This window comes from Juglans microcarpa x Juglans regia, chromosome 2S (assembly GCF_004785595.1).
Source record: "Juglans microcarpa x Juglans regia isolate MS1-56 chromosome 2S, Jm3101_v1.0, whole genome shotgun sequence".
NCBI lineage: Eukaryota > Viridiplantae > Streptophyta > Magnoliopsida > Fagales > Juglandaceae > Juglans > Juglans microcarpa x Juglans regia.
In genome coordinates, this window is record NC_054597.1 from 2,095,241 (window position 1) to 2,164,913 (window position 69,673).

A 69,673-nucleotide genomic window follows, 5' to 3' on the forward strand; every position below is an offset into this window, starting at 1 on the left:
GTCCAAATATTTGACTAATTTAAGAAATAAAATGTAGATTAAAGCATAAAGCAATATTTTAATTTGTGTGTATAATTATTATATATAGGCTTGGGAATGACAGGTTTTGGACTTACATTTCTTTGATTGGAATCTAATTAATTTGCACGCATGGTTTCCCTTTTCACAGTGAAATGGGATATAGTTAGATATTTAATTTGTGAGGCCCCCCGGCCAAAAAGTCTGGCGCAGTGCTCGCGCGCAGTCAGAATCATTCGAATTATATATTAACACCACCCTCAAGCTTTATTACATTTACAATTTTGCATGACTGTGTACGTGGTACTAGAAATATTGTTCCTCTCCACAATAATGGCTTTCCTATTATTAACACAATGCACCCTCGAGCTTAATTAATTAGAGAGAGAGAGAGAGAGAGATGTCAAGGCCTTCCTTCTTCACGGTCTTTAATTTCCAGACTTCATTCAGTGGATGATCTTGGCGATCTGTTTTCTTTTAAGGAAGACAAATGATGGAGACTGTACATATATGTAAGACAAGCATGAGCAGACTATATATGCACAAGAAAAGGGAAAGAAAATCTTCATACTTGATATGAGATCAGAATTTTCTTTTTTAAATGGTTAAAAGTGTAAGAGTTTTATTAAAACTCCATGTTCCACACACTCATATCCTAATAGGTTTAGACTGACTTGCTCAAATATTATCACTTAATTAATGAGTCACAGTGGGACACAAATGTCTCTAGATTTCATTATGACCAGAAGTTTATAAATAGCACTAAAGGGTTAAATGTTCCCACCTACAACATTATTGTGCCTCTAGCCATCGGGAGACACTCGAAGGTAAAATTGTTAGGGTGATCATTCTCTCTCATAGTCAGGTCAAATTCTTTATTAAACTGAGATGGAGGGGGGTACGTTTTCTAACTATTATTATTTATTATCGTGGATCATAGAAAATCGAAGATCCTTATATTTAGGCCCCCCTTTGGAGCTTGGACTGAACTATTTAATTTTAAGGCGAGTCTAACATTTAAATACCTAATTTTCATATCACTAAATTCATATCTATTCAAAACCTTTTTACACGTGAGACTCACAACATTTATCAATCCAACTCCTCTTTACACACAGGACTCACAACATTTCTTAACTTTTCATAAATACATATAAACTCATCTTAACATCCAAACATATCTAAATTCATCTTAGGTGGGCTCTACAAAACTCACTCTACTATCTCAATTCACTACTATTGATAAAGAACTCAATTCATCTCGACTCAGCTCAACATCCAAACGGAGCCTTAATGTTTCGTGTTAAAATATTTAACATGTGGTATTAGAGTTACGTTACAGATATTTTATGATTTTATACATGCTTGCCATATGTTTCTCTCAATTTTTATTTTATTGTGGTTTGACTAAAAAGTTGAAAATCAGTATCTTTCTTTTGATCTAAAACAAAAACTCACTATTAGGAAATTTTATTCTCATTGAAGATAAGTTACTACTTCGATTCTTGATATGAAAAATTATGATCTTGATGTTCATGCATATACGTGGAAATACTTTTGTCTATGCTTGGGTTTTATTTTCCCTGGTTTGTTTATACTATGTTTGTGCTGGAAAAATAGTGAAATTAGGGGAAAGTTTTACCCTTTTTCCGTATGGTCTTCATAGAGAGTAATGAGAAAATGACAGTAAATGGGGTCTAGAAGGAGCGGTGCAAGGTGGTCGGAGTACCATCGCTGGTAACCCAGGATGGAAAGCCGCAATTGACGCCATGTAGAACGCCTTTTGGGTGGTGGCCTGATTTGTGAGATGGGTTTCAAAAAAAAAAAAAAAGTAAGAAAGAAGGTGGACGTCGGTGGTGGGAGGAGGCTAGGAAGGCATGTTGACTTCACCTCGCAGGAGACGCTCACAGCTGCGCCAGACAGAAGGAAGATTAAAAATAAAACATGGGGTAGCGCTGCTTAGGGATGAAGAAGAAAGAAGAAGTTGGGTAAGGTTTCTTAAAACCCGTTTGGACCTTAGGCCTGTACTGGGCCGTGGGCTTTGGCCCAGTCTAAGGAAATTAAAACAAAGGGACAACAGGCCAGCACAATGGGACACTCTTGTGGCCCAGCCAAGAACAACAAAAAATAAAAAGGAAGGAAAGGGCTATGTAGTCGAGCTTGTATAGTGGGCCCAACCCGCGTCTATCCATTACACAAAATCGAGTTTTAGCCCAGGTTCCTAGACCGGTCCAGTCTAGACTCGGACCAATCAGATTATAATATAATATAATATTATTATTTTAATATTATTGATTAAAATTAAAAAAATCTGAAATTTTATTTTATCTTATCTGCATGTTTTTTCTGTTAAATACAAGTAAGAGTTATTTCATTTTTTATTTTGGCTATTTGTTAAATTATTGTTATTGTGCAATATATAATTTTTTTTTATCTCATATGGGGCAAATGGTTTGCACTAAAATTAAGAAAAATATTGGTTGCCCAAAGGTACAAGATTTTTCTTAATTTTGATGGAAATACCATTAAACTCCATAGTAAAGATGGGTGTGATGGAGTGGACAATTTGTGTTAAGGTCTACTCCCAAATGAGGATTTTGATGACACTACTAGTTCCTCCATTAAAGTAAAGTTAGAGTGAACAATTTGTATATCAAGATCTAATCCTAAAGGAGGATATTAATGACACTACTAGTTCATTCATTAAAGTAAAGTTGGAGTGAATAATTTGTTTGTCAAAATCTACTCCCAAAGAAGAATTTTGATGACATTACTAGTTCATCCATCAAAGTAAAGTTGGCGTGAACAATTTGTGTGTCAAGATCTACTCCCCAGATGAGGATTTTGTTGACATTACTAGTTCATTCATTAAAGTAAAGTTGGAGTGAACAATTTGTATGCCAGAGTTTACTCCTAAAAGAGAATTTTGGTGATACAACTAGTTCATCCACATAATTTAAGGTTGGAGTGAATACTTTGTATGTCAAAGTTTACTCACAAAAGAGAATTCTGATTTTACAGCTAGTTCATCCACAGAATTTAAAATTGGAGGGAACATTTTGTGTATTGGGATTCACTTCCAAAAGAAGGATTTCGATAACACTATTAGTTCATCCATAATGGTTTAAATTCTATTATTGTTTATGAGTATCAAACTCAAAATATTAATGTGATTAAAATGCTTTTCTTACAATAAGTATACGAATATTTTTACAAGGTTTCTTGTGCAGAATGGACACTAGTTTAGGAAAATATGAGTATGCCAAATTTACACTAAGAGTTTTAGACCCTGATTTATCCATTTTAAATCTAACATCAATTATTATTGAGAACAGTAATAGGGGTTAGAAAAGTACAATGTTTAAGAAGATTGAATTAATGACTACATATCAAACTATAAGAATTTCTCAGTTTTGTATAGAATTGTTTATTCTTGATGCATTATTATTTTATTAAAGTAATGAGATATGAACAAGTTGATAGCATGGCTGCTAGCTAGATACAAATTTAGTTTGCTAATTTATATGAAAAATCAACTGTATCTTTTGGGAAATGAAGGAAATGATGGTCACGAAAGTGTAAAAGCTATGCCAATTGAATTTTGAAATAAACAATGACACATGAAGGTTTAGGTGTCCTAAACATAAGACTTGATTCAAAGGGAAGGGTAAAATTTTCTTTCAGTATAAGTTTTGAATTAGATCTTATACATGTTTATACATTTTTTTTAGATTAAACTCGAGTGCAAATGTTCATATATATTTATTTTGTCTGTATAAGTCTCAAATCAAACTCTATAAATGTTGATACTTATTTTGGTGGTTGAACTCAAGCACAAATATTCAAATTTCAATTTGTTTCAAAATGCCATTTATGTTGGTTCCATTTTTTCTTTCCAATAAAATCTTTACTTGTCATGCCTTCATAATAGTACTTTTGTTAATAGTTTTTCCTTTTCACTCATGAGGCTTGTACTAGAACGAAATGAAAAATAATTTATGAAAAATCTTTACAATTTGTGGCATAAAAATTTTGGAGAATATCACCAAAGAAAAGTTGTAAAGATTAATAAATAAAATATTTTCCGCATTTAGATTTTCTAATCTCTAAATGCATGTTGGTTTGATTTGTATAAAATCAAACATATAAAAAAAATATGCCACAAAGAATAGGGAGGTTCTTGAGATAATGCATATAGACACACACACACATACATTTTTCTCTATAATGTTTGGTAAATAGAAGTATTTCATTACTTTCATAGATGATTTTTACGATATGGATGTATCTATATACTATATGAGAAATCTCAAGTCATTGGTAATTCTTGAAGTACTTCTCATAGGGAGGAAATGCAGTAAGGTAGAAAGGTGAAAATCATTGACATGGATTGAAGTAGTGTCATGAAAAATATTAAAAGTTGGGTCATAACCTTGATGTATTTTGTTAACTTTTTGAAAAAATGCGTGGTAAAAATTTTAAAAACAATGGTGTATATCTTATATTGTGATCTCAGTAAGTAGTCTCAAAGACTCGTTTTGAGTGATATGATACCCGATTTAAGACATATACATGTATGAATAGTCAATCTAAAGTAAAATTTTATAATCCAAATAAAAGGAAGGTAGATAGTATAACAGTTAATGGGTACATTATTAATTACTCAAAGAGATTCAAATGATTTATGTCGTATTGTTTCTATTTATAGTTTGAATTTTAAGGAAATTGAAATGTCAAATTCTTTAAAATTGGTAAAATCAGTTGGAGCATAGAAACTAGAGATGTGATTGTCGTGAAGTGCATTATTGTACTTCAAAAATTATTGTAGTTTCTTTTTAGGATTATCTCAATGATAATATGGAACTATAAGCAAATGATCATTCACCTCATCAGAGAAACATCACTGAAGAATTTGCCATAGAGACAACAGAATAGGTAACCACATGTAATTTTCTTGATTTTCTATTTGGTTAAGCTACGTGGTGTATCTTCAAAATTTGCATTTGACATATAAAGAAATAAAAGTTCACATATGTTTCACAAGTTATAGAAATAAGTGATTCTATAAAAGACCAATGCATAATTAAGTGATTGAAATCCATGAATCAATGTAAAGTTTATAATTTCATCTAATTGTCTAAAAAAATATAAAAAAAATAGAATATAAATGGTTCTTAGAGACAAAACCCTGACTTTAAAGACAATGTTGAATGATATAAAGTCTGACTTATAATCAAGGATTTTACTCAGAAATGAGCATTGATTAGAGATAGATTTTCTATTAAACCTGAAAGAACTCCTTAAGGATCACTATGACATTAATAGCTCATTATGGTCTACAATTACATCAAATGAATATGAAAACAATTCTAGAGTGAAAGTCTAAGTTTACAAGAAATGAATAACAGAATTACTTAGAAAAGGCCATAACAGATTTTTTTGAAATTTGATAATACCAATACTGTTTTTTAATTTAAGAAAAATATTTATTATTAATGTATATACCTGTAGGTTAATGAGAGTATATTTGTATTTATGGTCAAGCATGTATATGACTTTTTGACAAGTATGAATCATGGTTTGTAGTATGACATTAAAGTTATGTCTCTAAAGAACTTTAAAAATAAAATTTATGAATGAAACATCATTCGTAATTAGGATTGAATTTTAATACTAAGACAACGACTGTTAGGATTGTCTCAGTATAATTGCATACAGCTTTGAAAGATTTTTCATGAAGAATTGTTTGTCAATAGATGCTTTAAAAACAAAATGTGACATACTCAGTATTTTACAGTGTCCTCGAATTGATTAGATTGTTAAATAAATTTTGTATATGATCGTTATAAGAAATTGATGATTGCACAAACTTGTATAAGGTTGAATATCAGTTTTTCAGTTGGCATTTTTGGTTATTGCCAAAGTAACACAATGATATTTGATCCAAAAGTTGTGAAAAAAGTACAATATTATTTGCAAGAAATTAAAGACTATATTGTTGCCTTAAGAAGAATTGATACTCTTAAGATAACCGAGTCTTTGCAATAGAGACTGAGTTTGTGGCATAGCACAAGCAGTATTTGCAAGAATTGATATTGTTTCATGTGTAATAGAGATTGGGTTTATGGTATGCTTTGAGATTACAGTGTATGGTATCTGACTAAGGAAATTTATCTAAAGACTTTGAATTGTCAACTTATAGCCAAGCCGCTGGGAATGTATGACAATAATTTCTCAGAGTATTTTTCTCTGAATGATGAGTATTTAATAAAAACACCTAAGTGTTAAGGAGAAAGTACAAAAACAAACATGTCCATATCAATAGTGTGTTAATGATTATACTTTAAAGAACATGTTGAAAAGATGGGTTATATGCATATACCCATAATGTGAACATGTTAAAGAGATCATTGATATACTGGGTATTTTGTTACTGGACATTAAAAGATATCTATTATAGTTATTTTTGTTTTTTTGTCTTTCCACTTTATATGTACATTAAATGATGTAGATGAATAATGATAAAATAATGTCTACAATAAACATGAATTGGAACCCAAGACAGCACAATATTAGCCTTAATTGTCCCGATTAAATATCATGTTAACTTAAGTTATTGGTGTTATGGTACATGGAAGGAAATTTGTTGGTTATATAACATAAGCTAGACCACCATTACTCGCATTGGTAGCTGATTTTACATTGATATTACGGAACTCATGTAATGTATTCTGAGCTATGAAAATTTTCTGAAAATGAATGTGCACAGTATGGTTAATTTCTTGTAATAAATCCATGAATGAAAAATGTTATTTTATGGGCATATGGGTCAAGTGGGAGAATGTAAGAATTTTATTAAAACTCTATGTTTCACACACCCATATCCTAATGGGTTTAGACTAGTTTAAATATTATCACTTAATTAATGAGTCATAGTGGGACAAGAATACCTCTAGATTTAGTCATAGTGGGTCACGAATGTCTCTAGATTTCATGATGGCCATATGTCTATAAATAGCACTGAGAAGTTAAGGCCCAAGAGTTCTCATCTACAACATTATTATGCCTCTAGCTATCGGGAGACACTCAGAGGTAAAGTTGTTAGGGTGATCCTTCTCTCAAAGTCAAGTCAGATTATTTATCAAACTGAGATGGAGGAATGTACGTTCTCTAACTATTATTATTTATTATCGTGGATCATAGGAAATCGAAAATCTCTATATTTAATGTTTCATGTTAAAATATGTAACATCAAGTTGCTATCATTTTCCGTCTCTTTGCAGAATAAATCAAGCAGTCCTCGGCTTTGGCTTTATCCGCTTTGCTCTAGAATACAAGAAGACTCCAGCAAGAGCCACGGCTGTTCCTGCAGTTAAAGCAACTCAGCAAGCATGTAGAAAGTGGGGAAAAAAAAAAAAAGGTAGATAAAAATTCACATATATGTATAATTAAGCATAATAACAAGCTATTGATAAACCAACAATTTGCAATCTATCATCAATAGATTACTTCAAAAAATTTACCAAGGGAGTTAATGGGTGACACACGGGTTTGGAAGAAGAAAACTGAGGAGACTATGACCACCACCCGCTTCACGCAGTTTCCAACTGCGTGGGTAACAGGCGATACCATCTGTAATATCATATAGGAGACCTGCCAGACAAAAATTAGTAGTATCAGCATGGCATGGTGTGGGATACTCCAATAAAACAGCATGCTCCAATTATATATAAAAATAGATAAGAAAAAAGAGTTCTGGGAAATTTAAAAAAAAAAAAAAAAATGCTTACAGAGAAAATTCACCAATGACCAACATGATTTAAACGGGAAAGGAGTGTTAGTTCAATAATTACTGACCTGCCACAGCAAGGATGACACAAATTGGTTCCCTCAAGAAGCAGAATGATCGTTTGGATTCAGAACGTTATTCTTCATTGTTTCATGTTGTACTAAATTATTTTATCTTAATTACTTCCAGAAATACATTTCACAAACGAATGACTTTTTCCTAACAGTCTACCATCGGTGTCAGAGTAAAATTTGCTACTTCACAAAGGAATTGAGGGACTGTATCTGCAAATCCCATTGAAAGCATAACTTTGCAGAGAGAAAGATAAACAGTAGTCAGAAGGAGCTTATAGTGATTGCCCCCAATAAACTACAAATGAAAGAGGAAAAAACATTCAGAAGTAAAGACAAGAACCAGTTGATAATTTATATTTGCCAAAATGCCACAAATGATGCAGATTTGGGACAATAAACAATTTCATACTGGCTGATGAGGTGTATTTAGCAATAATTTTCCAACCCAATACTTTACTTTTACTGTTGCATTCTCAAATTACTAGAATAGAGAGGTCTAAAATGCTCAAGCAGTTCACAGCTTTTTGAGAAATTGATAACATGCGAAATCTCTAGAATGATAAGTGAATGGTTTTGTAGGATCTGTGCTCATTAGGTATTTAGCTTTAGAATGTGAACCTGTTATCACACTAACAGAACTAGATATGAATTCCATCTCCAGACTGTGATTGACATAACAGAAAATCAACAATCAAGCATAACACAATGCTAAAATAGAACATTATGCATATTTATTGTTTGCAGTACACGCAATAGACAGAAACGGGGCACAAAAAATCAAGGAACTCACCTGCTGGTAACCATGGAAGCAGAACCCAGCCAGAACTGTTCTCACACATAGTTCTTTAACATTTAAACCTTGATTTGCCTAGGAGAAAGAAAATAAACAGCTTAATGCCTAATTTTCTTCAAAAAATTTCTTGATTAACAATAGTGATATTAGTGGTAGAAATCTCTCATGATCTGAATTTACTACTTACAGCGGATTGCAGGTATGAAGGAGTAAACTTGATGCCTTCCAAGAAAATAGCCACAGGAACCAACAGGATAAAAGAAATAATGGTTATTACTGATAAAAGATTGATATTGTCCAAAGTTTCCTGCAATGATTAAATGCTGGTTATGTCCAAAGTTTCCTGCAATGAACTTATCGTGCTTCTCTTTAATACTTTAAAATGAGACTTGCATCTGAGTTATGTACCTCTTCCTTAACCATAAACTTTTTGCTGAATACATTACGGGATTGGTTTGTAAGATTGGAGGCCATTGCACTATAAAAACCAGTCCTGTTTCAACGTGAACGGATGAATCACATCTCAGTACCTGGCCTAATTGTTTGGACAAATGTTGTTGCTTTATATATTAACAGTATCTAATCTATCCAGGGTTCTGTCTGAAGAAACCTCCACGTACAAGAGAAAACTCCTTAATGAAACGAGTGTAATTTGCTCTCTTACCAATTGAAAGAGGCCTCAGTGAAAGATGACAGAGCCACTCCACCTACAATTGGCATGAGGGAAGAAACTACCCAGATAGTGGGCCTCTGTGTGCACAGGATGGTCAAAAATCAAAATTACAAATGAATGTGTAAGTCAAATACCATCAAAGACTACCGGTAGTACATGTATCACAAGAACAAGGACTTTAAGAAGTTACGTATCACAGAAGCAGAGGAAAACAAGTGGCTTTGCAATCACTCATAATCAAATGCTCAAAAATCTATATTTGGATGTAAGATATCAATCATTTTGAGGAAACTTTAATCATTTTGTTTTGCTATTCGAGGACCCTAAAGGGCCAGATTATGCTTCACAGTTTTTTTATCAGAATATCGCATGTATTCATTATTTTAATTGGGTTACAACTGAGAGGAATCCATAAATATAACACCCGAGTAGTGACTTTTTTTAATTACAATGATCTAACATCGTAAATCATGTTAGGGCTCGCTTCAAAGCAATGTTTCCCAAAGGGATTATGCAGCCAGCCTGGGAATGCAGTAACAGAGCTAGGTCCTAATTCTTTCTTTCTTTATGTTAATATATACATATATATATATTGCTAGAGAGAAGAAAACCAAAGTACATAGATCCCAACTCTTCCTTAAATTTTCCAGGGTTCTAAATCGTGTAATAACCTTGAGGTGCTTGCTAAGTACTTTCTTTTAAATTGTTCTTGAGAGTAAACCAAATGGTCCTCTATTGGCACTTAGCAAGCACCTCGAGGTTAGGCATAGAAGGGGAACGTGCATGAAACATTTTCCAATATTATGGCACGCAACCAAATTTATGTTTCTCAAGGTTACATCATATATCACAATAAGAGAATACTATATGCAAAAGAAAACACTGGGAAAATAGGGCAGAATCCCTTACCTCTCCAAGAAACAGGGCTGAGAGTAAAACCGTGAAAAAGGGCTCCATAGCTTTGATTGTGTGGGTGAATGAAACAGCAACTTTCCCAAGACTAATGTTGGTCAAGAGGTTCCCCATCGTGTGCACCACAGCCAGTGGAAAAATCACTGCAAACTGAAAAAGTGAATATTCATAAAACGCACAATCAAACAGAACAAAGTACGCAACTCTACCAACTTCATCAAAAGGTACCTGGGAAGGCGTGATCTTTGGCCTGGTAACAATATTGGATGCCCACATCAAAGCAATCAACAAAGTCCCAAACCCAAATTGAAATGCGGTAACCGTCGCAGGAAATGGGTAGACTTTTAGAACCTGTATGTAAAACCAGAAGTAGCATTGAAACTCTTGCAGCTCTGAGATTAACTGAATATCAGAGATGAAATTATTATAGCAAAGGGCAGAATTATATCTCCATAAGATATTGTAATAGTAAATTTTAGGTACCTCAACTTGGAACCCTTTCACTTTAAGGGAGGGACAGGGAGAAGAACATGAAATTCTAAATAATTATAATCTCATTTATTTCTTGCTCAAAATTTTAATCTCTCTTATTTTCCCACCATTTTAGGCGCCCAGAAATTCATCAAGTATTCCAATTTCTAGGTACTACGCATCCATGGAAAGCAAGCACGTCTTTGTAAGAAAACATAAAAAAGTCCTGGCTGACGCAGGGAGATAAAAGATAGAGACGATGAACCTGTTTGTTGTAGATGTTGAAGTAGATATTCAAAATGTACCAAGCCCCAAACATAGTGCCGAGCTGCAAAGTGTTAATCACACCGCTCGGTTTCACGGTATCTTCCGCATTCTCGGGCACCGAAGCAGCCCTGACCTTAAGGCTATTGCCTCTTCGGTTCGAAAGGAAAAAGGAGCCACATAATCGCGCGCTAAAGCGTGACGAAGAAAGTGCAAGCAGAGGACTTTGCCTTGGGAGTCCAAGGACGAAGTTGAAGCCGGGTAGTTTCGGAGACTTTGAGTGTGAAATCTGTGTGAGTTTGAGAAATGGGGTCGAGAGAGACAGAGCTAAGACAGTGCTCTGCATTCTGTGGAATTGAAGAAGCCAGAGTAGGAGGGAGAGAGAGAGAGACGTTAACGTTGCATGGAAGAAAGTTATAAACTGCTATGTTTTGTTGATACTATTTCAGATATTATGTTTTGTTGAATTATTAATAAATATATATATTAACTGCTACGATTAAATATGATAAAGTTTAAACTGAAGAACAACCTTTTTTTTGTCTTTATAGAATTATCACTTTTAATTTAAAAAATTCAAAACATTTTAATCAAAACAACCTTTTTGATGGGCAAGTTCAGAGGGTAGAGGTGAAGATATTTTTTCTGTGGCAAAGTACGACCGGTTCTCCGATATCTGCGACCGTGAAATAGCGTTGCTTTTCAGTGTTTATCAGCCCTGTCACGCGGGGAGGCACGTGGGGTCATTGAATTTGGAGTTAGAAGCCAAGTGTCAAAAGTGACAGCAATTGACTGGCCAAGGAAATTTGGATTGAAGGATCGAAGAAATAATATTATTGGTTATGGTTCGAACGACGATCAATGCGATGGTCCATTTGCTTATAGTTGTACAATAATGAAAACAATATAATAATGGTATTAATTGCTTTGGTAAATCGCGTGAGTGATAGTGTTGGGTGGTGGTGAGCTAGTTTGGGAATGAGTGGAGGGCATGGAGTTTGGGAATCTCATGTGTACTGTATTTGCTGAGACAAAGATGTGGCAGCCGCTGCTTCAAATTTCAATTTGGGACCAGATGTCACAGAGTCATGCATCAAGCAAAATTTCCAATTTCTGCTCTTCCTCGTTTCTAGCGTGTTTAATGGCCCAGATTGGCTAGACAGCTGCTCTTATAAAACTCCCTCATGTGCTGCTATGAGCACTTCATAGTGGCAACCAGATGTCATTCTTTAATCCCATTTGTTTTCCGGACACCAGATAAAATTGCAACAATCCAAGAATCACCATTGAAAATATTCAGTCTAAGATTTTCAGAAAACCCAAGTCCTAGCAGCCCTGCTAAATGGTGATTCAACATAGACTTGACATCTTCTTGGAAATAGGCCAATTTTGGAGTAACGAAAAGAATTCCATGCATGAGATCTGGACTGAACTCGCTAGCCTAGGTAGAGGAATAAGAACTCTTACTGTCCTACAAAATGGAAGGGTGGCAGAATTATGAGAGGCATTTGAGTCTTGCAAATGTCAGGTAACCAGTGTGGCCTTTTGCCTCGCTGCATGGCCTAGCCATGACTGTTGGTGAACTCAAATTGTCCTGCACATTGTTTCCTTCGCCTGAATGCCGCCGCCTCTTCCGTATAAGAGACCCCGGGTTGCCTCCATCACTCTGGCTGCAATCCATTCTCACTTCTTGAACTTCGTAAGTGCGAAGAAGTACCTCAAATGTTCTTATATCTAACACAGAAGCAGAAGATACAATGTACAAGCACCCATCAGTGACCTAATCAACTATTAGAAACCCAACTAGAATATTTAAGCTAGAGTGAAAAGATAAAGCTATCTAAATTTAGCAAAATATGGGTAAACAAAAAACATTCTTGCCTCTGAAATCGTAGTGGAAATCATTGCTTAAAAACATACCCGTGAATTTTGATATAAGAGTATCACAGGCTCGTTGTACTTGCTCAATACATGGGGAGAAGGAGCATAAAGCCCCATCTGGTTTTAGCATTTTTGCTGCTGAAGGAATGGCCAGCCAAGGTTGGGGTAGGTCCAGGAAGACAGAATCTGCTAACCCAGAAAATTCCTCTGGAAATCCTTCTCCTTGAATGTCTCTAACTCCCACAGTGACTAAATTGCTCACTTCTGTCTTCTCAAAATCCTCCCTATAAAAGTAAAATGTCAAATCAATATTTCTGTTATATCTTCTCAACTTAGTAGCAAAATGGAACTTGGGTTCAATTAGAAATTACATCTCCAAGTTACTAGCTACTAGCTCACCAAAATAATGTTCCCTAGCACTACTACTACTACTGTGATTTTCAGATCTCTTCACAAAAATGCTTTTTGGATATCATTTGAAATTTGTCAAGCTAGTTTCTTGAGACCCTAAGAAATTCAGATTCCCTCTAACACGAAAGTCACCCAAATTTTAAATTATGTTGAATAGGCTAAGTAAGTTCTTCAGTTTTTTTTTTTTTTGGAATGTCAGGGAACCTCTCCAAGGCAGGGCCCTTCGGACCCACCCCTCCAGAGTAAACCCCGGTCACGTGCACCGCATCCTCAGAAGTTCTTCAAATATTCAACTACCTATGAGTTCTAACAAAGGGAAGTTTGTAATTAAAGTTTACGACTCTATTTTAAACTAACTTCTACATTCATGAAAACAAAGATAAATATGAAATTATAATAATTAGATAACAATATAAATGGATGATATGATCATCAATATCAATCACGAGTAACAAGTGGAAATAACCCATTTTTTACCTGGCTGAGGAAGCCCTTTGTTCATGAAAATCAAATGTGTAGACATGTCCTGTAGGAGCAACAGCCCTTGCAAGTGACGTAGTTAAAGATCCACTTCCAGTCCCAGATTCTAGAACCAAACAACCGGGAACTATTTCCAAGTACATGACCACAAAGCTTATATCAGCAATATAGAGAATCTGGGTCCTATGACTTAGAACCAGAGTCCATAATTCAGGAGTCAGAGCTAACAAGTAAATAAAACCACCCTTGTTGCTAAAAACCTTGGATCCAAAAGGCTTTCCAATCCAGTCTGAATGTTTGAATACACCAAATCGGTTCTGAAGTACAGAATCCTGACATACTTTAACAGCCTTCATGTTGTCATGTCTCTCATAGGCGATAACCAAATCTCCATCACAGACTATACGAGAAAATGATATCTTTTTTGTTGAATCAATAGGCAACATCCTCAAACTCCTGAACTTGTAAAATAAAATACAATAGCAACTACCTGTGAGAAAATAAAAATCCCATATATAGTAAGCAAAACAGATAGTAATATATAAGAGACTAAAGAAGTTAAATTTTATGGACCGGAAAAGGTCCTGAATGATATTTTCTAAGTTGCTCATCAATGTTTTGCGGGAGACTGGTCCATATAAAAGCACAAAACGCCTCATATTTCACAAGGCCATGGTCAGTTTTGTTCTACAGCATACAATTTTCAATAACACAAAGGTAATAAAACCAAGAAACTTGTATCCCAAACTAGAGCAGAAAAGAAAAAAAATTCTCGCAACTAGGTTTGGTAAACATGAAAAAGAAATCCCATTGGCAATTGGCCAATGAACTTCAGTAAACCAAAAGCTCCCAACGAATAGTTAAATCTCTAGTCTAATCAATATGGAGCCAATAAGTGTAGCACAATTAACTATGTACTCACTAAAGCAACAGATACTTAGTCATACAAAGAACCGATCTTTAGCCAAAACAATCCACACTTTTCTGGCGAAAAAACAGAACAAATGAAAAAAAAAAAAAAATAAGCGTGCTGCGTAATCCCTTTCTTTAGCCCCCAAAGAGAAAAACTGCAATTCCCTTCCTCCCAAAGTGCAATGCTTCTCTATCCAAAATTATATCTTTTCTACCCCTGTCAAAAAAAGCATCGTAGTTCCCCACTACCCCAATCAAATATCAAAATTCAAAATTAAAGCCATTCATCGCCAAAATATTAACCAAAGCCAAACCCAGTAGGGAACCATAAAATGGATCAAAGAGGCGTAACGGAATCTCTCACCAGCCCAATAGACTACACTCGTGCAGAGCTTGTGATGCACCGAGCACGCATTGCCATAGGTGAGCTCAGACTCGGTGGGTTCTCAAAGCACTGAGAGGGTGTGGCCGTGTGAGGAAAAAAAGTATGGAAAAAAAGCGGAAATCATATAAAAAGATTCACGAACGCATTAACGAAGTCACAGAGAGAGAGACGAAGAGACGGGGAATTACATGACAAAGCTCCCCAACCGGCAGAAACTCCATGGGAGTAAAGGCTGTAAAGCTCGTACTTTGGGCGGATTGAGATCGACAATTTTGGGCTTGTTGGGTTTAGGTTGGTTAGCAGCGGTCCATATCCATTAATTATCCATTTACTTTTACAGATAATGACTAAATAGATCGTCATCAATTAACTAAAAAGAATTACAGTATTTGTTTTAAGAGAATCGTTTCTAAGCAGTCGGTCCGATAACTCTTGTATAATAGCCCTCCACTTAGCTCTTGACACCTTAACAAATGCAGTAATCTCACGGTAGACTCGTGCGCATGGAATAGAAAGGGACAAAAGCTTCAACTCAGCGTACGCGTTTGTGCTTCCTTCAGAATTCACGACCGTGTGCTTCCACGCCGAGGAGACCTCCACCGCCAGCATCCACCGCCACCAGTCCACCACCACTTCCAGAGGCAACCGCCTCCAGTGTCCTCTTTGGCCGATTTCGCCCAGCTCGGTTTCTCCCTATTTCGGCCCATGAGTTCGTTGCGCACTACACAAGCGCAGTTCCACTACCCCACTCCACCACAACTGGTCCGTCGCCCACCATAGCAGAGTCAGCAACTAACGGTTGTTCATGGCTGAGTCCCATCCATTATTCCCACTGCAACTGCAGAAAGAGCGAGAAAGAGAGGTTGTGGACATCACACCACCCTGCCAAAGTTTCAGTAATTTTCCTACCCTTCTTTTCGGTTTTGCTTTCTCAGAATCCAAACGCTACGCCTATTATTTACTGGAAGAAAACAGAGCAGCTTGGTGGGTTTTGTTAGAGAGAGAGAGTTTGGACGTTGTTTTGATGGGAGAAATTAGAGATAAAATGGGTGAGAAAGACGATGGGTTAGGGTTGGGGTTGGGATTGGGTTTCGGTTTCGGTTTAGGCTTAGGGTATGATGGGAGTCGGAGTTCTGTGGAAGTGAGTCCCATGCACAACTCTTCACAGTTGGTGCAGAAACACCAGGGTTCTTGGAATGAGATGTTTCAATTACCTGGTAAGCTATGGAATTTCATTTTATTTTTCTCTCTTTTAGTTTATATGATCTTTTTTTTCCCTCATCTTTAAACTTAAGAATCTGATAGATTTCAAGACTCATGTTACTCTTATGGGCTTTTGGTCGTTTTTATTTAGCAAACCAGAGAGGAACGTGCGAAGTTGCCCACTGGGGGAGGAAAACCAGAGGGAGGAGGTAGCGAAATGTCTAGGGATTTCGGGAGGAAAATTGGGATGCAAACCAGAGAGGAACCTCTTCAAATCTAATACTATTCAGCTCAACAATTCATCCATATAACCACCTACGTGTCACCACCTGATTGAGGGGCTGTTATCTTATTATTAACAGCTCGACCGGTCGGTAGGTTTTCTCTTTCTATAATTTAAAAGAGAGTTTTTCTCTAAATAGAGTACGGGCAAATTTGGATCTCAAATTCATCTTATCTAATTATTATAATTTTTTTAAATTAGCATAAAATATAATAAATAATTTAATTTTTTCAAATCTCAAAATAATAATAATATTAAATAATAATATTTTATTTAATTTTTAAATTTCATCTCAACTAAACTCAATTCAATATCTAAACGCAGCTTAAGTTTCATCTATTCATTTTAGAAAATTGATGCTTGTCTCTTGAATATGTGATAAGTATATACTTTTTAAAAAAGAGATGAATCAATTTTTTAACTTACATTTTTTAAGAACAAGTGTTTGTCACATGTTAATGAACACTTTATATATTTATAGATTAGTTGGAGGAAGTTTACTACAACTCAATTTACTATCCATTTTAAAAAATACAATATTTAATTTAAAAAAATCTAATTGCAAATATGGCTTTTTTATACCAACTTGCCAATAGAAAAACATCTATAATTTATGAGTTAGTCTACATATAGTCTCTAAATAAAGACTGTTCATGTAAGTTCATAAAATTATGTTTAAAAAATTTTAAAATTACAATAATATTCTTTTTAAAATAATTTTTTTTTTCTTTTATTCACATTCATTAATAGAAGTACACACGCAGTCTCCCACTTAGAACTGCAAATAAAAATTTTCATAATTTATACTTCCCAATTAAGTAGGTATCCTGTTGGAGTGGTATGCCCTGACATGGGGGGCGGGGGCAAAATCAATTTTTATCATTTTTTTTTTTTTTATGTAGAAACTATATCATAAAAAGAGACTTTTTGCATGTTTTGAAAATGCCTGCATGGTGAGTGACTTGTGAATGGTAATGGGTATGCAAACAATGCACGTAACAGAGAGAGAGAGAGAGTTGTAAAGACATCAAAGAATGCAAAAAGCACTTGACAAAAAGCGAAATGGCCTAATGTACAAACATACTAGCTCGTCTTCTTCTTCTTCTAAACTAGATTTAAATATTGCTTGGCCAAAAGGTCCCTCCCAACAGCCTTGAAATCCACACTACATGCATGCTCTTCTGGGTGCCTATGCATTCCACAAAACACGTCCCCACACCGGCACACGAATCCTGTCAAACCCACTTTCTTGTTGCATCTCTTGCACCTCTTCTTCGCGCCCCTCGAAGTCGAACCCTCAATTGTAGCAGCTAAATCGGAGTTCATGGGATCCTCCAAGACCAGTGCTTGGACTGCTTCTACAAGCACTTCCTCCTCTGCTTTAGCAAGTTCTTGTTTTTGAAAATCTTTGTAGCACTTAGAGCACAGGTTTTGTTTCTCTTCAGATCCATAAAAGCCACAACCATTAGCGCAGAGAAGCGGATCCATGTTGATGTTCTTGAGATCCTCCTGCAAATCAATGATATTTCTGGCTTGTTCTTCTCTCTTGCTTGTCTTGTCCCTGTTTCTACGCAGTTTTCTTGTTCCTCCTCTTCTTCGTTGCTCAAATTCTTCAGGCTATAATTGAAGGCCAATTGAAGGGATTATTTTATATATATAATGAGGGAAGGACTGGACTCGGGGTCCGGGGAAGCAGAGTCCGCTTTGGTCTTGGAGTCAACCCACAGGGAGAGATGTTTCTGATTACGTGGCTGAGGTTTCCTTCTCCCTCTAAGTTTAGCATTCAAAATGAGAAACTCTCTTAGATTTAAATACTTTCACTTCAACTTAAAAAAAAAAAAAAAAAAACCACGAGAAAGAGTCCGTAGTTTTCTTTGTTTATAGGCCAGCCTGTCAGGTCTATTACAGGTTCAAAACCCATTGTTCTTGGCCCTGTTGGGAAAAAGGAGAACAAAGATGGAGGAATTGCTGCCATTTTGTCTCGAAGATACGAACGAAATGTTGAGATTCGAAAATTTATTGGGCTATAAAATGTTATTAATGTATATATTTTATATTTAAAGTATATGATTAAATAAATTTTAATGTTTAAAATTAAAATTTTATATTATAAATTATAATAATATTATCTTATATATAACTATAATTTATATTATTATATATATAAATTTTATATAATATAAAAAATATTATATATAGTATTAAGAAAATAATTTAAAATATATAATATAGTGAACCGGTCCAGTTCAATCCAGTCTAGTTTTAAAAACATAGAACTGGAACCGAACCTGTACAAGCCGGTTTTGGAACTAAGCAAACCGGTCCCGAACCAGACCCGTTCGGGCTAGTTCTGTCCCATTTTTCGATTAATTTTTACACTCCTGAATATATGAACAGTGCATGCGCGCAACCAATACCAGTTTCAGGAAACAAAGAACTCGAAAGAGCGATGTTATCAAAGAATAGAAACCGGTGGAAATCGAAACAGCGAATACGTAGATGATGAGGTGGATTAAAAATAATAGCTCCAAGAAAACTGGCCACCAATTCATTTTTCTTCTCCGAGACTCGTATCGGACATCATGCACGAGGGCATAATGGTAACAGAAATGCTAAATGTCCTGAAAGTGTATTCCGAATTTTTTTTTTTTTTTTTTTTACTTAGTGATTAAAAATGTATTTTTTAACGATATTGTAAATTTTTATTTTTTTAAAAAATATTTATGATGATTAAAAAAATACATGAAAACAAAGAAAAGAAAAATAAAAAGATGAAATGTACTTTTCTGAACAGGGACAAATTTTCGATAAATGTAGTGTTGCTCTAATGGTAACGCGCTCGTGAATACCAGAACAGCTGCCTGCAAGCTACAAGTACATTTTGGCTAGCATTGTTGGGATACAACTCCATAAAAATGTTTACTTTTTAACGTAAGAATAATGCTAGAGCAGGAGCTACCAGCGGTGGCTCTAGCATACTCTTTAACGTAAACATCAAAAACGTCGACAGCAACCAGAGAAATGGCGGTAGAAATCGATGACAACGACTAAACCATCACCACTGAACAGAAAACAGAAATTCAATGCCGCATCTCTTGCGCATAAAGCAACCACAGCTCATGTCAGTATCTGAAGGAAAAAAAGATGGCTAACTCAACCCAGGGTTCACGCGAGATGCAAGTAGTGATAATGCTCTCAACAGCTCACTCCACGCACTTATCCTCACATATACTTGGGGAATGAGGCGGGCATTAAAGAAACCAAAAACTGTCTACTACTCATGTCAGATAGAGGAGAAATAAATGGCTTCACAGACAACTCAACCCAAAGTTCCCACAAGATGTAAATAATAATGCTCTCAGCAATATCTTAATTTTATATAGGTAAAATAAGATCTTATTTGATCAAGTGAATAGATAAAGCCCAAATACAAATGGAGAACACCTAGTTACAAGTTTGGAAATGGATATAAGAAAATCATGGGAACTAGTCCGATTGATGACAATTACAGAAGACCATAAGAATAGAGCATGGAGGAAGAGACGTCTAGAATCATCCAGCATCCAGCGACCGTCTTGATCTTCAATACTCCAACCATTCCTTTCTAGCCAAATACACAACATGAGACATGTCATAATCCTAATCCGCACTCTACTAATTTCATGATGAAAAATACTATAGACACAAAGGGATCCCATAAACTGACGTGGCATGTTTGTTTTCTCTTCCCCGTACCCATCCCTTTCTCCCTCCCCTTCCCAGAGCCCCCACAAGATGTAAATAATTAAATAATTATGGTGGAAAGCGACGAAGTTTAGGATGACGCCGACAATGACTACAGATAGCAAAAATAACAAAGACAACAAATGCCAAGTGGAAATGAACGGGAAAAGCACCTGATGAAGGGGAAAAACAGAAAGGCAAAAAAAGGAACTGGGAAAATACTAAGAAAAGAACGGGTCAATGATGCTCAGAGGCTGGACTAGGGAGGACTGGAGCAGGAGGGAAAGGGAAAGGAACTCGACAAATTTCGTCCAAACGGGAAAAAAAATCTCACATGGCAGTATGCCACATTAGTATGTAGGATCCCTTTGTGTCGGTAGCGGGACTCTTTGGTGATTACCATGAAGACCTCTCCAACAAGTAAGAAGATCCACCACCCTCTTAGACATTGTCCACTCAAGTCCCGTCCTACTCAAAATCTCATCCCATAAGAACCTCGCCAGCTCCCAATCAAGTAATAAATGATCCTCATCCACTGTTTCACTACTTTTTTGTATATAACACCAATCCATAACAAGCCCTCACCTCCTCATATTATCCGTGGTCACAATCCATAACAAGCCCTCACTTCCTCATATTATCTGTGGTCAGGTTTTTCCAAGAGAAGCAGAGTCCAAACAAAAAAGGCAGCCTTGGAGGCACCTTACTCCTCCATATGTGCTTCCAAGGAAAAGATTATCCAAACATATATTTCTCTAACGTAACTTTTCTCACAAATCTATATGAACAACAAGCTACCTACCGGAGGGGAGAGAGTCCTCCCTCATCCTCCACCTCCCCCCTCCGTCTCCCCTTCCCCTCCCTTCCACAGAAATCCTCTATTTCAATTTTTTCTTTTTCCAAATTTTTTCATGGTTTGTTTGTGAACGACGAAGGCCAATTCACCTCATTGGTACATCTCGGGCCTGCACGCATGCAACACCCAAAATTACAGGCCACCAATCTACAAGACTCAGCAAGCATCCACACATGCTCCACACACTCTCCCAACCTCATATCCAGGATGTAATGATAAAGACACTCGCACAACCAAAAGTTGCTAACTGTTGGATCTACATGATCTTCCCTACCTACATTACTGTTTTCCTACAAAACTACAACCAAAGAAAGTGGAGAGAGCCTACGAACTCCCTAGAATAATAACCTACACACCTTTCTGATCTGCCAAATCAACCGTTTTCATGGGAACCCTTTCTGTGGCACTTGATCAAGAAGACCCGCAACCGTAGAACTATGATGCCAAAACTAACAAGAAACTTCAACTCCGATCACATAAAATTTTGCACAAAACCAAAATCCGCAACTCATAGAGTAAACCCAAACAAATCATGCAAAAGGACAGACAAAAAATCCAGCTGTGATCGCCTCAACGTTGCATATTCAACGAATCGAATTAACCATCTAATGGTGTCAAATATTAATAGACATTAACTATCCATTAACTATAACAAACAATGTAATCTTCTAAATATCAATCATTTAAGCAATTTCAGTCAAACACAGAACTTAAACCTAGAAAAAGTAAGAAAAAATCTCAGATTCATCAAGTCAGGATCCCCATAAATCCAACATTAATATAAACTATCACATCCAGTAGTCAAGATTTTGAAAAAACCCATATTCAATTCCTTCTAAAGGACCATTTTTTTATCGGCCCTTCTAAAGGACCAAAATTACCAGCACAAAAACATTGAAACAGAAACAAAGCGACCAAAAGTGTACCAAAAAGACTCCAAATTTATTTATTCTAATCGCCACCGGCCTTCTGGTAAACATAGGTCAACCCACACTTCCCACAGTAGTGCCGGTCAAAATGGTTGGCCATGAAGGTCCCAGCCCCACACTCCGCATTGGGGCATTCCTTTCTCAACCTCTGGACCTTCCCAGAGTCATCCACCTTGTAAAACTGGAGAACAGCGAGCTTGACCTTCTTCTTCTTGTGCTTGATCTTCTTGGGCTTGGTGTAGGTCTTCTTCTTGCGCTTCTTGGCCCCTCCCCTGAGACGAAGCACGAGGTGGAGAGTGGACTCTTTCTGGATATTGTAATCAGCTAGGGTTCGGCCATCCTCAAGCTGTTTCCCAGCGAAGATGAGCCGCTGCTGGTCCGGCGGGATACCCTCCTTGTCTTGGATCTTGGCCTTAACATTGTCGATGGTGTCCGAGGACTCAACCTCTAGGGTTATGGTCTTCCCCGTTAGGGTTTTCACGAAGATCTGCATGGTTGCCGTTTGTTGGAAATGTCTAGAGATCGATCGAGAAAATTAGGCTTTTATAGAAGCGGGTGAATGTGAATTAGGGTTTTTGAGGTTGAGGAGGGGCTGCGTGGGTCCTTTTCTGCAGGGCTTAAGAGGATTGCCATTTTAAAAGCCCATTTTCCAATGGCTCTTGGATTAAATGCCACCAGCCTTGATCTTTAGAGCAGAGGTCCCTAAAAAATTACTTACTTGAGACCATTTAAAAGTTCTTTGGGCTTTTGGTCAACAATCCCGATGCTGTATAAAATATACAGCAAAATGTGGTTTTTAATTATAGAGTTTTTTTTTTTTTTAAATAATTAATTAATTATTGAGAAATTGTTTATTATTTAGTAAGTAAAAGCTTAAACCGTTTTTTAAAAATATTTATTTTATAAATTTATCGAACATTTTTTTTTTTAACGGCCAAAAGTATATTTCAAGCTTCAAACTCAAAACCAAACAGCTTTCCATTATTTTATTACGAAAAAAGAGGTTTACTCAATTGTTTCTGATATATCTTAAAGCCAACTTCTCTCTGAGAGTCATCTTTCTGTGTGAGTTCTTTACTTCTAACGTTTTCTTCCATTTGGTTTACGAGTCTATTTGGTTGCTGAGGACTTTTGGTAAAATTTGCTATCTGGGGAACTTCCATGATTGGGTTGAGGTTTAAGTTGTCAGGATCTTTGTTTCAGTTGGCGTTCTATACTTAACCAAACGGGGCAAGAAGGAAAATAGAATTCATTTTAGGAATTTGGTTTCGGCTTTTGCACTTCAATATTTGACAGGCCCATTTTCTGTGTCTCTGATCATCTAGTTGCTGCTCATGACAGTCTGATTATTGCTTGTGCATTGTAGTCATGTATCAGTATATAAACTTATCTCGCACAAAATGGATAAATTTCCCAAAGCAGCAGTACTTCACATGGGAATGCAATTCATTTCACTTTCTTGGATAGCAATGCAATTCAATTACATGACTCGAGCTAAAGCTCGCAGCTTGATCTTGCATGATCTTGCATTACAAAAACGCAACAACATCAAATACGCAAGAACAATACAATGCAAAAGGTTATAAAGGAGAAATCTTCCACTGAAGTAGCCAAGGTTTTTTGGTTTTGTTTGCTTTTGCGTATCATGATTCCACTTAGAAGCCTAACTATGGAAAACTTAAACATTTTTTCCTTAAATTACGAGTAAAGAGTACCCTTATTGATGGCCTGGGGTTCTTTTTGCTCCTCAAATAAAAGTATAACTTCAGACCAGGCTAAGCACTACAAGAATCAATTGAGTATATCATGATTTCTTTAGCAGGATGCGGCTAGAGGTTTCTTCTGATACTACCACCCTAAGTTATTGGCTGAACTGGAGGGTCGTACTCTGTGCAGCTTGGGTACTAATGCCCATTGTTATAGCATCATTGACTATACGGAAATATGAATGTTTGGACCAATTGAAACTGGCGTAGGAGAATCTCAGCAAGATATAGCCCGGATTTCACGTGAAGATAAAGCATGGAGAACATGTCTCAAAGCAATTCACCCCATTTGGACGGGTGCTTTGGTCCTTTTCCAGTGGATCTTTCACATCTTTGTCTAAATTAGGTAATGCTTATGTTCTGTATATTCTCATACGAAGACTTAACTGGTTTTACTGAAAAGAACTGATAATTCACTTTTGTGCAGGTGGCCATACCCCCTTTCTTGACCTTTCGTCACCATATGCTCTACTATGGTATGCTATCTCAAATTTATATCACAATCCCATCACAATCAAGCCCCATGAGATATCTCATCAACCTTAGATATACCAGATTAGGATTGTTTATAAATGTTTATACTTGCAGTTTATGCTAATTGTTTAAGCAAGTGAACCTTGTTTCATGCAGGTATGTTATTTGGTTTGCCACTAGTCAGCCAAGTTCAAGAACTTTTATATTCTTCTTCTTCTTCTTCTTCTTCTTCTTCTTCTTCTTTTTTTTTAAAGACAGCCACAAATTTTATTAGAAACCATGAGAACTATTACAGACACAAAAAGATTATACAAAATAAACCCACAAACTGATGTAACTTCAAGGAATCCGTTAAATCTATTTCATGATGAAAATAACTTTACAATCTGACGTACTATATCAAGCAACATCAGTTTGTGAGTTTACTTTTGTGTAATCCTGACTAAAATATTTTCCTTAAACATGGAGTTTAGATGAAACTGATCGATCCATTGTCGAAGCACTATACTCGGTACATTCTTGTGGTTAAAGTGGGTGTGCTCAAAAGCAACTTCAAGATGTGAGCATTTTTTACACATAAATCATTACTCCAACTTAAACCAAATAGATTAAGCCATGACTTAATCATAATTACACAATATACCATTGGTATTTGTAATTTTGTATTCTTACCTTAACTTTCTTTGCTTGTAGCAAACACATACACACAACCGGATGGATTAAATGTTATCTAATCTATTTCTGTTTGTCACCAAATTACAGGTACTTGTTGATGGCACCGATGCATGTTCCCTGCTACGTCATCTTTGCATTAATTGTGCATATTAAGCTTTATTTGTTGTCAAAATGGTTTCCTTTGTCATATCAGTTTTAAATAAGGGAAAGTATATCAGCTTGACTCGGGAATTATTCTTTCCTTAAAGAATGATAAGGGAACGAAAAATGTCAAGGTATAATAGTAAGTACATTTTAAGTCCCATATATAAAAGGTGATTTACAACAGAGTAAAATTTCTGGACTTGTGACTACAGATGGGAAAGGAATATAGTGAGAAGAAAAGATATTTAAAACAGATAGCAAAATTTCCTAGCTTAGAAAATATATTAAGGAGGCTAATGACAGACTCCATACACCCCCACAATGAACTAGAGGCAAAAACAAAACAGACAACCAGACAACTTTCAAAGCCATTAAAGAAAATGAAAAATTCTATTTGGACCTAGTAAAGTGCTTGTATAACATAATTTAATTTGCAAGAAAAATTTTAAAATTTGAGTTTTACAATCAAATCTTACCATTTAAGTGATGTGGATCATATGCTCTACACACCAACTTAAGAAAATATCAAAGAACAATAAAATATCTACAACTCTTTCATTTACAATTCAAAGATAATTATGTAAACTTCAAATATTCAGACCAAGATAACTCATATTTTTTATGGAATGGCTGCATCAGATTGGTTGGTTATAAAAGAGTCGTAAAAAAGTCGTAAGTACATGGGCACTTATTAAACTTTTATTCATGGCCCACATAACTAAATTTCTTTAAGTAGAAGTATTAGCAACAGCTCCAGCTTCTGTCAGCAGAGGAACCAGCTTTCCCTCCTTGTGCATGGCTGAAGTTGCTGCAAAAGATCGAATAGAAGAGAATCTTTAAGCATGGAGACTCAAAAGAAACATCATATGAATGTGATATGAGCAAGCCTATAGTCTATTTTTAAGAGATCAAGATCATACTGTCACATCCACCAATGTGGTTCCCGCCTATGAACACATTGGGCACAGTCGTCTGTCCAGTCCACTCACCCAGAGCTGACTGTATCTCGCCTCCATCAACTTCAAGACATCATATATAACATTGACAAGAAGTTATTCATCCATTTGCACAATTTTTAAATTTTATCATATTTTTACAGAGGTGCTGTTTGTAATTAATGAGCTAAGTGGATCATAGATTCGTAATCATCTAATTACCAATCCAAGATATCTACAAAGTAGAATTCTGAATATCCTAACCACAATTTTTAATCAAATGGCTCGGATTTTTTTAGTCTCAACAAACAATTATGAGACAATCAACTAAGACAAAAAATTGGGAACCCTATTTGTAATCAAATACTAGTTTGGATTTTTGGAACCCCAATGTGGCATTTCTGCAGAAAATCTAGATGATATGTTTCAAATGAATACAAAAGGCGATCAAGAGCTTTGATGTTCGGTTATAAGAATAAAGAGTAATGCTAGGAACAAATTCTAAATGTACAAACATTGTGCAAATCTTTTATAAAAAAGTGGAACCATCAAGAAAAAACGAATTTTTCACACTTTTTCATGGGATCCAAAAAGCATGAGCGAGATTTATATATTTGGACTTGTATATATCATTATTCAAGAATAAAAAGTATAGCTTACGCTAACACTCAATCCTCACTGCTGGAGTTTGACAAAACCATGAGAATCAAATAAGATCATTACTTTTCATGTGCATACACGCATTCAAAAGCTTTTAAAGCAAGATGAATCCACTAGGCTAAAAGTACGGTAATATCGCATTGATCATATGTAGCTAGGAGAATTGCGTCTAGAGAATTATTGTCTACAAAGAATTGGATTTAATTCCAAATTCGACTGCAGTTAGAATTTAAGATTATCGCAGCTGCTACAATGGCGAATATAATCCCACGCATATACAAAATAACCAAACCAATTCCAGTTCCGACGCCTTTTTCAGAAACAGTTATGCTTTCTCCAACAAATAAAACGACATAAAACCATTAGATTCAATCATTCAAGAACAAAAATAAACAAAACAAACAAATAAATAAATAAATAAGCGCATCAGATCTCACTTTCAGAGTCCAACTCAACAGCCTTGAAAGTGGCCCCTACTTGAGTCAACAGCTGCTTCACTTTCACACAGTACGGACAGTAAGTCTTGCTGTAATCACAAACCCCGATATCAATATCCATCTTCTACACAATATATATAGCCATAAAATCAAAAGGAAAAGATTTCGTCGAAGAAGAGACAGGGAGATAGGGACCTGAAAACGACAACGGGATTGGCCGTAACGATCTCCTTGGCTTTCGGCAACGCCATTGCTCAAAAACAACAGCTCTTCGTAAAATCACTCGCACGGTATCTGAGATTCTGAGGGAACGAGCACTGGTATTTCCAATTTTTGGGGCCTTCCGCGTGTAGTATAGAATAGAAGATACGGAATGATAAATCATCTCGGACCGTAGCGGGCCTCGACGATCCGTGACACAGGCGTTTGTTTCCGAATTCTGGATATTGGTGGGCCCATCCAAGGCTAATTTTAGCAACGCGGTCAAAGGCTTCATAAAAATTTATTTGTAAATCAGACATTGTTTTTAAATCCATTCTGAAAGAAAACCTACGGAACAAGGCCCAGCCCATTTAGTTCCTGCCTCGACCACCTGCGAATAAGGTACTACTAGTGTAGCTACATTTACTGCCTGTTTGGGAAAACGATTTTTTTATGTCTTGTTCACTCTTTGTTATGGCATCGCATCAATTTCATAATCCTTCAATTAAAACCTCAAAAATCAATTTTTTTTAACTGATATATATATATATATATATATAATATATATCATAAGAAGCATCAGATTCAATAGAGGGTATAATTTACATGGAAAATGATAGATATGTAATACTTTTTACAAGCTTTTGTGTAACTATATTTTAAATGAAAGGCATTTTTGAATAACATCACTTTACATAAATATCTTCATTCTAAAACATGGTCATATAAAAAGTTGTAAAAATAATTGTACATGTATCATTACTCTAATTACATACTTTGTTGTGCGATGTGATAGGATACAATTGAACGATGTTTAAATAGAATTGTAGTCTTGTAGATTAAATAATCTCATATTTATTTAACTATCCTCTTTCTAAATAGAGTTGTAAAATAGTTACAGAATAATTATAGATTTATGATTTTGTTAAAGGGGATCAATGATTATCAAAAAAGTGAAAAGGGGAAAAGCAAAAAGATTATATCCAAAATAAAAATTTTATGTGCAGTCACGTTTACGTATTCTTTACTCACTTCACTAATGTAATTGATTATATCACTTTTTTTTAATATAAAATAACTATTTTAGTCAATCATATTAGTAAAGTATGTAAAAAATACACAGTAAAAATGATTATATATAACAGAACTCTATCCAAAATACTCCATAGTTTATTGGTACAAGTTTGACATGGCACGCATAGCTCTCAGTTGCATTGATGAATCCTTGCAACCAGCCTAGAGGACATCATTTTAAGTTTGAGCAGTAATATATGTAAAAGCACTTCCAATGGATGTTGTAAAATACAGTTACCTTTAAAATATAAAGAAATTTGTACAAAAGTGAGGTTCAATGGATCTTTTACATCATCTTTATTTTAAATTTTACTACAACAATTTTGTTACATGTAGAGGACACTTTTCATGATTGTAAATATTTTAAATTAATTTTTCTCTCTTCAGTGGCTGATTTTTCTCATTTCTTCTAAATTTCCTATTTTCATTTCAGCCTCTCTCTCTCTCTCTCTCTCTCTCTCTCCCATGCTTTCCTCTGTGTTGGCTGGGTGACTCCAATATTCGGTCTATATATATATATATATAAAAGCAAGCTGCATATGAATAATAATAAAAAAAAAAAGCTGCATATGACTCAGATAAAAAAAAAAAAAAAAAAAAAAAACACTGCATATGACTCCAATCGGTTTGTATATCCTTGTAGACGTGCAACAAACCCATTGTATATACTTTGAGAATATTTTGATTATATAATATTTTTTTAATTAATTTATATTTTGGTTTAGTTTATAAATTTGGATTAATTTAAAATAAGACATAATTATATGACATTGTATATAGGGATGTATTGCAAATATCAAAAAATATGAAAATATTATTGGTACTTAGAGAACATATTTCAAATGAATAAAAAAATATTAAAAAGTATAATATGTAAATAATATAAAGAAAAAATAAATAAGATGATGAATGACATATTATAAAACTCAATATGTAAAATAGAAAAAGTGAGTTTTAGTGATGTATTTTAAAGGTTATGATGAATAATCTATTGAGAGTGCTCTAATTAAATTTTTACTTACAATATTCATTTTATTATTTTTTTTTAATTTAAATTTCGTGATTTTTCAACTTATTAAGAATTGAAATGCAGAGAAGTAAGTTTTTTTAAGTATATTTATTATTTTCCTTTTTTAAGTTTTTAATAGGTTCCAAGGGAAGTGATGGAGAAAACACACAGAATGCCTCTTTCATAAAGGCCTTTTATCTGAACTCAATCTTATCACTCTCTCAAAGCAAAACCTTTCATGAAAGGAGAAAAAAAAATGAGACGCCGTATTACAACACTTGTCTATATCTTCATGCTTCTGGGAGTGAGTTCGCTATGCGTTATTGCCAATTTGCAGGGTTTTCCACGTTCAGAAAACATGTCTTTTAAGATATGGAAGAGGAGCAGCAGCAGCAGCATTAATGGCGGCATCAACAACAATAATTTCAACAACAGAAGGGTTTCCAGCCATGGCTTCAGATTACACGGCGGCCATGTCGCCGAAGATCAGAAAAGAGTGACACCAAATGGCGCAAATCCACTACACAACTTATGAGCCGGGGTGAGGTAATTCGCAGCATTTGACCAAAATATTCATGTTCAAAATGTAGTTGGCAAGCCTTACTGAGTGTTGAGGCTCTGAGGTTGGAGAAATGTGACGAGAAGTACTATATATGGTTAAAATTAAACTACTCCTATTCCAGCAAACGATTCCGATGGCCAACTTTTGAGCTCACTCTTCGTTGTAATCATCATGTATGGTGTAAAATGCCTGCACATTAATTCTCTGGAATTGTACTCGATCTTTCTTTCTCACTAAGTTTTGTATTTGTTTTGGATGAATTCCATACAGCTTCCAGTCAATGCAAAGTGCAAGAAATAAAGTAGTCAAATACACGCCAAATTAACAAGAACGTCACTGGAAAAGGAATAGAGTTCTTTAATTTATTCTGTCTTGCATTAATTTGTATGTCTAAATAGAATGTAGTAATGAACAGGCGAGCTCCCCAAGCAAGTTCTCAACCAAGGGATGAACTTCGACCTCTCTTGGAAGACCAACCCGAATGATCCTCGTCCCAAGAAACTTCTTTAGATTTTCCGCTTCACATTTTTCAAAAATATGATCTGAAGTACTGGAGACTTAGATGTGAAATATGTATATTCAAAGACCCATAATTTGATCCTTGTCATTTCTCATCATCATCAGCCGCTAAAATTAAGATATTATTATGTGATCCATCTCATGATATCCTCGAAGTTTCAAAACTCAAAAGCAAGACGCATCTTCCAACCGATCAAATGAGTTCGAATTTTCATGTTCGATTGATGATGACTAGGCATATGAAGGCAACCAATATTCGCATAAACCCAAGCAGTTGTCTTCAATGTTGATGGCGCCGGTGCTGATTTGGCACTACTAAGAACGGGTTGATGCATGGTTCAATTCTTCACTGCAGGCACCCAAGATAAAGACAAAGGATAAGAGAATGACAAAAAATAAAGATCATCAGATTTAAATTAATGAGAGTAAAAGAGGAGAGAATAACCACGTACACCATAAAGAGCCCTCGAGTGAGACGATTTTTGTTTCTGATCATAAAGAGTCAGGCCAGCTAGCTGGTAAACTAAATAGTTGGAAAATACTATGCTTCACAAAAGCAGCTTGCTCTCTGGTGATCTCTGAACTGATTGAGAGGGCAATTTGATTGGAAAATACGGAAGAAAAGGACGTTAAGCAACACAGACAAAAGAAAGAGCCAGCTTCTCTTTCAGTCTGTTGAAAACACAAGAGAACAAAAGCAAAATCTCTTTTGCTCCGTGTTATAAAAATCGTAACAAGGGAGGATTTCTTATGTTATCTTTCCACTGCATGCTGAAATAGATTATGATCCGTAGTCGCCAGCAGAAAGGACAGTGACCACTCTCATAATAAAGCCATTAGAGAGACAGAACTTTCCCCTTATATAAACAATATGTTTTTGTTCTGCAATATATAATAGCAACTCCTCATTTAGCACCTCCTCGGTTTGTGCAACACTTGCAGCATGTGAATGCCAATTTTGCTTTTCAATTAGGTCATGCATGCACGTAAAACATGGAAGCTGCATGTGTATGGAACAAGCAATCACTACAAAAAAAGGGCCATTTGCCGGTAATAGGGCCATTTGCCGGTAATAGGGCCATTTATATTACTGCCGTTTATGTCATTACCGGCATTTATTGTCAAATTGCTGGCGTTCATGGGACGCCGGCAAACTACTTTTTTTTTTTTTTTTTTTGTAGTGAATGTATTTCCATTCCAGTTTAGTGCTAAGCGGGCAAAGATTTAATTTGCAAACCCATCATTTAATTCTGTTCTTTGCATTGTACAAACCCCAATAAGATTAGAAAGTAGTAGTACGTACACGTAACACGATGATCAAACAGTAAATAGAATGGGGAATGTGAAGAGTCGGTGCACGGAGTGGGGACAAGAAGTATCAGCTACAAAATGGGCTTTAAGCTTTGTTTGGACTCTCGAGTACTTGCAAACACTGATCATCACTGCCCTGTTTTGTTACTGTCAGTCTAATAGAGAATCTTTTGTATGAGCGAACTCGAAAATATTCTGAGCAACCAATGTACTGTTATCACATTTGTACGTAAGACATCTGTGCCTATATATATATATATATATATATATGTCCCTGTATCACTAATTTGAAGTATATATATTATGTGCCAGATTTAGGATGATCAGCTCCATCTGTTAGCTTGCAGATATGCACGTGGGATCATGTGTAATAGCTGGTCCTTGGGATTACTGCTGGCTGCCCACTCTGGTGAAAAGCAGATTAAAAGAGGACATGCATCAGAACCACCAAATATTAATTAACCTATTTCCTGCTTCATGGCATTTAATTCCTAATACTTCACCTCATAAGGATGTTATTGGGTTAAGATCTGGAAGTTATAGAGCTTATCATTTCTTTTATCATTTATGTATATGTTTGTACATTACGAAATGGTAAGGAATATTTATATTTAAACAATGATGCACAACCTTCTCAATCTCTACAAATTATATTTTTTAAAATTTTTAAATTTTATAATATTTTTTGTGAGTTTATACCTTTTAAACTAATTCAATTCTTCTATTCATTATTCATATATTAAATATTTGATAAAAATAATAATAAAAATTATAAAAAGTGTGGTGCGTGGAAGTTGTGTAAATAGTAAGAGATTGTATAAATTTTTTCTTTATATTTTACACGCTCGATAATTAATAATATAATCATGCATTAAGTTAAGGTTATCAGTTGTTGATTATAGAGTGTAAACTATCCAAAAAAACAAACAAACAAACAAACAATGATGATTAAAGTATGCCGATATGTAGAAATTTTTTATTTATGGTCTGGATCATACACGTAGTAAAAGACTTATTGATTTGAAAAAAAAAATTTAAAATTAGAGTCTTACAAATCAAATATTACAATTGAAATGATGACTAATGTTAGATACAAATCTTATTAAAAAAGAATAGGTTTTTATATACTTTTTAAGGCGATATCCACTTTTTTACAAAAAAAAATTGCATGAAATCTATGTAGGATTTTAAATAGATAGTTACATACATTCACCTTTTAAAAAAGTGGATTCTACTAAAAAGTAATGTTTTTTTATACTTTTTCAAATTGTGGAGCGGGACTTATCTATTTTAAAGTTTATACAAATCATTTCTCTTAAACAAAGAGAAATTATGATAGGTAGATTGTACTGCATGTGTATAAAATATTTCAAATAAAGTTATTCAATTCAAAATATAATAACTCCAAAATCTACTTTATTGGAATTCGTTGATGGGCACTTGAGTTGAAGACTATATGGTAGGTACCTTGCCCCAAGTTGAATTGAATTTGAATGTTTAATTGAGTTGAGTTGAAATGATAAAATATTATTTTTTAATATTATTATTATTTTAAAATTTAAAAAAGTTAAATTATTTATTATATTTTGTTTTAAAATTTAAAAAAATTATAATAATAAATTGAGATAAGTTGAATTTAATTTAATTTCCAAACATACGCTGTGGTTTTAAAGAATGTTTTTGTGGTTTTAAACAGTTATTAACTTAATTGACTATTTTTAGTTTTGAAGAAAAAAGCACTCTACCCAATGTTACAAAGGCTCGGCCCAACGCTATAAGTGTCACCAATTGCAGTGACAGTGTAGCCCAAAATCTTTTTCCATATTTTTGGTTCTCCGGTACGTGCTGGATTTTTATTGGGTAAAATTAAAACGTTAAACCCTCTCTCTCTTCTCTCCATCTCTCTTTATAATGGGCAGATCCTAATTAAACTATGACAAAAAGAAAATGTAAGTTTGGAGCAAAGGATAAGCAAAAGAAAACTCACTACTCCAATACTTACAACATGAGAAAAGGCCCTTTGTGAAAGGATTGCCGCTCGTGTCTCTCTATTTCCTACCCAGTCGTGCTTGGAAATTAGAGCAATCCAAGGCCCTTTGCTAACTCATTTTTCTTTCTGATCATCATGATATATGCTTGTAAGATCAAAACTCTTGACTTAGCTTCTGATCATATACCATCCCCCAATCCACGTCAATATTTTAGATTCAGGTTCTAAGATGCGCTCCCGTTATACATCTTTGTGATTGTACACGACATGCATGCACCTTTCACAATCAAATTGTGCAGCATAGTACGTACATTTATGGTTTCTGCAGCAATATTTGTCTTTGCCGTTCAGGTAGTCGGGACCATTTAAAACTCGTTCATGGCCTACCTTAGAAATTGAACAGCACTGAAAAGACATAGACATCCAAAGAACTGAGAAGATCACATCGATGAGATGAGATAATTACATCTGGTGCATGTACATCTCATTATAATACAGAAATGCATGTCCTAGCTCTTGAGAGAGTCTTGCGAGAGAGAGAGAGAGATGAAAAAGAAAAAAAGAAAGGAATATGAAACCAGAAGATATACAGCAACAAAACATGATATAAGAGACGTACTACTCATCTTCCACCACAACGCTGATTTCACCCCTCTCAAGTAGATCGTAGAATTCCTTGTACTTCCTCCGGCTAGTCCAATGGTGCAATTTCCAAAGGTATCCAGCCATGAGGCTAAGGCTTATCCCATAGACGATCTCTTTAATTAGACTCAGATCATGATTTGCACCACGAGCTACGTTATGAGCAGCCATTTGTATTTTGTACCCTGCTAAAAAAAGAATATGGTGAAATTCCAAACAAAAATACGAGTACTTCAAATAAAGTTTCCTCTTTTAATTTCAACTTTTTTTTGGGTGTAATCTTAAATTTAAAGTTGTCTAGAAGCATTTTATGCACTCGAAACCAAGCCTCATACCAACAATTTAGCTTAATTGCCTAAATATTTGAGTCTTCGTTTCTCAGAAAAACAGAATTGTTTTATTATATTCTCAGTTTCACCGTTTAAAACAAAGGAAGAATCACAATTTCATTTCCAAACTGAATTACAGATGAATTTGAGGGATTACATACCTCCGATTGTCACCTTGGGAGAGAGAGAGAGAGCATACCACGAACAAAGTTAAGGAAAATGAAGGAGAACAGGTTTAAAAATTCCCAAGTGATGAATCTGGACAGTCAAATTCCACCGAGTTAAATAGATCGGCGGTGTTATCTGATGTCGAGCAGAATACGTAGCGTAGCAAAAAGGCCGGAAACAGGATCTTTGGCTTAATTGCGTACATGTCATGCGTGAGGTTCTGCATGAAAATTATAGAGAAGTCATTGAGCACCGAGGACGCGTGTAGCCAAAGGGTCAAGATTCCAGCCCAAAATGTCTCGAGCCGAAGTAGCGAACGTGGCGTGAGAACTTTGGACAAAATTTCCACACCACGAAACGCATGTACCTGCCTCTAGTCACCATGGCGACATCTCACGTAGCCTTGGAATTCAGTCCTTTGCATATTTGCTAAAAGGATTCGACTTGAGAATAAACCTTATTACGGGCGGGCATTTCCGATCTCAGCAGTTCTAAAATTTCATAAATTTCTTCCGACTGAGAGTGAGTTCCATCTTCCGAGTAAAAAGAATGGACATGATTTTTCAGCTCTACCCAACTACAGCCACGACTCTTTTTCGACTCTTTTTCCCTCATCAACTTCCTAATATTCCTAACATCTGTCCATCTACCAGCTGCAGCATAAACACTTGACAATAATACATAACCTGCAGAGTTCTTCTGCGCTAATTCCCAGAGCTTCCTAGCTGTCCTTTCTGCCATCTCCTCGTTTTTATATACAGTGCAGCCACTCAATAGAGCTTTCCATGCATTAATTTCGGGCTGAAATGGCATGGATTTGATAAATTCTTCAGCTTCAGACAGACGTCCTGCTCGAGACAGCATATCCACCATGCAGGTGTAGTGTCTTCCCTTAGGCTTTATACCATAAACCATCTCCATTGAATCGAAGTACCCAAGTCCTTTATCAATCAAACCGGAGTGTGAACAAGCAAAAAGAATCGAAGAAAGCATGAGCTCGTTGGGAGCAACAGGTGAAGTTCTTTCCATTTCTTCAAACAAAGTAAGAGATTCCTCGGCAAAACCATTTTCTGCAAGCCCTTGAATCATCACAGTCCAAGAAATTTCGTTCTTCTTTGGCATTCTGTAAAAGACCTGCTTGGAGCTTTCAACATCACCAGATTTTGCATACATATCAATCAGGGCAGTACCCACAAAAATATCAAATTGAAATCCAAGTTTCATGCATTTCCCATGGAGGTTCTTGCCTCTATCTAATGAGGCTATGCTTGCACAAGCGCAAAGTACACTTGAGAAGGTGGACTCGTTAGGGACTTCCCCCGACAAAAGCATCTCATGGAGTACTTCAAACGCTTTATCAAATTGTTTGTTTTCTGTGTAACCAACAATCATAGTGTTCCACGAGATAATATTTCGCACGGGCATGTCATCAAACCACGCCTTCGCTTCTTCCATCTGTCCATTCAGAGTATACCCACCAATCATAGAGTTCCATGAAACCACGTTCTTCTCCAAATTTGAATCAAACACCAAACGACCATATTCAAGTTTTCCACATTTACAGTAGAAGTCAAGTAGAGAACCACCGATGAAGACATCTTCAACAATCCCAATCTTGATAACATGAGCATGAACATTCATCCCCGCTCGAAAAGCATTGAGACTGGCCAATGCACTAATAACGCTAGACAAACAAGAGGTATTAGCGTTAAACCCATGTTGAACCATCTGACAGAAGAGCTTCAACGCTTCTTCAGGATAACCGCTCTGCGTGTACCTAGCGATCATTGCACTCCAGGATATCTCATTTCTCTCAGGCATCTCGTCAAAGACTCGACGTGCTTCCCCCAAGTCCCCCATCTCAAAGTACATATCTATGATTGCAGTCCAAGAAACAACGTCTCGTTTTTCCATTTGATCAAATACTCTCCTAGCCAAATTGATTTCACCCATCCTCAAGGTCAATGTGATTATCGAATTGCACACCGATAAATGGTGTTCAAAGCCATCTTTAATGATCAACCCCAAAACACTCATTCCCAATCTAAATTCACCAGAGCCTGTACAAGCTCTAATAACAGTAGTAAAAGTAACGTCATTTGGCTGGACCCCAGATTCAAGCTGCTTCACGAAAAACTTCCAAGCTTCAATGTTAAAACCATTTTGCACAAGCCCGCTAATTACTGCAGTCCAAGAAACCACATTCTGAAATGGGTTCCTCTCAAAGTACCACATTGATTCTTCGACTCTTCCATATTTCATGAAACCCGATATCAGTGCAGTCCACGAGATTTCGTTTCTTACGGGCATTTGTTCAAACAGGCAGCGAGCACCGTCAAGATTTCCCCACTTAAAGTAGGCACCGATCAAGCAATTATGCACGACAAGATCAAACCCGTGAAACTCCTTAACAATTTCATCAGCTGCATGAGATTTTCTGCCGTTGAGGTACATCGTTAGAAGTCTTATGGCTACATATCTGTCTGAAGAAACACCCATCTTGATCAAATGCCCATGAATGACACTTCCGTCAGTGAACAAGCTTTTGCTGGTGAGGTTTTTCAATAGAGAGACACATGATTCTACATAGGCGTGGAAACTTTTTCTTGGGCTAAAGGCATATAGCCATGCAGGTTTCATAGCTTGAGACATTTTAACGATAAAATCGGAGAGCTGTGTGAGGTTTGGACTCCAATAATATCACACGAACCATTAATTTTTAAAAGCAAATTTAACCATTACATGCTCACAGTTATTTATTTCAATTTTCAACAGACCCATCGTTAAGGAAAGAAAATCCAAATCTTGCTATTTGTTATTTGGGAAAAAAGAAATAGTTAAAAGGCCTGTTAGTGCTAAAGTTGACTCAAGCTTAGTTTGTTTTCACAACAAATCTCTCATCTAATCATTACAATTTTCTCAAATTCCTACACAAAATAAAATAAATAATTTAAATTTTTTAAATTCTAAAACAATAATAATATTAAAAAAATATATTCTAATAATATTTTTTTTAATTTTCAATTTTAATCTCAACTCATCTCATCTCATATTATATTATCTCATATGTAAAAACAAACAAGACTAGATCTAACCCTTGAAGACCTATCTCTACTAGCAAGAGAATAGATAAAGTCGATAATTTAACCTAGTGATAAGGTCAAGAAGCGATAAGACAAGTTGACTTAGATTTTTAAAGGAAAAAGACTTCATAAGCCAAGTAAAACTCAATCACTCAAATGAATGAAATGTTAGCTCTTTGGTTGTGAACAGGCCACGATCATTTCTCACGGAGGCCAGTTCGTGGGAACGGGTCTCAAGCTCCCTTTTTCTTGAAAGCTCTTGAAGTGGTCCACAACTTCCCTCCGAATCTCCACCACGTTCATAAAGCAGTTGGAACGTTTCCCATGACCAACTGAAGCTGTGGAACACTTGACACGTAGCCATCTAAAGCTTGATGGAAGCTTGGTTATAAATACTCCAGTCTGGTCCCCAAACTCAATCACTCAATCTCCTTCAGTCTTACACCATCTAAATAGAGTGAATATAGTTGTGAAAGTGCCAAAATGAGAGAGAAACGGTGAGAGAGTGTGAGTAAACATCAATGACCGAAAGTACGTTTTCTTAGGCATTTCAGTTTTTTATTCTTATTAAGAATTTAATTCCGCACTTTAGAATCGTTATTAAGCTATCATTTAATATCAGAGCCTGTTTTATTTTTGTCTTGGTGTTTATACAAATGCTCTGTTTGTCTCTGATTTAGCCGTAAATTTTTGGAAAATAAAGTTTTGGTTTTTGGTCGATTTGGATTCGAAACAAGATTAGAAATCATGTGGAAACTGTTTTTCTAAACTTTCTGTGATTAAAAACATAGTTTTTGACGTCAAAAACTTCATTTTTGAGTCGGGTCTTCAACCGAGTCTAAAACAGGTCGAACCGATCCGACTGGAGATTAAAGACGAGCAAAAGTTACAAAATATCACTTTTCTATAGTTTTTTGAAAAATGCCATTTCTCAAATTTAGGCATTTATTTGGAAATATATCTAATTTTTGCTCAATCTTTTATGCTTATAATATTTATTTGGTTTAATTATATGCAATTTAGATAATTAAATTATGCAAATTTGTTAACTATGCTCATGATTAGTTTGCACGAATTGATTATTTCTGCTCTAAATCAATACATGAATTTTTGGATGAGTATATATAGTTAAAAGCATGAAATCAAATGTTATGCATAATATTATAGTTTTAATTATGCAATATTTAAGCTTAAATTATGAGAATATTTTGTGCATAATAATAATATGTAAGTTTTAGTTAAAATTATGCAATTTATAATTATTCTCATATTAAGTTAATTTTTATGCATAAAGGAATAATGTATAGTGGTCCATATAATTTTTAATTAATTAAAGAATATCTACTCTAGATTTTATTGATTTTGAGACTTGTGTAGACTGCATAAAGGGAAAGTACACCAACAAATTAAATAAATATGTCAATAGGAGTTCGAACATATCATAGATGATATATACTAATATATGTAGTCTAGACATGGACTCACATGCTCAGAGATACTTCTTCTCTTTTATAGGTGATTACTCAAGATATATGTATCTCTACATACTTCATAACAAGAACGAAACATTATATGCCTTTAAGATCTTTAAGGCTGAAGTAAAGAAACAATGCGGCAAACAAATTAAGATCGTGAGATCATATAGAGGTGAAGAATACTATGGTAGATACACAGATGATGGACAAGAACCTGAGCCATTTGCAATGTTTTCTCAAGAGCATGAGATTGTTGCCTAATACACTACACTTGGTTCATCGGACCAGAATGATGTAGCAGAAAGAAGAAACCGAACATTATTGGACTTGGTGCGGAGTATGCTTAGCAACTCCAATCTTCCTAAATTCTTGTGGGCTGAAGCACTTAAAACGGCAATATATATATTAAACCAAGTTTCAACCAAGGCTATTCCTAAAACGCCATTTGAATTATGGAAAAGTTGGAAACCGAGTTTGCGACACATGCGCGTTTGGGGATGTCTGTTTGGAGTGAGAATTTATAATCCACAAGAAAAGAAGTTGAACCCAAGGACCATTAGTGAGTATTTCATTAGATATGCTGAAAGGTATAAATGTTATAGATTTTATTGTCCATCTCACAGCACTAGGATTGTGGAATCAAGAAATGTAAAATTTCTTGAAAATGACTTGATCAGTGAGAGCGACCAAACTAGGAACATAATTTTTAAGAATGATCATTCAGAATCTCAACCTTCCACCTCAAGTGATAGATTAGTTATTGTTCACAGCACCTCTCAAGTACAAACTGATGTTGAACAACCAATCATTGAAGTTCCACAAGCTGCTTACGACATTCCAGTAGATCAGGTAATTCAAGAGTTGCCAATAACTTTTAAACAATAAGTTGAACCACAAACTTCTCAGGAAGATAATGGTATAACAGTAAGAAAATCTATTAGACCAAAGAAATCAGCAATTCCTGATGATTATATTATGTATCTGGAAGAATCTGACTATAACATTGGAGCCAAATATAATCCCGAGTCCTTTTCACAAGCCGTGAGTTGCAAAATATAAGAATTATGGTACAATGTCATAAATGAAGAGATGAATTCTATGAAGAGTAATGGAGTCTGGGATCCTGTTGAGTTGTCTAATGGTGCAAAAGCTATTGGATGTAAATGGATCTTTAAGACAAATAAAGACTTTTTGGGCAACATTGAGAGATAAAGGCAAAATTCGTTGCTAAGAGATTCACTCAAAAAGAAAGAATCGATTACACAGAGACTTCCTCTCATATATCTAAGAAAGATTCATTATGCGTTATTTTGGCATTCGTAGCCCATTTTGACTTGGAGTTGCAACAAATGGATACGAAAACGGCATTTTTCAATGGAGATCTAGAATATGAGGTTTACATGAAACAACATGAAGGATTACCCTCTAATGATGGTGAGCAATTGGTTTGCAAGCTCAATAAATCCATATATGGTTTAAAACAAGCATCCCACCAATAGTATTTGAAATTCCATAATATAATTTATTTATTCGATTTTGTAGAAAACATTATAGATCAATATATATACCAAAATGTTAGTGAGAGTAAAATCTGTTTTCTTGTTTTATATGTGGATAACATTTTGCTAGCAACCAATGATAAGAGTTTGCTGCATGAGGTAAAACAACTCATCTCTAAAAATTTCGATAAGAATGATATAGGTGAGACATCTTATGTCATTGGCATTAAGATCCATAGAGATAGATTTCGAGGTATCTTGGGTCTGTCTCAAGAAACCTATATTAATAAAGTTTTAGAGAAATTTCGAATGAATGATTGTTCACCAAGTGTAGCTCTCATTGTGAAGGGTGATAAGTTCAATTTGAACCAATGCCCGAAGAATGACTTTGAAAGTGAACAAATGAAGAACATTCCATATGCTTCTGCTATCGGAAGCCTAATGTATGCTCAGGTCTACACAGGACCTGACATTGCATTTGTTGTTGGAATGCTAAGATGATATCAGAGTGATCCAGGTGTAGATCACTGGAGAGCTGCAAAGAAAGTAATGAAGTACCTTCAAAGAACCAAAGACTACATGTTTATGTATAGACGGACGAACAATCTAGAAGTAATTAACTACTCAGATTCTAACTTTGCTGGCTGTGTTGATTCACGCAAATCAACATCAAGATACATTTTTATTATGACCAGTGAAACTGTATCATGGACGAGTGTCAAGTAGACCTTGACTGCTACTTCCACTATGGAAGCCGAGTTCCTCTCATGTTTTGAGGCTACTTCACATAGTATATGGCTTAAAAGTTTCATTTATGAGTTTAGAATTATGGATTCTATCTCTAGGCCATTAAGAATGTATTGCGACAATTCAGCTGTTATTTTTATGGTTAAGAACAACAAAAATGGAAGTCGAAGTAAACACATCGACATTAAGTATTTAGTCATAAGGGAACGTGTTAAAGAAAAGAAAATGGTCATTGAGCATGTTAGCACTAAGTTGATGATCGTTGATACTTCGAATAAGGGCATGCCACCGTTGAAATTCAAGGATCATGTAGTGAATATGAGACTTGGTTCTATTATGCAGTTTTTAATTATATGGACAATGTTATTTTAATGAAATTCTTAATTATTGTGATGTTTTTCTCATATTTATGTGCACCTTAATTTAATTTTGAGAAAAATCATCTATGTTGAACCAAGAATAAACATAAGGCTTATTCATTAAGAAATTATTGCCACATAAATTATAATATTTAAGAAATAAATACATAGTAATACATGGAAGATAATACTCGTCATTAAAGGACTTATCGCCATGATTCATGTATTTATTACTTAATACAAATTATCGATGGGTTTAAGATGAGACATTAGTTTAGAAATGTGAACCAAGTGGGAGAATGTTAGCTATCTGAACAGGCCACGATCATTTCTCACGGAAATCCGTTTGTGGGAACGGGTCTCAAGCTTCCCTTTTTCTTGTGAGCTCTTGAAGTGATTCACAACTTTCTTCCGAGTCTCCACCATGTTCATAGAGCAGCTGGAATGTTTTCCATGATCAACTGAAGCTGTGGAACACTTGACATGTAGCCACCGAAAGCTTGATGGAAGCTTAGCTATAAATACTCCGGTTTGGTCTCTAAATTTAATCACTCGATCTCCTTCAATCTTATATCATCTAAATAGAGTGAGTAGAGTTTTGAAAGTGTGAAAACGAGAGAGAAATAGTGTGAGATTGTGAGTAAGTATCAATGGTCGGAAGTACGGTTTTTTGGGCATTTCAATTTTCGATTCTTATTAAAAGTTTAATTTCGAACTTTAGAATCGTTATTAAGCTATCATAAAATAGGTCTCTATAAATGATGAAATTTCTACAAATCTACACTGGCTTTCTACGACTTTTTTACACAAATTTCACCACGCACGGTGGCTCCAAAAACTCTTCTCTCAAAGGAGGCATCATTTTCAACCTCCCAAAACTCGAAAATCCCTCTATTATACTGAGAGAAATGTGAGGCCATGAGATATATGTAAACCCGTAAACGTATCGACTTGTCATTGATCAACATGAAGAACATTGTATCGACGTTCGAATCGTCATCATGGATAGAAATAACTATTTCTTCCATTCTAGCCTATTGTGCGAATTTATATGTTAACAAGACCCTTTCTCAATAAATATATATATATATATATATGTATATATTTCAAGATTTAGACGAGAAGATAACTAGTTATTATTCTCGGTTTAAAGAAGAAAGTTTTTGTGAAATACATAGTTTTTAATAGGATTGACCTTATTAATTTATAAAAAGATTAAAAAAATAGATTTTAAATAACCATGAATTAATGCAGAACTAACAACATTAAGTAATTAAAAATTAGATTTGTCACGTAATTAACGATATACGTTTGAATACTTTCTTTTTTGGTCTGATTAGTTACAGAATAATTATCTCGTCAAAGTTAAAAATATAGATCGAAGAAGAGAAAGTTATTGTAAATGAAATTGTCCATATCTTAGTACGCACGTGAGGAAAAAGAAAAGAGTAATTAGAATTATTACTTAATTCCATGAACATATTCCACAAGCTGTATTGCCACAGCTCAAAGCCGCCACGTCAGTGACTATCGAGCGCATGCCGTGTGTGGATAATAAGAAAAGTCTTCTCTCTTCAGTGCCATACATTTATATATATACACACACGGGAACGGTCCATTAGTTTTGGAAAAAATCTTCGCAACTTCTTAACATTTTATATTTTATATTTTTTTTTAATTATTATTATTATTTTTTATCAAATATTTATTATATGAATAATGAATAGAAAATTTGAAATAATTTAAAAAGAATAAACTCAAAAAAAAAATTAAAAAATATATTAAAAAATTTAAAAATTTAAAAAAATGTGAAGTGTGGTAGAGGTTGTATAGCAAAACACATTTTCTCTCTTGTGAACAATCAACCCACTTCGAAATTTTCGCCCCACACCCTATGACTTCTGGTCCTAGTGGAGGAGCTCCAAACCAGATAGGCGCACTCCACCGTAGTTGCACGAACCATCGCACTGCTGCCCTCCAGACCATGCCAACCATCGCACTGCCCTATTCCTCCTTGTTCATCGACCTCTTTCTTCAGTTATGCAAATCAGAAGACATGCCAATAAAATATGTGCGGATTTGCTATATGCAAATAATATTAGGTTTTTAAAATTCTTATCCCATTTCTCAGCCTCTAAAAAAAAGAAAAAAAAAAATGTCGAATGTATCATTCTAAATCATGATGCACCGATATTATTGTGATTGTTTTATGGAAAACTCTTGTTGCAGGCATTTTCGCACACCGAAGTGCACCGATCAGCTGACATGTAATTTTCCTTTAATGAAACGGTTCCTTTTCATTTCACTTTTACTAAGTTTTGAACGGGAGTTTTTTAATTTTGTTAATGATGCGAATCATTTTCGTTTCACTTTCAGTAAATGAAAGTCCTTGGACCACCTCCAGTGGCATATATTTTTCTTGAAACGACGGCCATAGCGAACTTCTTTGAAAAATTAGAGTTTTTTCAGAAAATGAAATGGTGGCCTAATTTGCCCCGATTGTTATATTCAATTTCTCAGTTCTCAAACAACGAAATATCTATAAATAAAGAATAATAATTTATTTTCTTTTTCTACAAATTCTCAGCAGACCAAACAAGAAATTTATCTTCTCAAAACGCTGAAATTTTAGATAATACATATATCATTGGCTAGAATATATATATATATATATATAGAGAGAGAGAGAGAGAGAGAGAGAGAGAAGCAACAAAAATGAAGCTACCCTCGTAAACACACATCGATGTTACGCATGTAAAAGGAAAAACCCATTTCTTAGAATCTAATTATGGTAATCAGGAAGCCATTAAAATCGCAAGAAACAATCGGGTTTGTTCCTATGAACGGTTTCAAAGTGAAGTAACTGAGGCTAAAAAGCAGTGGAAGCTATTGTCTGCACCAAAACTGTCGACGACCCAGATCAGCAAAAGATGTGATTTTGAAAAAATGTTCGCGTAGAAGATTGAGGCTTGAAGAGGATGCTCATATCCATACAAGGTTTGAGAGCAGTAAGGAGAAAAGGTAGGAAAATGGTCGACAAGTTAAAAACTAAAAAGATTATTATTTATATTTTTCTCGTTTCAAGGGTCGGGGTGTTTGGGAAATTGGTAAAGAGTTTTGCTAGGTACAAGCGAGTTCGTGCACCATATCGCGTACCGATGATTTTTTTAATTTAAAAAAAAATCTCAAAAAATTTTTTGAGAGAAGAAGAAAATCTCTTATATAATAAAAATTATTTTTGTCTTTAATTCATATCATTTTATTAAACATATATATTATATATCAATATTGATGCATGAATTGGTATACCAACTTGCTTGCAATAAGATTTTTTCATTAGTAAAAGAAAAACTCTACTACTCTCTAGCTGGACAATTGGTGCCCGGTCGGTGCGCGAAACTGCCTGCACCTAAAAGAACTGTTGTTTTATATATGTTTGTTTCAAAATAATTAAGTGCGTTACTGCGTATGTGACTCTAATAGAAACTTCTAAACATAAATTATGGCACTTGATTTCGAAGAAAAGTGCAATTATATAATGTCTGAAAGTTTAATAAATTCAGGAGTAATTTTATCTTTTTAATAACAAAGAGAGGAGATCTAAAAGCTGGTTGAGAGAGAGAGAGTTTGTGAGGGTGACTTACGGGAGTCGTATGGAAGAGGGAGAAAAGGACAGGAATCTGAGTCGGTCCATGGTGTCCCTTGCAAGGGGGGAAGAGGACAGGGTGAATCACCAAAATTTTTTTTTTCTTTCCTCTGCAGAGCGGTCCACCATTGGATTCATGTGGGGTCTACGTGGTATGCTATCATTCTAATTCTTTTCGAATCATTTGCCCAACTACCTAGGAAAGTTGTCCGGCCATGATCAGCCACTATTAGAACATCTACTTATAAACAGTCCCACAAAAGTATCCAGTTCCTGAACTTTAATTCTTCCATGGAAGCTGATCATGAATCCGAAAAAGCACCGACCTTCTCCTTACCTGTCGATGCTGATTCAAAAGCCACCGTAATCCGACCTCTCTCGATAGCGCCACCCCACATGCGAGCCTTCCACCTTGCATGGCTCTCTCTCTTCTCCTGCTTCTTCTCCACCTTCTCTATCCCTCCTCTCCTCGCCATCATCCGTGAAGACCTCAACCTCACCGACACTGATATCGGCAACGCCGGCATAGCTTCCTTTGTGGGCTCCATCTTCTCCCGCTTCGCCATGGGGCCTACATGCGACCTCGTTGGCCCTCGCGTCGCCTCCGCCACGCTGTCTCTCCTCACAGCGCCTGTCATCCTTTCCATGTCTCTCGTATCATCGCCGAAATCGTTCGTTCTTATTCGCTTCCTAGTAGGCTTTTCGCTTGCTAACTTCGTCGCCAACCAGTTCTGGATGAGCTCTATGTTCTCCGGCCCCGTCGTCGGGCTTGCCAACGGAGTCGCCGCCGGCTGGGCTAACATGGGCTCGGGCGTCACCCAGTTGGTCATGCCGCTCATATACTCTCTCTTCATATCCCTCCACATACCTTCTTCCACCGCTTGGCGTGCTGCTTTTATCGTCCCTGCAATATTCCAAGTAGTGACAGCAATATTGGTCTTGGTTTATGGCCAAGACCTTCCGTCCGGGAAATACAAACGCTCCAATATTAAGACCCCAAAAGAGAACTTACTGAAAATTCTATGCAATGGGATTAAGAATTACAGAGGGTGGATACTGGCTTTAACATACGGATACTGTTTTGGAGTGGAGCTGACAACAAATAATATCATAGCGCAGTACTTCTACGGCAGGTTTAATGTGAATCTGGACCTGGCTGGGACGATAGCGGCGAGCTTTGGAATGGCCAATTTTTTTTCCCGGCCGTTAGGAGGGGTGATTTCCGACGAGATGGGGAAGAGGTTTGGAATGAGAGGGAGGCTGTGGGGGTTGTGGGTGGTGCAGACACTGGCGGGGTTGCTGTGTGTGTTACTGGGACGAGTCAATTCTCTGTGGGGTTCCATAACGGTGATGTGTGGTTTCGCTGTGTTCGTTCAAGCCGCAAGTGGTCTCACGTTCGGCGTGGTTCCTTTTGTTTCCAAGAGGTGAGTTTTGCTTGACACATGAAAATTGGAACATTAAAAAATCTCACGGTCAAAAAAAAAAAAAAAAAAAAAAAAAAAAAAAAAAAAAAAAAAACTTATTGCTAGGAACGCGAAACCATTTAATTTAAATTAGTATGTATATATTTAAAAAATGTTTATCAGATATAGTTGTTTTTTATTATCTCCTGATATGATATTAAATTGTTAAAAAGTCGTCATTTTTTATTATCAATTATTCAGTATAATACAAAAGGACGATGGATAAAAAAATGATTAATAATAACCTTAAAAATTAAAATATGCATGTACGATTCCGTGGCTTTGTCCCGACAGAAAATGTTTCGGTGAGACTAGAAAAATAGTGTCGGTTAGAAAAATAGTGTCGGTACTTTCCACATTTCTGCAGGCCCCACATAAACTTTAAAAGGGTGACACGAACGATCAAGTCGTTGTTTGTTTGTGTACGTGTTTGACAATTGGCACGATTCAAGAACTTTGTTTTTGTACTAATCATTTCAAGAGCCCGTTTGTCCTGGTCGATAAAAACGGAAGAAAAGTCTTATTAGTAGTTAGGACACAGTTGACAGTAGCACTACTAGAATTAGTTTGCGAAGATGATATTTATATACTTGTGGTATTAATGCCCGCAGGTCGCTTGGAGTGATATCGGGGATGACAGGGAGTGGAGGGACGGTGGGGCAGTGGTGACGCAGCTCTTGTTGTTTTCAGGCTCTAAGTTCTCGAAACAGACAGGCATCTCTCTCATGGGGGTTATGGTGCTCGTCTGCACTCTCCCAATCACCCTCATCTACTTCCCGCAATGGGGCGGAATGTTTTGCGGCCCTGCAGCCTCTCATCATCTTCCCATGAAACCCAATATTGCAGATGATGATCATTACCACTTGCTAGAATAAGGTTCCCCAGCACGTTCATGGCATGTATAATTATTTGTTTCTAAGATAATAATGAAGGGAAAAATATTTTCTCAATTGGTTCTATCACGAATCATGAAGAAAACTCAAAACTTAATCCATGTGGACAAGAGAGTTCTTATTATTTGATGGAGATTATCTGCAATGAACCACTTATGAAAGCATTTTATCGAGTAATGTTATACTCCATGTCCTCTCATCCTATTTTAAGATATTATAAATTTATCATCATATAAATGATCACTCAATAGTGATAAATATATCACATCTTACATAATAAAATGAGAATGAAATGATAGTGTAGTGTAATGTATAGAATTTTTCTAAAAATATACACGTAAAAGGCAAAAGACAAACGATATGCTTTCGTAGGATGGTTCTATCCTGAAGCAGAATATATATATATATATACACGTACTTTTCTAAAGAAGAATAGCAAGAAAGCTGATTTACACGTACTTCGACATAAATAAGAGGTTTGTATACTGGTTAGTTTTATTTTATTAAGGTATGCATCTTTTTTTCTGTTTTGTTTTAATGCTTATTTTATTATCTTGGATAGTTATTAATTATTTATATAGTTGTTTTTTATGTCGGGATTTGGATTTTATGATTTATTGTACAAACCAGATATTTGGTTGTAAGATTCCTCCCCCATAAATAAGGGAGTTATCAATAAAATTAAATTATCGTCCTTGAAAATATATATATAATGTGCCTGCTACAGCAAGAACCCAAGATGGCCAAGGCTTAACCAGAGAAGCCACGAACTAAGAGCTGTCATGAAGACATTCTGTATACTGCACGTGGTGAGTCTTTACAAGTTTAGTGCAAAAATAAAGAAGACTACGGAAAGAATTATAAACATTGCTAAATCCGATTACTGCTTACTGGATTTCCGGCTAAGCTCATCTAACTGCCTGCTTTCCTTTCTGTTAATTAACTGTTCTTGTGCTATATGCCAACGACTTATAGTGCTTTTGACAAAGAAGCTGATGCTAATTATGGTAAATTAACTTATTCAGTTGTTTTCTCAATAATGCTTCGGAGCTCTATCCCAAACCATGGGAAAGCCCTGAGAGAAGAATCTTGGCAGAGCCCACCAACCTCCCAGAATTCCAACCAAAGTCAACTTTTCTTCTTTCAGTTCGACTCTAGCAATGCAGAGAAGCTTATAGTCTTGAACTTCAACATTTTTAGCGTATAGTGACTGCAAAGCAAAAGATATCAGCTGTGGGTAAAAGCAATCTATTTGTAAAAGACACTTGAAAGAGATTGGAAGTCGATCCACTCACTCCATTCTACCCACAATTATCAAATCTAAATTGTTATAAACCATAGTGCATGCGACCAATTAAGATGTCAATTCGAAGAAGTCATTGAATAATTTCCATGGAAACATAGGCGCATAATCAGATCATGGATCAATTGTTGCAGATGATATATAGGCAGTCCAAATTTAGCTATGAATACACGTGGCTATGAGAAACTGCAGCCTGATAAGCGTTTGAAAGAGAGAATTAGGAAAACACATCATGTTCTATTCTTTATCCTGTTTCTTCTCCATTCTTTCCTTATAAGCAAGGGCAGAACCAGGAATTATAAGATGGGAGAAATACAAAAATAAAAAATAAATAAAAAGTTAAAAATCGTGGGGAGGGGGAACTAATTTTTAATAAGCTTCTAAAATCATGGAATGGGCATCCAATGGGTGGAGTGATGCCCGTTTGACATAAGTATTGGTAGAACCAACTTCCCTCAATAAGCATGTGTACTTGCAAGCCCAAGTAAACTGTCACGGCCATCCAAAAAACTCTCACCAGATGCCATATCCAGTACATATATATAACCTTACGCGCCATAAAAACTGGAGAAAAGTATTGGAATAAAAAGTCAATGCAAATAGTAGAAAAATGGGCACACCTTTTTTCTGTACAAGTGAGGCTCTTTGCGCATGGATTGATAACATAACTGCAACATGTAAAGTTTGAAATAATAAGCTCATCAAGGAATGGTCAAGCAAGATCCTTTTTCCTATAACAGTAGTTTTTTCCTTCGAGTTATATGCATATAGGAACAAAGAACAAAGAGTAACTCCTGAGATTTCAACCTCATAACTCAAAAATGACATATTATAGTCTATAGTTCCCTCACTCAACAAAGCCTTGGTTTCCATTTAAATTCAAAGCAGCTACCCCAATTTAATAGACCATTGATCAACTCCAAGTATGTAGAATCATATCAGCCACTGAAATTGTCAAGACGATACCAGGGAGGACAAAATCATAATAGCAAGGATTTTACACAAGAAATTATCAACAATAATGAAAAAATATATCCTATGAGATAACCACATATTGATGAAAATTGATTGTTCACATTATGTTCAACAAAATTAAAAAATGTATTCATCTGTCAAGAATCCAATCCACGTATTTCTTCAGCTCACTAGTCAAACACCAGGGAATGGATTGCCTCTTGATACCCTAGTTCGTGAGTTCTATACTCTACAAGAGTTTAGAAAGTTTTTTTATTGGACTCTCTCTAAGTCATGAGTACAACAAGGTGAAATGGAATACATCCTTACCTGACCAACAAAAACATAGACTGAGAGAGGACTAGGATTTGTGCTTAGGAGTAACAAAATAATTTTGATTGCAATGAGTGCAATAGGATGATCCAAGTTTGTCAACACAGTAAGAAATAAAAAACCAGGTAGCCAGAATTTCTGGGCAAACATCCAGAAGGTCCGCGGATCTTCTTCCTCATCCAAAGCATCTGACAAGTGGTGATCATCCAGCAAAATATCAAGATCCACGTTAATGAAAATTTGAAATTCAATGCATGAAAATTTACTATGGGTACAAGTTTAAAAGATGCTGATACCTTAAAAACGGAACATATAGCCCATAATACTGGTTGATATGTTCTACTCACCATCCATAGCATAAACAACACGAGGCTGAAAGCTTCTAGACCCCATTACAACTGACACAGCAAGTATGCATCCGATACTTAGCTTATGCCCTACAAGAATGTCATCGCAACAACCATAATATTAAAACAGGTTGCATATTAAGTTTGATGAGTTTGTAATTTTGGATATTTTGTCTGGTCTTTGGAAGTATTAGTTTTTAATGCCTGGGTTTTGGGCCTTTTGATTTGTTTATATACCCTAGGCGTCTTGATGTAACCACGGTTTTCCTTCGCCACAAGTGAGGGCAATCAATAAAATTGGGTACCATCCTCTTCTTAAAAAAAAAAAAAAAAAAGTTGCATATTAAACAAATAACATAATATGTATTGCTTATTGCATTAGGGAGGACCTCAATCGAGTCTCAAAAGAAGTTAACAAGCAAAGTATAAGCCCAGAAAATAACTGCTTTTAAACTCTATATAATAAGAGAAAAGATATTTGCAACCGTGAATTGTGCAACCGCCGCGTAATCGTTTTGCAAAAAGTGAATAAAACATGAGACCCACATGAAAAAAATTAATTTTTTAACAGTGGACTCCACTTTTTTTAAAGCGATTACACAACGTTTATACACTTTACGGTTGTATGTAGAATTGTTAATATAATAAATATTAGTGGTATAGCATCTCTAAAACTAGATTAGATGGATAATAACACTGCAATAAATGGATGGGAAACGATAACACCATGTGACCCATCTCATTATGTAAACCATTTTCTCCACAAGACACTCCCTTTTGAAATAGTTAAGCTTTGCAACTCAAACAGGGAATAGGTAGGTGCAGTGCAGGGCTAAAGTAAATTTTCCCAGTAGATTGAAACAGGCCACTCTAGCATAAGATACGAGTTCCACTCTCCCCGCACGAACACGAACGTTATCAGAATAGCGTAGTAACGAAAGCTAAACATGATGAAAATTACATCATCTACGTGCTTGGTTATATACTCAGATTCTAAACATGGGAAGTTCAACTTGTGAAACTTAAATTGGGGACGCGCCCACTTCCATGTTTGGATTAAAAAAGATACGCAACGTGGGAAATTCTTTAAAAGCCTTCGAAATGTAACCCAAGATACGGAACCACAAGATTTTGCATTAACAGTAATATTGAATAAAAAAAGATAAACAACCTTGCAATTTAAATGCAGCAAGCACTTGACTTTCACGCTGTAACGCTAAGACTGAATGAAAATGACGCAAAATTTTGACTTAAATCAAATAGAAGATTTAGAGCGAATTACCTGAAAAACAGAAATATTTTCTCCGTGGGATTAATTGACGCTCAAATGCTGACACGCGGTTGCGAAGAACAGGTTCAAGGGCCTTTATCAACGTCTTTAAAGGTTCAAATTTGGCATAATCTGCGAGAAAGTAGTGGAACGCAAAGAAAATTAAGAAAGCGGTCGAGAATTGTCAGGAGACAAATTTTACGAGAGAAATACACGGAGAGAAAGAGAGACAAACTCACAGGATTTTCTGGAATGAAAGATTGGTGGATAAGACGAGGTTATCACAGTAATAGATTGTCTGATCGGACGGAGAAATTTGGTCGAGTGCGCCATTTTCACATTACCGGCTGTGGTTCCGAAGGGCCTTTCCTTCCTTCAAAGGCCCCCCACCCACAATGGATCTTTCGGATCAACAGAGCGAATCTACCTTGGGTAGGAGTTATGACAATTATTTCATTTTGAAAGAAAAACGAGGAAACCATCGTCGTTTTGCTTTACCATTTCTTTATATGATGTCAAATAATTTAATGCTAAGTAATGAATAATAAATAATTTTCAATAATTTAATATTAAATTATAAAATTATTTAATAAAAAATGATAATCAGCACTTATCATGTCCAATTAAACAAATACATGAAACTTGAATTTAATTAAAAACGCCCTTGATAATTAAAGAAACAATTCTTCTTTGGAACGGTAATGCCGAAGTTGTCAGTTTAACGGCAGCCAATGCTATGCTAACATATAAGACTCCTCGTAAAAAAACTCATGCACCGCATCACAGCAAAACTCTCACTTTATCCGTGTATGTATTTTTCTCATGTGAAGGCAAACCACTTCTACACCTTTGCACTTTGCACCCACCCCACTGTTGCGCGGCGTACAATCATCACCCCCTTCAAACCGTCGTGTCCAACCATTTCGCCTTCGCAACCAACTTGTTGTCGTCCTCAATCTATCTCCATCACCGTTGGAATCACTCTTCTATTTGCTTATTGAAAATGGTAGGATATGAAACCATTATAGAAAAAGGACACCTTTTGTATAAAATGGTTCATGTGGATTTGGGTTAATGATAAGCTGAGGTTGGTTGAAAATTATAGGTTTTTTCTGCTAAACTTGTCGCTACCATCAAACCCAAAATCAAAGTTTTTCAGGACTTGGGCTTTGCACTTGACGACATTGCCAAGATTGTACATGGTGATCCGTGAATTCTTACTCGGAGTGCCAGTAATCAATTGGATTTCCGATTCCCAACTTTCTTTCATTTTCTCTCTCTCTAAAAAAAAAAAATCACCTTTTACAAATCTAGCCCCATAAGTGAATCTGCAAATTTAAACCTCTAAAAATTGCCCTCCTCACAAAATACCATAAGCATTCACCATCAAAGAGGTCTGGTTGCTTTCATAGCCCCAGTCTCCAAATAGAAGATGTTAAAAATACTTTCTTTTCTCCATTAAAATTAATTAGCAAACCACAAAACAAAACACACAAGAATCTTTTTTGTGTTGAAACTGCGGCGAGAGAACTTGGTGGGTGACAGATTGGATTTTTGAAGTATTCTGAATTTAGTTCTTTGTGGATCGTTAAATATTTATTTAATTTCATGAGATTTTTCTGCATAAGCCGAAGAGCATTCTGGCTTCGTTAATACGGTTGAGAACAAAAGAAGGTTGGAGTTGGACTCGAAAAACCTCAACCAAATCTTTATTTTTCTCAAGTTTTGAGCTATTTGTTAAGAGTAATGTTAGGTACAGTTTTTAAATAGAGATTATATTATAAATCTAGTTAATTTTATCTTTAAATTTTTTTAAAATTATAATAATATTTTTATTAAAATAATATTTTTTTATATTTAATAAAAAATTTGCACCTACAATGATTGTAAATAAATTTTTTCTTTTGTTAATAGTCTTGCGTCTGACATAAAAAGGCAAGAACTTTGATTGTGAGGAGAGAGATAGAGAGAGAGGGGGGGGAGGGAGGACTCGTGAGTGAGGATGAATATGAGCTGTTTACGTGGCAGGCTACCATTAGATGCTATTATTTGAAGGAAATATGAAGGTATGTGGGAAGATATTCTCTTAAAGAAAGACCGTAAATAAGGACAGTCGCAAAGCAAGAAAAGCCCATGAAAAGCCCACAACTAACACCAAAAGAGCCTTCAAAGCAAGATTCAACGTTGCTCCTCATTTCCTCCTAAAAATAAAAAATAAATGAATAAACGCAGATATAATTGCCATATGAGCTGGCTCTACAATTGGGTGCCCAGTTTGGTCTATGGACAAGCCCACGAGCTCATCTGAAAATTCATGTTAGAGAAAGTTACAAGCCCAATACTAAAAACCAAGCCTAGCTCACATTCACTTTTCCCGGTATGAATAAGCTAAGCCCACAAAAACAATTAGGCTTATTCGGCAAAATAAAAACTAGAAAAACCAAGTACCAAAAATTACTGCGGTGGGCAGTTTCTCTTTCTGACAGGACACTAATTTATTTATAATTAAAAAAATAAATTTATTATATAAATTTTATATTTATTCATTATTTTAAAGAGAATAGGCCACACTTATATATTCAATTCAGACTGCAAATAATATTATTTAAAAAAGTAATAAATATTCGGATGGCGACGTTGGACGGGACTTAGTTCTGGTCGTTGACTCGTTGTCCATTTCATAACACGTGCTTCGGCTTCCTTAGTCAAATATTATCAGTAGGTGAATTGCTTGCATTTTAAAATACCACATAACATATGCTTAACTAATGGAATTGCTTATGGTGGTGAGTCCCAACAAAGCTAATCATTGTTGAAGTTAACAACCTTTATTGGTGGTTCTTCCATATCTCTCACCGTCCCTCACCATTCCAATAAAAATAAGCCATTTTTTCATTTCGTGTCGTATTAAATTGTATTAATTTATAAATTAATCTTTATAAAATCTATTTGTAAGATGTAACCATTCTCATTTTTATTTATTCAAAAATTATGAAAAATATTTTAGTCATAAAAAAATTTTATACTTTTATTGTAAAGTAGATGTCTATTTGGGGTTACAGTAAGAATCTTAACAAGTATTTAAATATTATTTAATAAAAAAAATTAGGTTGTTTAGATGTTATATATTAAAATATTTTTAATCTCAAATAAATTAAAAAGTACATTTGAATAAAAACATAATTTTCTCAAACGTGCTTTCCCGAATAATATGGAATGCAATTCAAATTTTAAAAAGATTGTCAATAAATGAAAATACCTATACTACTTTCAGATAATTAAAACTTTCAAACTTTTAAAAATATGGTCATAATTTTTAAAAATTTAAATAATAGTTATTTTTGTCTTATAAAGCACTTTTTAATTTGTTTCAAAACAAATATAACATATTTAAAAATATTTTAAATATATGATTATCAAATAATAAATAAATTTTTAATAGTATAATTTATTGCTTAAATTATAAATTATTGACCCTAAAACTATAAATTATATTTCTCCGTATATCTCACTGTAATACTAAACATGCACTTCACGTATCATACGGAGTTATATGATTTATATCAACCTCGTCTGGCACCGGGAAATACTAACATTATTTTGGAAGTTTTTATTTAATAAAAGGGTGTATTTCAATGATTTCATAGTTCTTCACGCAACTATCCAAACGCAAAAGACTGCTTTCGACACCTAACTGAAAAGAGAAAAAAGGAAGAAAGAGAGAAGAAGGAATATCGCTTGCCAAGCGAAGTCGTTCAGTAAGCTTCACTTCAACTCTTGCAGTCTACACAGTGCTATCTCCAAGTTTCATTTCCATTCACATTCTCTCCGAAATCAAGCACCACGAGATTCTCGATCACCTTTTGTTTTCCCCTCCTCTCACTCAATCAGAAAGCTTCACATGCTTTGTCGTTTCCTCTCTCTCTTCACGCAGTTTTCACGGAATCCCAATTCCCACGGCTTGAATCTTCGAATTTCGTTTTTCGTCTCCAACTATGGATCCTGAACTGAAAGGAGATGATTAGAGGAGTTTCTCCAAGCCCTAAATCAAGTGAAAGCAGCAGCTAAATGAAGCGAAAAGTTCCCCAGCAGAAATCCCATAATTATAAATGGAGGAGGAAGCTTTTCGCGGCGATATTGCTAGGGTTTTGTTTCGTAACTTTGATGCTGTTGATGCAGAGTCAGTACAGTCGGATCATGATGCAGATGCCGGTGCCGAAGATCGCATTCATGTTCATCGCCCGGAATCGTCTTCCTTTGGACTTGGTTTGGGATGCATTCTTTCAGGTATTGTTTAAATGGATTTCCTTTGGTCATTAGCACTAATAGTAACTGTTGTATTAGTATGATTTCCATTCTGGTTCGTGTGGCATTGGTTTACTTTTATGGTGTTCTTTTTTTATTAAACGCCGCTATAAGGCCCATAATTTATACTACGACGTTTTCTTGTGGCAGTCGCCGTTGATGTTGCACGGCTGCATTTATTATTATTTTTTTAACGGCGTAATAGGTGCGAATTTCATTGGAAATATAGCATTAGAATCGCAAGGAGAATTACTAGAGAAAAAAACAATTAAGAAGAATTCATGGCGTTTTCTTCCCAACTTTTTTTTTCATTGGTAAATGAAATTTTATTGATCATAAGAATAGGCAAAACGGGTCATATACAAGAGCAACGCCTAGAAGTGATGTTCTAGTTATACCAGAAATTCATGAATAGTCATGCCATTAAAATCAATTACAATCGACCATTAGAACAAGGTGTTAAAAAAGAAAGTTCTAAGTTCATCCAATGACCGCTCACGATCTTCGAAGTTTTGCTCTTTCCTTTCCCACCATAGACATATTGGAACCATCTTCCTAATTGCAGCAATCTGAGAACTGCTTTGAAGATATGATTTCCACTTCGCTTCATGTGGCATTAGTTCATAAAGGACCAATTTAGCTGCTACTTTATTACTTATATGTTTTTTATATGGATAATTGTATAGAAGCTCGTGCGTGTAAATATGAGTTATATCTGCATGTGTATTAAAGAAGGAATTATCTTGTTGTGCAGGGAGGGGAGAACAAGTTTTCGATTTATGTTCACTCCAGGCCCGGGTTTCTGTTCAACAAGGCAACAACAAGATCTGCCTATTTTTTTAATCGTCAAGTTAATGACAGTATACAGGTGCTCATTCTTCCCATGGAATCTTAAAATAGAAACTACAAGCCGATTTTTTTTCCAGAGCATTGCAAGCCCATTACTTGAATAACCTGTGTTTTGTCAAGTAGTCAGCACACCAAAAGATAAATTTTTAGGGAGACAAAAGGTTTCTGCAAGAGCTCAAAGCCACAACGTTTCCTTGAGGAATTCCACAAGTGTTTAAACTACTATGTCTTTCATTACTGATTGTTAAGCTAACAGCATCCACTTGTTTGTGCCCCAACTGAATGTTATTGTTTTCTTAGGCTGCTTTTGACTCCACTTTTGATCGCAAGTGTAAGCACATGTGCACCCTTCTGTGCATATCATCATGTATTGGAGATCATGACTACAGTATAGGGATCTCCATATGTAAAATGCACTTGTGAATGATGGCACGTTAATGTTTTATCCTGTACCCTAGGTGTGACTACACTAAATGCTTCCTGTAGCTCTTTACGTTAAGTGTGGTGGCTCACTTGGCTGTTGCTGCGATGTCTATGCATTTCAAAAGATGGATTTAAGAAGTGTGTTTTTGAGTATATATGTGGAGCTGCCTACTTATCTGGTCCCGAAGATGACAGCTATACTTTCTGGTGAGGGACCTCAATAGTTTGAGTCTTGCATCTCACATGCAGTAGAGGTTAAAGGTTTGAATCCATGTTTTGTGTTTGTTAGACATTGCTCAAACAAGAAGTTAAGCAAGATTAGGTGTTAAAATGATACGTTTTTATTTAATTTGGAAGAACGTTTGCAACGGCTCATTGATATAATGATTAATTTCTTATAAAATGCACATAGCTCTAAAATTACTATTGGTTATAGCGTAGATTAGACGTGAAATTAAATAATATGCTTTATGCATCATCTTGGTTTGGTTCATTATGAAATTTGATCAAATATAAATCTTTACTTTGCTATCTCTTTTTAGTGTGATACTATTCAGTCATGTTGTTATTCACCAGGTAGATTGGGGTGAGTCCAGCATGATTGTGGCAGAGCGTATATTACTTAAGCATGCACTTGAGGATCCTTTCAATGATCGCTTTCTGTTTCTCTCAGACAGGTGATGATTGATCACAATATTGATTTGTAGTATTTACTGTGCATATTTTCATATTTGAGTTGCATTGAACAGATTATTAAGATTTTTCATTATGTTTGCATGTTTAATTGGTTAATAGATGTTGGTTCAGTTAATGGACCAAAATCTTTTGTTAGTTATTTTAAAGTTGTAGATGGCTATGGTTGTGCTTTTTCCATCTAACAACAGCTCAGTTGATCTCATCTCAGCTGCATACCTCTATACAACTTCAGCTACACATATGACTATATCATGTCCACACCAACTAGTTTTGTAGACAGGTGAGCGGTCTAGTCCTTAAACAGATATATCTATCTCTATGTTTATCCACATGCATACAGATAATGAATTCCATCTCCTCTTACATTTTGGGTTTGGGCGTGTCATTCGCCAAAGCTTCTATGAAGGGTGGTCCAAGCTTCTTACAAATTATGCTTAAATTCATTCTCAAATCTTTGAAAATTCTGCATTGACCGTACTTGCTAATATATTTCCAACAATTAAATGCTGGAAGCAGTTTTGCTGATACAAAAGAGGGCCGCTACAATCCAAAAATGGATCCCGTTATTCCAGTTCTTAACTGGAGGAAAGGATCTCAGGTAAGATTTTTTTTTTTTTGATAAGTAAGAAATTTATTGATTGAATGAAACTAGGCAACGCCCATGTGCACAGAAAGTATACAAAAGAGACTGATAATCACATTCTAGAAAGCTGAAAAGAAAATAAGAACTCGTGAACGTTCCCACCCTTTAGTACAATAGCAGCCAGCCATGGAACTAAAGAAAACACAAAAAAATTCCATAATTCCCCCACATTTCTCTCCTTGTTATTGAATCATCTCTCGTTCTGTTCCATCCATATACACCACAATAGACACAAAGGAACCATCTTCCATGTTGCTGCGAGTTGAGGGCAATGATGATGCCTATTCCAACATGCTAAAAGTTCCGTCACTCTTAGACATGACCCAAGACAGCCCGGCTCGACTGAAAATTCCTGGCCATAGCTCCCTCGCCACCTCACAATGCAGGAAAAGGTGCTCAATTAATTCGCCATTACTTTTACACATGTAACACCATTCCATCACGATCATACCACCTTTCCTCAAATTGTCAGCAGTCAAAATCTTTCCCAAAGCAACAGTCCAAGTAAAAAAAGAGACCTTCGGAGGTACGGGAGCTCTCCAAATACCTTTCTAAGGGAACCGAATGGGTTGATGAGCTGCCAACTCTTTATAGAAGGACTTAACAGAAAATTTTTTGCGCCCTGAATGTTTCCACATCATTCTATCCCTTCCATTTCCTCCTAACTTCTTGGAATATAAAAGGCTATATAAACCTGCTATTACATCCACTTCCCAGTCCTGCACATTTCTGAATAAGATCAAATTCCACAGAACACTCCCATTGTCACGGCACAATACATCTGAGACAGCGGCCTGCTGATTTTCAGCCAATCTAAAAACAGTTGGAAAACCAGTAAATAGAGCACTCTCGCCACACCATACATCAAACCAAAAACTGATTCTAGTCCCCATTCCCACCTCAAAACTAGTGTGTTTTACAAACTCCTCCCACCCCTTTTTGATAAATTTCCAAAGGCTTACACCAAAGGAACCCCTACCTTCCGTAGAACACCAACCCCCCCCAATCACAACCATACTTCCGAACCAATCTCCACAATGAATCCTCTTCCAGTTGAAATCTCTACAACCACTTCCCCAAGAGGGCTTTGTTAAAAAATGAGAGGCTACGCACCCCCAAACCTCCCGACTCCTTCGGGCAACACACCTTCTGTCAACTCAGAAGATGAAATTTATGTTCTTCCCCCATACCACCCCACAAGAAACCCCTAAACAATTTCTCCATCCGATTGGCCACTCCCATCGGTAAAGGGAACAATGATAGAAAATAAGTAGGAAGATTGGAGAGGGTACTTTTGATGAGTGTAAGTCTCTCCCTCTTTTGATAAGTAGAGCCGTCTCCAAACTGCCAATCTTTTTTCTACCTTCTCTACAATTTTGCCATGAAAAAGGCCCCCAAAGGAAGGCCCAGATATTTCATCGGAAGAGAGGCCACTTTGCACCCCAACAAACTTGCTAGATGATTAATATTGTCCACCACCCCCACCGGGACGAATTCCGACTTTTCTAAATTCACCTCAAGGCTCGAGACAGTTTCAAAACACAAAAGAATAGTCCTTAAAGCTTGCAAATGTCCACTGTCAGCATCACAATGGATTAAAGTGTCATCTGCATACAATAAATGAGAAATGAAAAAGGCACCGGAGGTAGAGTTACCCACCTAAAAACCAGCAATAAAACCTCCTCTTACCGCCGCCTCCACCATACGACTCAAAGCCTCCATCACTACAACAAAGAAAAAATGAGATAATGGGTCCCCTTGTCTCAAGCCCCTTGAACTCGAGAAGAAACCACAGGGTTGCCCATTAACTAAAACAGAAAACCGAGTGTATGATACACAATGTTTCACCCAACCGCACCACCTATCTCCAAAACCGCACCTTCTCAACATATATATCAAAAAATCCCAGCACACATGATCATAGGCCTTTTTCCATATCCAACTTGCAAATTACTCCTGGAATACCTGCCCTCAACCGGCTATCCAGGCACTCATTCGCTACCAAAACTGAGTCTAAAATTTACCGGCCACGTACAAAGGCATTTTGGAACTTGGAAATAATTTTATCCATCACCACGCTCATATGATTAACTAACACCTTTGAAATAATTTTATAAATCACGCCTACCAAACTGATGGGGCGAAAATCTTTCAAGTCAATAGCACCTGCTAGCTTCGGAATGAGAGCAATAAAAGTAGCATTAAGGGACTTTTCACACTTTTGGCAAGAATGAAATTCATGGAAGACCCTCATCACGTCCTCTTTCACTATGTCCCAACTTTCTTGAAAGAAAGTCATAGAGAAATCATCCGGACCCGGAGCTTTATCTTTGCACATCCCTCTTACTACCTGCAGCACTTCTGACTCCTCCAACGGTCTCTCTAACAAACTCGCTGCAACACCATCCAACTGCTCAAAGTGTAATCCATCCAATTTAGTAAGCTCTTCATAGAGAAACCATCAGTTTATGGAATATTTCTTCTTGAAATTCAATAAAAAGCTAGAAACAGAATCAAATATATTGCTTGAAATTTTCGAGTAGATAAGCTGTCTTGTCTCACTTCTGTCTTTGCTTTGTCCTCTTGCAGTGGGTTGTTCTGACTAGAAAGCATGCAGAGGTTGTTGTGGAGGACAATACTGTGTTTCCCATGTTTCAACAGCATTGCAAGGCAAGTTATCTTCTTACTATCATTTGTAACTATGTAAATGTGAGGAGAGTTGCCTTATAAGCGTAATAAATTGGAGTTTGTGTAAGCTTACACAACTTCACGACATTATCATAAACTGTCATCTTACTATTGGTATTGTCAAAGGATGGTGACTCTTTATAATCTGAAAAAATGGCATAATGTACATATTTCTGTTTTTAAAATGAGGTTTTGTTAAATCAACTACATTGGTATTTGGACATGCTGTTTACTGGGAAGACCTGCCCTCAATGAAAACTGTGTGGCTATTGATTTAGTTTCCCTTAGTGTACGAGGTATATGGCTGTGTACTCTTTTTAGCTTTTACTGTTTGAGACACAAAAATATGAAGTTTTTTCCACAATGTTATGAAGTTCTATATTTTTCAGCTTTCCTTTGTCCATCATATTACCAGTCAAGATCTGGACAAAGGAAAACTTCAGTATTTCTGGTGTGGATGGCAGGCAGGTCTATATTGTCCATATTATGCAAGTAAACTGAAACTGTTTGAGGGAGAGGGGCGCTATTATGTGGCTCTTCGAGTTCCTTTCCTAGATAGCTTTGGTTATTATAAATTTAAAATTTTTATTTATTTTTTTCGTCAGTAAATTTAAACTTAAAAACGTTTTTTCCTTTATCAACGTTTTGTAGTTTTACATGTTCCTTTTTTTTTTTTTTTTTTATCAATAATGCAGAGAAGGTCACTACCTGAGTTTTGGCGGGATCAGCCTCTTGTAAGTTATTTTTATTTTAGCAGTTATCTTTTCCAACATCATTTGGTGATTGCCTCATTTTTCCAACACTGTATAATCGACTTTGTCTGCTCTCCAAAAAAAGCAATTTGGTACCTAAATATTACAATGTATAAAATCTATATGCCAGCATGCTGACCTAAAAATTATTTTCAAAATTGATATTAAGGTCAAATATATTTTATCAGTAACTTCTATTAATTGTTTGCAATAGATGAATTTTAGTAGTTCTTTCCATGTGCAGCCTGCTGATGCATCCAAGGAGCATAATTGTATACCAGATGAACATTATGTTCAGACATTACTGGCTGTAAGATAAATTCTGAGCCTAACCTATCTTGATAGCTTTAGACTCATTTAAATTAAGAGGGCTAATGAACTTTCAGATTATAAAATATGACGTTGGCAACCACTTTGGACATATGTTTGCTCTCTGTTTCTCTGTTACGTAGACGCAGAAATATGTTCTCGAAAAAACTAAAACAGGGAGTCAAATGCTGAGCTGATACTTTGTTTCATAATTTTTTTTTATATGGAACTTTGTTTCATAAATATTTATGTCATGATGATTGGATGTGCAAGTTTTCAATTGATCAAAATTAAATGTGGCATTTAAAATCAGATAAGACGCTGAAATAGAACCAGTGGTACTAAGCCCAGTTTGTGTCTTATAATGTGGTTCTTATTGTTTGATTCTTCTACTGCCATCACTAAAGGTTTTATGAAATATTTTCTGATTCTTAAACCATCTATCTGCACTCCATTTCAATCAGTGCACGAGAATTCGATTTAAAGAAAATGGAGCATGGAGTTTGAGGGGCTAAAAAGGGATTGTCAACATGATTACACATCTTACAGTTCCTTTATCTATTGAATTTCAGCAAGAAGGCCTTGAAGGAGAAGTCACACGAAGATCACTGACATACAGTTCATGGGATCTCTCATCCTCCAAAGACCATGAACGTCGTGGATGGCATCCGGTGACTTACAAGTTTTCAGATGCTACTCCCATGCTTATCCAATCTATAAAGGTATTACTTCCCTGGCTTTGCAAGCCATCCTTTGATAAGTCTCATATTCTAGTAGATTTCATTCCTTGTATCTATCTCAAGGCTGTGTTTTGTATTAGATAAGCGCGGCTTAGGGAAAATCTTAGTCGTCGTGAAAACCTACTTGCTTTGTGGTCCAATATTAAACTTAATTGATTGAAAATACCATGGTTCTCCAAGATTGAGAAAAATAAGTAAACTCTCTTCAGATGTTTTTTTCACCTTATAGAATGCAAGTATAATTTTTATGTAAATCATCATGTGTATATACTTCATACTTCTGTGCTAGGGGGACAAGAAAAAGACTGGCCTGTTTACTGTTTTCATCGATGAGAAATTATGTTTATGTGGAACATTAGATCTCGGTATATCTGCTATATTCCCTGTACGAGTCAAATTCAATATTACCTTGAGAGACTATTAAAAAACATATAGAAGGGGCATAGTAACAAATTTGATGATTTATACAGGACACAGATAATATCTATTATGAGACTGAATACCGAAGAGAGTGGTGCAGTAGCAAGGGGAAACCATCCCCATGCTTTCTTTTTGCAAGAAAATTCACTCGGCCTGCTGCTCTCCGGCTTCTTAATTTGGTAGGTTTCATATCTTCATATGCACTATTAAGATGAATTGTTGGCAAATAAATCAGATTCAGTTGCCTTGATAGTTTTTAACTTCCATTCTTTTTCTTGCAAACATGGTGGACGTTTTCCGATGAACAGTCTCTGCTGGGAGCTTTCAATGAAGCAACAAGGAAATCTAATCTATGGTGAAGTAGATATCCGTTGTAAGTTTAAAGTAGCTAAAATTAGTAGTCTTAACCCATAATGAATAGAGTTCTGTAATCTGCATTGAAAAATAGAGGGATTTGTAAATTGTAGAGGCAAATGATAAATAAAATAAAAAAAGTAAAAAAGAAGAGCAAAACCATCTAAATGTGGCGTGTGTAATATATTTTTAGCTATATAAATCAAACGAAAAGGGAAAGACCATTGTACTTTCTAGTTCAAATCTCTCATCAGCTTCATCAGACAGTCGGATAGGAAGGATCTTGCACAATAACGACCTTATCCCGATCTTTTAGGTGCATTATTTCCTTGCCCAAAGTAAGAAGGCTAAGCGCATGGCTAAACATAGGGATTGCATTTTGAGCTGCGGGGGAGGTCGAAACTGGCAATGAGTTTTGTCGTTGATGTGCATTGGGTCAAACTGAGAGTTGTATGAACATTAATATGGGTTTTTTGGCGAACTTTATTCAAATGCTAAAGTTGCGCTGTGTCAATCTTGTGAAACCTGTATCACTGTGCCCACCCGAAAACGATAATATAAGGATTGGAAATAAGGCCACGTTTGGGTGTTGAAATGATCTTAAATGATTTGAGTTGATAGGTAAATAGTAGTGTTTTGTAGATCTTATTGAAATGTATTTGAATATATAAAATAAGTTAAAATATGTGTTTAAATGTATGGATGAGTACTCACAATGGATTCTTTATCCTATTCTTTAAGGTACAATACCAAAACTCACTTTTTCTATTTTACATAATGACTTTTACAATATGTCATCCATCAGTTTATCTATTTTTTCTCTATATCATTTAAATATTTTTTTTATTCTTTTAAAATATTTCATTTCTATCAATAAATTTACAATATCCATATTTTTTTTATTTGCAATTTGTTTTTATATACAATGTAAAATAATTCAGTCCTATACAAAAAAAAAAAAAAAATATATATATATATATATATATATATAAGCCAAATAAAAAATCAAAATGTGAAAAAATTGGTTTAAAAATATTTCTAATATATTTTTTAGAAGAAAATGAAATAGTGTTTTAAATGATGAACGTTAAAAAGAATTTGCTTACATGATAAAAATCAAAATAAAAGAAAATAAGGGAGTAAATGATATATAATAAAAAAAATTTACAGGATGAATAGTACCCGTTACGTGTAGCGAGTTACCGTAGTTAATTATATTTTACAATTCTTTTTACACAATCGGATGGAATTCCTTTTTAGAGTAATTCTTTAAATAATTTATATTTTTTTTGTATAACACAAAAGTAATTGAGTGCTCTATTGAGATATGTTTAATTTTTTTATGAAAAGTTGAAAAACTAGGAGTGACCGAGTTTATCACTTATTAATTTGAGATAAATTGAGTAAGGGTTTGACATAACATACTAAAACAAAAAATGGAAACGAATTCTGCCTGCATTTGAGTGTCGTGGTGCTTCTTACTCTGAAAGGCAAAATAAATTCATTGTTCTTTCCTTAAGCGTTATATCTAGTTTCATTACTGAGAATAATTCAAGTATTTTTAGAATATTTTAGTATTATTTATTATTTTATTATTATTATTTTTTATATATATATATTTTTTACTATTATTTAATATTTTATTATTACTTTTTTATTACTATTTATAGAATAATTGAAAATACCTTCCTACCCAAACGGTCGACCAGCTATTTTACTTATCTATCGAATGCATGCATCTATTGTAACAACCTGGGACGCGCACGTCCTAGCTCCATTACATTTCTGCATAATTTTTTTTTTATTTAATCTTCTAGCTTCTATTATAAATCCCGCGGGGGGGTGATCTAACTCCTATATATGATCCAGACTCCAAAGAAAATTAGACATGCCTAACACAACAACATTACAGGTACGGTACCCGCACAATCGTATTCCAATTTCCTCCTACCTTAAAGTTGGTTTATAATTAAAATACTACTTTGGACGCTCTAGAGAAGGGCGTGCAGTGTGTTCTTTCCTGTTTAGTTCACTCACAACCACAAGCGCGCGTCATTCAACAATCTAGCAATTACACGTCCATTTTTCCCCACACGTGTGGTCGCTTCGTAAACCCCACCTTAAATTACCATCATGTACTAGTTGAGCAAACAAACGGTTGTTTCCTTACACTTTCCATTTTTTCGGTACAACGCCGAGCCTCCACGTGGCAATACTGTACTCACCCACGTACCACCCAATCTTTTTTACTGAGGCTTATGAGATCGGTGGATGATGGTCTCATTTGCGTGCAAGGGCGATGGTCGGCACGCCACCGCTACAGAGTGGACGAATTCTTTATACAACTTCCGCATAGTGAACCCAACTTGGCGCTGCGTTAGTGGCTGGAGTTGAACTAGAAAGCCCACAACTATATGGCCCACATGAGCCTAAAGAAAAAGGCCCACACACTTTTGAATAAGAATATTGTATTTATATAAAATAAAAAAAACAAACAAAGCTCCAAATTGCTCTGACCTTGGAAACCATTATACCGGCTTAATTTGGATCTTCAACGATTCTCAACTCATTTCAATTTATCTCAATTCATTATTATAATTTTTTTAAATTTTAATACAAAATATAATAAAAAATTTAATTTTTTCAAATCTCAAAATAATAATAATATTAAAAAATAATATTCTAATAATATTTTATCATCTCAACTCAACTCAACTCACTTTAACATCCAAACACACCGTTAGTCTACATCTAATCTCTAAATAGAGACTATTTATGTAAATTCATGTAGTTATATTTAGAAAAATTTTAAAATTACAATAATATTTCTTTTAAAATTATATTTTTCTCATTTATCTTTATTTATTAATGAAACTATACATATAATCTCTACTCAGAACAGTAAATAAAATTTCTCGTATATGTATTGTATCAAACTCTTGTTAAACAACGTAGACAGCTCTTTTGGATTTGGTTTAGGTAGTGAAAATATTTAAGAAATGTTGAAAATATTTGTAAATAATAATAAAAAAATATTAAATAGTAATAAAAAGTAGATAAAAAATAAAAAATAATAATAAAATAGATAAAAAAATAATAATAAAATAAAAAATAATAGTGAGAGTATCTCAAATATTCTTACTATCTAAACATATCTCAGTTAAACAATGTAGACAGCTCTTCTAAGCCATTGTGGATGGACGACACGTGTCAGATTTCAGGTCTTTCATTCTCAAGAAATTTAGACGTGTCAAATGATCAACTTTTGCTAAAGATAGTACCACACCAACTGCAACTCTTTGGACTTGCACCTTTCTTGGGTGTTTTTCTTCCTTGCTCCATCGGGCTACCTGTACAGTTTTATGGAATCAGGCATCATGACTACCCAATTGATAATGAAAAAATCTATTTTATCTCTCTATTTTGTTTGCTTGATCGTTGGTTAAATTTTTTTTATTTAATAATTAAAAAAATAATTTTAAATATATTAATATATTTTTTTAAATATTTAAATATATTAAAAAAATATAAAAAAAAAACTTACTGCCCAACAGTCAAGTTAGGGCAGCATAATAGCCGCATCCATTGATAAATTCAAATCGCATATATTTAAAGTTAGATAATCACTCTTTAGATTGGAAACTCCACTCAATTTATCTCATATCATAATTATAACTTTATCAAATTTTCATACAAAATATAATAAACAATTCAACTTTTTTAAATTTCAAAATAATAATAATATTAAAAATAATATTATAATAATATTTTATTCAACTCATTTAAAATCATTTCAACTCATCTTTAAATCCAAATGGAGCCTAAGTCTTCTTGCAAGCGAATTCGTGCATCAAACTGCGTATTGATGTTGACATATAAAGCATCTGTTTAATAAAATAGTGTAAATTGAGACGAAATTGATTTTTGTGAGATATGAGACATTCTTCTTCTCTTAAAATTTTATTTATTTATTTATTTTTTTAATAAAAAAAATAATGTCAACATCAATACACAATTTGATGCGTCAAATCACTTGTACCTTACTCTCGACAAAGTATAAGTTATTCTTTTAAGATTCCACTGTAAAACTCATGTCCCAAGTCGAGAGAGGCAAAAAGAAAACTGAAAAGATATAAGATGATTAATCACTTCCCCCAAACGATTTCATTTTGATTGGTGCGGCCAGGCAAATTTAGGGAGAAAATTAATCAAGGGATTCCATATATATCAACCGAAATGGCATGTGTCTCAAAATAAAAATAAAAATAAAAATCACAACTAGACCAATACTTGTCGTTTTTGCATAATTTTGACAAAATTACAACCTAAGTTTTAAATTAAGAACTAGGGTCATGTATAAGTTTGAAATGATAGACAAAACATATATATATTATTTTATATATATATATATTATATATATATATGAGCATAATACTTTTAAATTCAGTTTCACCATCCAATTCCGTTACTGACCCAAAAAACTCACACTACAATATTGTACGTTCAATTAGCCAGCTAGTTGAAAACTTGAAATATTGATCGCCCTCTTCTTATAAAGATGCCGACAATTTGAAAGCGTGTTACTGTTAAGATAATTTATAGTATTTTTAGTACCGTATCTGAATATTTTCGCTTTCCTAAATTTACCAGTCGGTCAAACCTAAATTTAAGGGCTTGACGTTACATTTCTCTCCTCTTGACCATAAAACCATACAGAATTTTTTGTCCGCGAGGAATCGGGAAACGGGATAATCTAAAATAATTGAAAATTGAAATATTTCTCCCAAAGTAGTAAGTAATATATAATAAAATAATTTTTCTAATTAACTTTAATATAATATTGTATTATATTTCCACGCACTTTCCCGTCACCTTCGTACTCCATGCTTTGCTCCGCTTATAAAATCGACACTTCCCATATTCGTTGAGCCATCCAAACCGCAAGTTAAAAGATTTCATACACTGTGCAGATCGAGATCGGGTTTATTTTGAAGATTGCCCAGAATCTTCACCATTTCTCGCTTTCATTTCCTATAAATTCAACCCCAGCTAGCTACCTTTTTTCTCCTATATAGCCCTTTAGCTTTCTGTCTCGAACCACAAAAGACTTGTCCATATTCTCTATTGATTAGCAATTCTTCGATAATCTCTGTTTCGTTACCATTCTCT

At 35.2% G+C, this 69,673-nt stretch overlaps 9 protein-coding genes across 18 annotated transcripts; 2 read left to right on the forward strand and 7 right to left on the reverse strand.

Annotated features, from left to right (window-relative positions):
* Positions 1-7,187: 7,187 nt before the first annotated feature.
* Positions 7,188-11,826, reverse strand: LOC121252910 (phosphoenolpyruvate/phosphate translocator 2, chloroplastic-like). The gene is made up of 9 exons (XM_041152752.1): positions 10,996-11,826; positions 10,488-10,610; positions 10,257-10,409; positions 9,339-9,424; positions 9,083-9,167; positions 8,862-8,981; positions 8,672-8,749; positions 7,542-7,671; positions 7,188-7,384 (listed from the first exon to the last, which is right to left on the reverse strand). Exons 1-9 carry the CDS (start codon positions 11,338-11,340, stop codon positions 7,308-7,310), a joined length of 1,197 nt encoding a protein of 398 aa, XP_041008686.1. The 5' UTR covers positions 11,341-11,826; the 3' UTR covers positions 7,188-7,307.
* On the reverse strand, positions 10,488-15,225 carry LOC121252911 (tRNA (adenine(58)-N(1))-methyltransferase catalytic subunit TRMT61A-like). Of its 4 annotated transcripts, XM_041152754.1 has the most exons (5): positions 15,043-15,225; positions 13,764-14,256; positions 12,915-13,159; positions 12,462-12,728; positions 10,488-10,610 (listed from the first exon to the last, which is right to left on the reverse strand). In XM_041152754.1, exons 2-4 carry the CDS (start codon positions 14,210-14,212, stop codon positions 12,490-12,492), a joined length of 933 nt encoding a protein of 310 aa, XP_041008688.1. In that variant the 5' UTR covers positions 14,213-14,256; positions 15,043-15,225; the 3' UTR covers positions 10,488-10,610; positions 12,462-12,489. The 4 variants fall into 4 exon arrangements, with proteins under 4 accessions (XP_041008688.1, XP_041008690.1, XP_041008687.1 ...); XM_041152756.1 differs by lacking the exon at positions 10,488-10,610 and having other exon boundaries at positions 12,338-12,728; positions 13,764-14,222; XM_041152753.1 differs by lacking the exon at positions 10,488-10,610 and having other exon boundaries at positions 12,338-12,728.
* Positions 15,226-17,653: 2,428 nt separating this feature from the next.
* Positions 17,654-18,524, reverse strand: LOC121252117 (zinc finger A20 and AN1 domain-containing stress-associated protein 5-like). Its single transcript, XM_041151600.1, has 2 exons — positions 18,456-18,524; positions 17,654-18,166 (listed from the first exon to the last, which is right to left on the reverse strand). The coding sequence occupies exons 1-2, from the start codon at positions 18,522-18,524 to the stop codon at positions 17,654-17,656; spliced, it is 582 nt and encodes a 193-aa protein (XP_041007534.1).
* A 3,314-nt stretch (positions 18,525-21,838) lies between these two features.
* Positions 21,839-22,634, reverse strand: LOC121252872 (ubiquitin-40S ribosomal protein S27a). Its single transcript, XM_041152701.1, has one exon. The coding sequence runs from the start codon at positions 22,548-22,550 to the stop codon at positions 22,080-22,082; it is 471 nt and encodes a 156-aa protein (XP_041008635.1). The 5' UTR covers positions 22,551-22,634; the 3' UTR covers positions 21,839-22,079.
* A 3,165-nt stretch (positions 22,635-25,799) lies between these two features.
* On the reverse strand, positions 25,800-27,516 carry LOC121251481 (glutaredoxin-like). Its single transcript, XM_041150740.1, has 4 exons — positions 27,344-27,516; positions 27,149-27,237; positions 26,037-26,135; positions 25,800-25,924 (listed from the first exon to the last, which is right to left on the reverse strand). The coding sequence occupies exons 1-4, from the start codon at positions 27,397-27,399 to the stop codon at positions 25,845-25,847; spliced, it is 324 nt and encodes a 107-aa protein (XP_041006674.1). The 5' UTR covers positions 27,400-27,516; the 3' UTR covers positions 25,800-25,844.
* Positions 27,517-33,794: 6,278 nt separating this feature from the next.
* Positions 33,795-37,777, reverse strand: LOC121253304 (pentatricopeptide repeat-containing protein At2g13600-like). 4 transcript variants are annotated; one of them, XM_041153339.1, is made up of 3 exons: positions 34,947-37,777; positions 34,434-34,641; positions 33,795-34,219 (listed from the first exon to the last, which is right to left on the reverse strand). In XM_041153339.1, the coding sequence occupies exon 1, from the start codon at positions 37,603-37,605 to the stop codon at positions 35,383-35,385; it is 2,223 nt and encodes a 740-aa protein (XP_041009273.1). In that variant the 5' UTR covers positions 37,606-37,777; the 3' UTR covers positions 33,795-34,219; positions 34,434-34,641; positions 34,947-35,382. The 4 variants fall into 4 exon arrangements, with proteins under 4 accessions (XP_041009273.1, XP_041009272.1, XP_041009274.1 ...); XM_041153338.1 differs by lacking the exon at positions 33,795-34,219 and having other exon boundaries at positions 34,269-34,641; positions 34,947-35,173; positions 35,321-37,777; XM_041153340.1 differs by lacking the exon at positions 33,795-34,219 and having other exon boundaries at positions 34,269-34,641; positions 34,985-37,777.
* An 8,190-nt stretch (positions 37,778-45,967) lies between these two features.
* On the forward strand, positions 45,968-48,322 carry LOC121251376 (high affinity nitrate transporter 2.7-like). Its single transcript, XM_041150633.1, is given in 3 exon segments — positions 45,968-47,186; positions 47,837-47,877; positions 47,880-48,322. Coding segments are annotated over 3 exon segments (1,395 nt in total). The 5' UTR covers positions 45,968-46,053; the 3' UTR covers positions 48,101-48,322.
* Positions 48,323-48,973: 651 nt separating this feature from the next.
* Positions 48,974-52,796, reverse strand: LOC121253175. 4 transcript variants are annotated; one of them, XR_005938364.1, is made up of 7 exons: positions 52,565-52,796; positions 52,338-52,457; positions 51,056-51,145; positions 50,706-50,896; positions 50,268-50,335; positions 50,042-50,089; positions 48,974-49,328 (listed from the first exon to the last, which is right to left on the reverse strand). XR_005938364.1 is itself a non-coding variant. In XM_041153119.1 (6 exons), the coding sequence occupies exons 1-5, from the start codon at positions 52,656-52,658 to the stop codon at positions 50,273-50,275; spliced, it is 558 nt and encodes a 185-aa protein (XP_041009053.1). In that variant the 5' UTR covers positions 52,659-52,796; the 3' UTR covers positions 49,485-50,089; positions 50,268-50,272. The 4 variants fall into 4 exon arrangements, 1 of the variants encoding a protein (XP_041009053.1); XR_005938363.1 differs by lacking the exon at positions 48,974-49,328 and adding an exon at positions 49,485-49,910 and having other exon boundaries at positions 52,565-52,795; XM_041153119.1 differs by lacking the exon at positions 48,974-49,328 and having other exon boundaries at positions 49,485-50,089.
* A 3,157-nt stretch (positions 52,797-55,953) lies between these two features.
* LOC121252876 (glycosyltransferase BC10) lies at positions 55,954-64,653 on the forward strand. Its single transcript, XM_041152707.1, has 12 exons — positions 55,954-56,083; positions 56,260-56,612; positions 57,385-57,498; positions 58,479-58,579; positions 58,807-58,878; positions 59,115-59,196; positions 61,831-61,911; positions 62,625-62,663; positions 62,926-62,991; positions 63,563-63,712; positions 64,201-64,329; positions 64,459-64,653. Exons 2-12 carry the CDS (start codon positions 56,394-56,396, stop codon positions 64,507-64,509), a joined length of 1,104 nt encoding a protein of 367 aa, XP_041008641.1. The 5' UTR covers positions 55,954-56,083; positions 56,260-56,393; the 3' UTR covers positions 64,510-64,653.
* Positions 64,654-69,673: the final 5,020 nt, after the last annotated feature.

Excerpts from the sequence above, each read along its gene's own strand:
- LOC121252910 (XM_041152752.1), bottom strand. The coding sequence starts at position 11,340 with ATGCAGAGCACTGTCTTAGCTCTGTCTCTCTCGACCCCATTTCTCAAA. Across the intron at positions 10,410-10,487 it reads CAAAGATCACGCCTTCCCAG|TTTGCAGTGATTTTTCCACT; the intron begins GTACCTTTTGAT and ends TCACTTTTTCAG. Across the intron at positions 9,425-10,256 it reads CAGCCCTGTTTCTTGGAGAG|AGGCCCACTATCTGGGTAGT; the intron begins GTAAGGGATTCT and ends CTGTGCACACAG.
- LOC121252911 (XM_041152754.1), bottom strand. The coding sequence starts at position 14,212 with ATGTTGCCTATTGATTCAACAAAAAAGATATCATTTTCTCGTATAGTC. Across the intron at positions 13,160-13,763 it reads CAAAGGGCTTCCTCAGCCAG|GGAGGATTTTGAGAAGACAG; the intron begins GTAAAAAATGGG and ends TTACTTTTATAG. Across the intron at positions 12,729-12,914 it reads TCTTATATCAAAATTCACGG|ATATAAGAACATTTGAGGTA; the intron begins GTATGTTTTTAA and ends CTTCTGTGTTAG.
- LOC121252117 (XM_041151600.1), bottom strand. The coding sequence starts at position 18,524 with ATGGCAGCAATTCCTCCATCTTTGTTCTCCTTTTTCCCAACAGGGCCA. Across the intron at positions 18,167-18,455 it reads GAACAATGGGTTTTGAACCT|CCTGAAGAATTTGAGCAACG; the intron begins GTAATAGACCTG and ends CTTCAATTATAG.
- LOC121252872 (XM_041152701.1), bottom strand. The coding sequence starts at position 22,550 with ATGCAGATCTTCGTGAAAACCCTAACGGGGAAGACCATAACCCTAGAG.
- LOC121251481 (XM_041150740.1), bottom strand. The coding sequence starts at position 27,399 with ATGGCGTTGCCGAAAGCCAAGGAGATCGTTACGGCCAATCCCGTTGTC. Across the intron at positions 26,136-27,148 it reads TGTTGAGTTGGACTCTGAAA|TTGATGGAGGCGAGATACAG; the intron begins GTGAGATCTGAT and ends GATGTCTTGAAG. Across the intron at positions 25,925-26,036 it reads CCACATTGGTGGATGTGACA|CAACTTCAGCCATGCACAAG; the intron begins GTATGATCTTGA and ends GATCTTTTGCAG.
- LOC121253304 (XM_041153339.1), bottom strand. The coding sequence starts at position 37,605 with ATGTCTCAAGCTATGAAACCTGCATGGCTATATGCCTTTAGCCCAAGA.
- LOC121253175 (XM_041153119.1), bottom strand. The coding sequence starts at position 52,658 with ATGGCGCACTCGACCAAATTTCTCCGTCCGATCAGACAATCTATTACT. Across the intron at positions 52,458-52,564 it reads CTTTCATTCCAGAAAATCCT|ATTATGCCAAATTTGAACCT; the intron begins GTGAGTTTGTCT and ends ACTTTCTCGCAG. Across the intron at positions 50,897-51,055 it reads TGTTGTTTATGCTATGGATG|ATGCTTTGGATGAGGAAGAA; the intron begins GTGAGTAGAACA and ends ACCACTTGTCAG.
- LOC121252876 (XM_041152707.1), top strand. The coding sequence starts at position 56,394 with ATGAAGCGAAAAGTTCCCCAGCAGAAATCCCATAATTATAAATGGAGG. Across the intron at positions 58,879-59,114 it reads CCAACTAGTTTTGTAGACAG|TTTTGCTGATACAAAAGAGG; the intron begins GTGAGCGGTCTA and ends TGCTGGAAGCAG. Across the intron at positions 62,992-63,562 it reads ATGTTCAGACATTACTGGCT|CAAGAAGGCCTTGAAGGAGA; the intron begins GTAAGATAAATT and ends ATTGAATTTCAG.